Genomic DNA, 72089 nt, shown 5'->3' with positions numbered 1-72089 from the left:
CTCATGTCCGTGAAAAATGAAATAAATGTATTACAATATGTATTTATATCAGCGAGATGACGTCTCACGTTAATTGAACCCTAAACAAACATTAAAGTCTATAGACTTGGCTGGGATGGGAAAACTATAATTAGGTTCTAAACAAGCATTAAGGGCTCCATTTTCGTCACCGCTAAACGCCTTATCCCTAAACTTCTTTGCCTTTTTTTTACTATTTTACAAAACATTTTTGAATAGTTCAAATGGCCAGTCTACAAGCTCACAACGTGTCAGTGTAGATTGGCTAGTTGAACTATTCAAAAAAATGTTTCATTCAGTCAAACAGCCATATCACCTCCCTTCCTTCCCCTGCCTCGTTAGGATTCTTCCTCTTTCGACTCCTTTTTGAGCAGTGCCTAACCACTCCAATGAACGGCTACAGTTGGGTGCCACCGATATTGTCCCTTATCATTTGACCCATTTAGGCCTGACCTCAAAATTTTAAATTTTAAATTTCTAAATCCTCCAGTTTTCTGAAATAAATATTTTCACGATTTTTAAAAAATAGCAGACCTACAAGCTCGTAGCGCGCCACTCGGTGGCGCGCTATGAGCTTGTAGCTAAATTATAACATAATGTTTAAAACACCAAAAGGGGTTCCCACCCAAAATGGGTTAACTGTCCTTTTGCGCAGATCACGCAAACTTCAGCAAAAAGAAAAGGACAATATCGATGGCCTCCAACTGTATGTATCCCTATGTATGTATGTCTCCATGTATGTCTGAGTACGGACAGCTGCAATACTGCTGGGTGACCTAAAGTGGCACTGTTGAGCAGCATGGCTGTGTGTGTCTATATGGTTTTATGTATGTCCCTATGTACAGTATGTCTGTTTAGCCAGCACACACACACACACACGCTGCACCGCTCAGTTCACACGTTGGTGTGATTTTTTTTTAACGTCATCTCCTTTTCCCCCACCCCCTTCTGCCACAGCCCCTCCTCTCTGGATGCGGGTGAGGGAGATAATAGTAAAGGATGTTATTAACCTTTTCCGCTTAAGAGGGTTTTTAAGCTGTGAAGGGCTTTGGCATTGGGCCGCACACGGGTTTGAGCCCTTTAAATCATCATCTGCCACCAGCGCTGCCAAACGGAACAAAAGAGTTTCTCACTAGCACATACACGCACGCACGCACGCACACACACACACACACACACGCGCAAATGCATGTGTCCGCTCACACATACACATAGTGTACAGTATACGCACGAAGCAGGACAGAGCGATTTATGGCATCCATATATCTTCCATTTATGCCTGGGTCTGTGGAAGTGCCCCATAGTGAGATGGAAAAGGCTCCACCGTTAGTGACCCTCGCAGGTGATCTTGTGTGCTCATTCCTTCCATCATGTTTTCAAAGCATTTGCTCAAAAAGACAACAGCGTGGATTCATCTTTGTTGGCTCGCAACGCTAATAACGGTGTTTTATGATGATGTGATTTGAAGATGATGGACAAAACATCTTATGAAAGTCATGTCAATGTTTTTGACCGTCGCAAATAGTCACTGAAAACTTTGTAATTCAATGTATGCATGAGGCAGCAGGGAATCAGTAATAAGGGAGTATGAGGCAGTAGGGAATCAGTAATAAGGGAGCATAAGGTGGGAGTTGGTAATAAAGGAGCTAAATGAACTCATCAAAGGCACCGCTTTTTCCTTTTTTTTGCAATCTATCATAAACCACTATAAAGACCATATGGCGTACATTTACTGTTTTACATCAGTGGTGGTGAATGTGTTAATTAGCTTGTTAGCTTGCACCTCCTGCATCCAGTGAGGGCAATTCAGTCAACACTAAAGTCGGCATGCTGTCGCCTTTGTTTCCAGGTATCAGTAACGCGGAGGCCAGGCAGCCGGGCAAGGCCCCCAACTTCAGCGTAAACTGGGCCGTGGGCGATCAGTCCCTGGAGGTCATCAACGCCACCACGGGTAAAGACGACATGGGTCGCCCCTCTCGCCTCTGCAAGCACGCCCTCTATAGCCGCTGGGTGCGCCTTCATGCCAAGGTACGGATCACTGGTTCCCAGCAGTGGGTCGGGACCACATTCTCACATTTAAAAATACATATATATTTCATAATAGTTTTTTTTGTTTTATTATTAAAAAAGTACAAAAGAAAATTATACATTTTCAAACAAACAAACAAACAAATCTAAGAAATTCCATAAATAAATGTAGTAATAATAATAATTAAGAACACATTCAGAATGTTTTTCACAAACCATAGAATATTCTGCCTCGTGCACGGGTGTCCCCAAAAGACGTGCTCGTGTCCTAGAATCGGAAAAAAAATCCTCATCCATATGCGACAATCTGAACGCTACAGACTCTGGTGTAGAGCGAGCACTGCAGCTGCACCAGTGTTGATTTTGACAGCAAATTAAGATTTTGGTTTTGGTCATAGTCTCTTGAATAGTTTTCATTTAGTTTTAGTCACATTTTAGTCACCTGGAATGTTTTAGTGTTAGTCTAGATTTAGTCGACTAAATCTACAGTTGATTTAGTCAACAACATTTTGGCAGGCCTTGATGGCGTTGTGACTGATTTTACATTTGCTGAAAATAGCCAATCTACAAGCTCACAACGCGTGGTGCTGCGACTTGTTGTGAGCTTGTAGATCGGCTATTTTCATCATGCAACCAAGTGTAAAATTACTTCACTAGTCCCTTCCTAACATTTTAGTGTCATTTTTAATCCTTTAGTCCTGGCCAAAAGTCTACAGTAATCTATCTTTTTTGTCTCGACCCGAAAAGTTTGAAAACCACTGGATTAAATAGTACACTCTCATACTGTCTGCACCTATTATTATCACACATTCTAGTTACTCACATATGTGTCCAACATCAACTTTTACTTTCTGGCTCAGACACAACCTACAGTAACAAATTGCATTGATTGATGTTCCATTCCGAATTAATCTTCCTTTTTGGACCATAATAGTGAGAATACTCACATGTGCTAGGTGAGTAATTCAATCGTAATATTTTCCATTGATAAGACATGTGTGATAGATTGGATCCACAGCAGAGAAGACGCCTATACATAAATGGGAAGGAAAGAAAGAACTCATAATATACTATACTGCATCACTGGTACAACTGTTCTCATAATACAACAGGCACTATACTGCACCACTGGTTAAACTGTTCTCATAATACAACAGGCACTATACTGCACCACTGGTAACACTGTTCTCATAATACAACAGGCACTATACTGCACCACTGGTAAAACTGTTCTCATAATACAACAGGCACTATACTGCACCACTGGTAAAACTGTTCTCATAATACAACAGGCACTATACTGCACCACTGGTAAAACTGTTCTCATAATACAACAGGCACTATACTGCACCACTGGTAAAACTGTTCTCATAATACAACAGGCACTATACTGCACCACTGGTAAAACTGTTCTCATAATACAACAGGCACTATACTGCACCACTGGTAAAACTGTTCTCATAATACAACAGACACTATACTGCACCACTGGTAAAACTGTTCTCATAATACAACAGGCACTATACTGCACCACTGGTAAAACTGTTCTCATAATACAACAGACACTATACTGCATCACTGGTAAAACTGTTCTCATAATACAACAGACACTATACTGCACCACTGGTAAAACTGTTCTCATAATACAACAGGCACTATACTGCAACACTGGTAAAACTGTTCTCATAATACAACAGGCACTATACTGCACCACTGGTAAAACTGTTCTCATAATACAACAGGCACTATACTGCATCACTGGTAAAACTGTTCTCATAATACAACAGCCACTATACTGCACCACTGGTAAAACTTTTCTCATAATACAACAGACACTATACTGCACCACTGGTAAAACTGTTCTCATAATACAACAGACACTATACTGCACCACTGGTAAAACTGTTCTCATAATACAACAGACACTATACTGCACCACTGGTAAAACTGTTCTCATAATACAACAGGCACTATACTGCAACACTGGTAAAACTGTTCTCATAATACAACAGGCACTATACTGCACCACTGGTAAAACTGTTCTGGTATACATTTGTTGAGCTGACAAAATGGAGTCACTGGAATGGAGTGTGTGCCGATGGGGAGGGGGCATCTAATAAAATGCCACACTTATAATGTGAGGCAAAATAAAACAATTTTGCTATTGTACAGAATGCAATAAAAACACAACTACAATTGTATTTGTATCCCTCAAGAACCCAAGACAGTTCTGAGGAATCAAAAGCATTTCGAATCGACAATCCGATTTCATCGTGGATGATAAAGTGCGGTGAAAAGATAGATGCATTGCATTTAATTGATTTCTGGGTTCAGTTTGTCATTTATCTTGTGACTTTAGAAACAGAGAGTCTCGACCTGTCTGTCGACCAGGACGTCCTCGAGGCTAAAACCATTTCTCACGTACGTGCTGCCATTGACAGAGGCTGGCCCTCCCAACAGCAGCGACGCTGCCTAGCATAGTGTTTAGCAGAAAACAAAGAACTCAGCGAGACAAGATCTGTATTCATAAACACACAAAGATATGACAGAGCAGCTGTCAGTGTCCATGAGCGCCACCTTTTCTGTATTTTTCTTTTTTCTCAGAAATGACCATCAGAGCCTGCATTGCCCCACGCCCCACACATACACACACACACGCGCGCTCACACATATCGATCTTTGAATGATGGCCTCATTATTCTTTGACCACGTTGTTTACCGTCTGCCGTCTCAACCCCCCCTTCTCTCCTCCCCCCTCGCACTCAGCTGATGGCTACACTGCGGATCAAGGTGATGAAACCCAGCTCCTACCATGAAGCAAAGCAGGCGGCCGAGGAGTACCACTCCGCCAAGCTGGCGCTCATCAAAGCCTTCCACAAGGCCGGCCTGGGCGCTTGGGTCAAGAAGCCCATCGAGCAAGACCAGTTCAGCCTCAGCTCCTCCTGAGAGTGGGGGCAATCCCTTCTTCCCCCCCGAAACCCCTTACCGTCTGACCCCAGGGCCTGAAAGAATGAGAGGCACTTCCTAATAAACCAGCCACCGAGACTTCACCTTCGATCCTTGCTCCGTCCATCCTGCGTGTTTGTGTGTGCGTGCGCGTGTGAAAATGAACACGCCCACGTGTGTAGTCCCACAACCTCCCCCCCCCCCATCCCTGTCTCTTCGCTTGTGTCCCTCGCAAAGCCTCAGCCTCATCACCCCTTTATCTCATGCTGTGTTTTTGTATTATTATTTTTGTTTCAATTTGTTTTGCTTAATGTTATGCTTAGCATTTTTAATCGATGGTGCTCTTAATCTTCGCTCCCTGTTTTAAAAACTGGAATCCTTGGTTTTACACACTTTGTGGGTTGTTTTTATTTCCCAGAGTTCTTATGATGCAGAGAAATCACCAAATTAGGTATTGCTGTAGTTTTTATTGGTTAAAGGAGTCTAGTTGGTTTAGGGAGAAACTAGGTTTAGATCAAAACACACACACACACACACACACACACACGCATACACATACACACTGATCTTTCTAATCAAAAACCAATGTGTATCGACCTGAAAATGCTGATTGTGCAACATACTTGCTAAGTATGGGTTGTAATAATAACTAATTTAAAGTAAAGTAAATATTTCCGTAGGATATAAATGTAGTATTGACAAGGTTACGTCAAATAGTTCCATTATGATGTGTATTGTTGGTCCTTCCCCTAGTTAAAGCAGACTGTTCAGTTGCTCCTCCATTAAAGACAAACATGTTCCACAACAGTATGGCCCTGGAATTATTTTATTTACTCAGACACTAACATATATAAAAAATACAAAATAGGTTGTGCATAATATTCCTGTTGAATTAATTTCTTCATATTCATCCGTGGAGTTTTTTCTTTTGATGTCATTCCCATTCCATACTTGAGCTTCTGGGGACCATGGGGGTTGAGGTACCTGGGTCTTGGGCAACTTTTGGGAGACGCCGCATGTTGATTTCCAGTTTTGTTTTATTTTGGTCCTCTTCTTGACCTTAAGCCATGGCTTTGCATGGGAACTGAACTGGGAGGCCTGCAGAACGGAATATAATGTGGTGGAGAGCCCGGCGAGTCGATACTTTTTGAATGAATGAATGCCAGCATCCTTCTCCACAGGCAGCTTTGAATCTTTGGTCTCTATTTTCTAAATTTCATGTGATTGTTTGTGTTTTTGTTTGTGTGGGAAGGGGGCTCCGGGAGAGGTTCTTTCCTTTTGTCTTATTTTCTTATTTTCTTTTCTCTCAAGGATTGGGTGTTTGATAATTGAGGATAACACTGCAGATAAAATGGTGACAACACAAACTGATTTAATCTTACAGCGTCAACATTTCTTTAGGAATCCATAATACCTGCCTGTTGAATTATACATAAAGTGGGCAGCAGATGGTATGTGTAAATGTGTAATTGTGCCAGTCTGTAGACACTGAATGAGGGGGAGATTGAGGTGTGATTTACTGTAGGTATAACCTGTACGGATAGTTGGTGAAGCACTACAGTACAGTACAAAGTCTTGTACGGTTGTACGGTGTAACAACCTTCCAAGCTGCACTCTGAATTTTGACAAACTATTCAATAGCCTGAATCAAAAGTATACAGCATGTTTTGGACCCTAGTGTGACAACTTGCCACTTTTATCTGCATTTCCAATGACGAATCAGCAAGATTCCTAATGACAGCAAAGAAACATTACCCCTTTTAAACCTAATTTCTACGTTGTCAACTACAGTAACTGCAATTCCTACTCCCAGCTGCAGGAGATGTGCGTGTGAGTGTGTGCATGTGCTTGCATGCGTACAATGTTGTGTGTGTGTGTGTGTGTGTGTGTGTGTGTGTGTGTGTGTGTGTGTGTGTGTGTGTGTGTGTGTGTGTGTGTGTGTGTGTGTGTGTGTGTGTGTGTGTGTGTGTGTGTGTGTGTGTGTGTGTGTGTGTGTGTGTGTGTGTGTGTGTGTGTGTGTGTGTGTGTGTGTGTGTGTGTGTGTGTGTGTGTGTGTGTGTGTGGAATCTTCACCAAAGATGATATCCATGTGCGTTTCCGTCCCAGTTTCTTTACAAAGTAATTAACGTTTTTCTTCTCCTCCTACAATATCTTGGAATACAGATTTCTGGGCATAAACATTTGATTATTGTTCATTTTTTGTATATCCACTGACCGATGTACTTTTGATTTCTACAACAACAAAAAAACAAAAAACAAAGCAGTTGTTTATGTGTATTCCGGTAAATGTGGAATCAGAATTGTCAGGCTTCTTTCTTACGTCTTGCTGTCAATGACCAGGTGTATATATTGTGAACTCTAATATTACTATTGCTACAGTATGGCAGTTGTGTGTGTATAATGAATAACAAATGGCTATTTCTGATCCGTGTACAAGTAACCCTTTCCTCGTCATTCATAAACCTCCACCCTATCTGTATCAAACTGCTGGGACAGTGACATTGTTTTATCTTTCATTGGCTGAATGGGTATAGGCTATGGCACTTGATGCTGCCGCGGTTACTGGTTCCATAATCTCTGAAGCCACCCGAACTGTAAAGAAAAGTAAGCATGCAAGATAGTTACCAAATGGCCTTTTTTATGTTATGATGGTGTTTTTACCAGTTCTATTGTTACATGCATTGTAATTCAACCTTGGGAATCTTGTCTCTGGCAGTGCCTGTTTTTAAAAAAGAAAAGAGAGGAGAGAAGAAAAAAAAGATCCCAGTCATATGAGTCAGAATTAGGGACCGGCATCGACAGGAAATGCCAGTCCCTCGTAAGACAATAAAAGTGAGATACACATGCAAAAAAAAGAACTGAAAGAAACACAACATGAAATCCTGGAATTGAAAGAAACTTCATCCCCAGTAAAACAATGGGAATAGGCACTCCCAGACGGACACCTCCTAGACCCCATGATGCAGAAACAAGCAATACTCTTAAACTGCCCTTTAATTGAACCCTTTGGGATCAAATGTCTTAAGGAAGGTTTTCTCACTCTTTCCCCCAATCTTTGTCCCTCTCCTGATGCTCTCTCTCTCTCTCTCTCCAAAGCTGTCTGAAGTTTTTCTTTTTCTTTTGTTTTTATGACTGCCTGCTTCTAGAGTCTATAGAGTATGATCTTCTCTCATTTTTGACTGCACTAAAGATGTCAACTGATGATGTCATGATGAAAACCGTCCCCCAGTATGGAATGGATGGCGACTATTATAGCAAGAACTGAACTGCTTCCCCCCTTTCCCGCCCCCTGCTCTTATCTTGAAACCCCCGTAGTCCCTAAAGTGGTCCGGTGACACCTGCACCAGCGCTGCGGCAACACCCCTTTGGTCGCATCTGTGGCGGTGGGTGTTTTATTTTTATTAAAATGTTTTGGGTGACTGTAGAGCGGTCGAGGGAGTTCCAGAACCTTCGTCGTCTCTAACCTCCCCACCCTCCTCACCGTCGTCTGCTGTGTACTACATCTGACCAGAGTCACCACCTTTTGCATGTACTACCCTCACTGAAGCTGCACCTCGCATGATGACAAACTTTTAAAGGACTTGTGTAGAACTACAAAAAAGAAAAAAAAAGAAAAAATGTGAGCAGATAAGAAGAAAAAAAATAGAGATATATAAAATGAACAAAAAATAATAAAAGATCTTAGTTTACTTTTGCACATTTTGGGGTTATTTCTGATCTTGTTCAAAGTTGATGTATTGTATGTCTGTCTATGAGTCTGTTTTCACATCTACTGAGTGTTGATGAATGATCATTAGTTGAGCGATTGAACGATTGCTTTGTGTAAGCAAATGTTGATTGATTGAATACTTTATTAACCAGACAGTGGCCTTGTGGTTAGTGTGTCCGCCCTGAAACTGGGAGGCCGGGGTTCGATCCCCGGCCGGGTCATACCAAAGACTGTAAAATGGGACCCAATGCCTCCCTGCTTGGCACTCGGCATCAATGGGTTGGATTGGGGGTCAAATCAACTAATGATTCCCGAGCTCGGCGCACGCTGCGGCTCACCGTTCCAAGAGATGGGTCAAATGCGGATAACAAATTTCACTGCGGTAACGCCTGTGACTAATCGTACGACTTTGACTTTGATTTAACAGTTTGCAGAAAAAAGTACAGTTCAATACAAAGTCTGCTAAGAGTATTCATAACCCAAGAAAGCACTATGGCTTGTTGCCATTAGGTGTCCTTCATATTCAATTCATGTAGGGTTGGGTATCGAAAGTGTTAAAATTTAGTTTTTATGTTGCCACACCCACCAGTTCATTAAGTATGCCTCGTTTCCAGGTGGGTGGTGGGTGGTGACCGACCTTAACTGAAGCCGCACCCACAGCTGCTGTTGTACTAGTATGATAAAGGGGGAGGGGATGATAATGTGATGCCACTTTGAGGGCCTTTTTACTCAAAGGCTTTCAGCTTTCAGGAAGAAACTAAAGACATATGGGGAGTGAGGGAAGACATATTTCAATATTCTAACCACACCTGAGGGTCTATTAGTTAGAGCAAGGGTTTGAGTATGTGTCTTAACGGCAACGCATGTCGGAGCTAACGTATTCCCCACCTTTTCTGCCATGCACTTCTATGGTAAAGATGCACTTGAGCGATCCTCTTCACAGCACATTGCCTGCTGTTTCGGTGCATCCAGCATTGTTCTTTTAAGGGTTGGATGTCGCTATGAGGACCATGGCTATATTACAACTGACAGGTGCAATGTAAAATTGCTGATAAGCAATGCTGCTAGCTATTCTGTAAAACTATGTTTTTTTTGTGTTTTATTATGGAATGACTATAGAGAGTATGCACATGCATCACTTTAACATCGGGACACACCCCCCTCATCTAGACTGAGTGGCAAAACATTGAGCAGCATGGAGCATTGGAGTTTGGAAGCGCTCATTGCAAATCACTCAATGGTTCTGCGTACCAGCTGTTTCTAAATTACACATAATGCAGGAGTCAGCAGGACATTGTGTTTTTGAAATTGAGCGCTTCCAAACGCTGACATTTAGAAAAATAATCACCTGCACAGAATTTCTTGACAGAAAGTAGGGGGCAAGAAAAGGGCACGTGTGTGCGGTCTTTTTGTGGGGTCCGTCTCTCGTGCCATTTCACACCAGAAATGTAGTGGACCTACATTGTTGGCCCATGTTATTGGACATAACATTGAAAATAAGCAATACGTTCTCATTACAATGTAAACATTAAAATATATAATTGATAAGGGCCACGGCCCACAGATCATCTGTGCACTTTGAGGCAAAAGGGCAGGTGCCCCCAAGCCCCAAAATCCCCCTGCACGTGCCTGCTCATAAGTCATAACATGTCTATGGTGGATGTTTATGAAACGAAACCTTTGCAGATAGAGAATAATTCAAGCTTTACCTACAGCTGCAATGTTGGTGAGTTAAAGTTGTATAAAAACAATCCAACTTTTTCTGTTTGGATGGGCTGTCAAGGCCAGAAAGTAGTTTTTGCCACTCAGTAGGCGTTCCTGCATAACTTCCAGGTACGATGATGTCACGCGCATATACTTTCACTCCACTACATGCATTTGAAAACTTTAGTTACTAGTTACTTTGTAGATTTGTATTGTTATTACAAGACATACAGTAACCATATTATATACATTTTGGCCATTTGGAAATAGCCAATCTACAAGCTCACAATCCGTTGCGATGCTGTCTGTGTTCTGTGCAACATGTGAGTCAAGACAGATGCCTCTAGAGCAAACCAAATCGACCTATTAGACTAGTTAATTAAAAGTATTGTATTTTACCAAAACAAGGGAAGACCAAATACACATTCAACCTTCAGCATGCAGACCACAGTAGGCTATGTCAGTCTTGCACTCAATATTGCAGAGCTTAGGCAGATAGTTACTTGGTTTGCTTGGTGGGAGGAAAATATTTGCACCCAGAAGCTGCAATCCTGGATATTGTCAATCAGACTCAAGGTGAGGCTGGATTAGTCAGACAGAGGTGTCTCATGCATTTTGCTGCTAAATTAATCTCCATCCTCATACTGGAGGTATCATCGTGCTGTGTGTTTGTGTGTTTATATGTGCATATATTATAATCTCGAAGGGACCCATGTCGTGGAGAAAGATGTGGGGATTTGGGGGGAACTTAAAAAAGAAGATTGAATGATATTATTAGCATTATAATATTTATGGTCAGAATATATGGTTGCATTATGGTTTGAATTATGTGTGAAAAGTGATACATGGGTTGGTGATGGTCAGGGCTCCTGTCTTGTTACGGTCTAGTAGAAATGTTTGCAATATAGGCATTTCTGACAAGTTTTAGATTGAATAAAGTACTACAAAGACGTTTACTGCTAGACATGGTCAGTTGTAATACATAATTTGTTATACTGCGTAGAATCCTAAACTGTAAAGTGATATGGTATAGTTGCATGCAACGTTATCAATATTCAGAATATTGTATTCTAATTTCTATAACACTGGCCATTTAAAGTCCTTTCAAGAAATTAAGCAGCTGGCAAAGGTTTAGAGAGCTTTAAAATGGAGACCTGGAAGGTAAGGGGTATAGGGTTAGTGTTGTCATTAGGTGTCCCTTGCTCCAGATGTAGTACACACCTGTATATGTGTTTTTGTCCGTCTCTCTGTTGCAGAGATGCAGTTCTGCTCTCAGACCATGACGATCAATAAATCTTACATCAAGTCTTGCTTTAGCCATGAAGCCCCAACACTCATAAATCGATCGACATGATGAAAGCTGACCAGGAGAGTACTTTGAAGCCAAGCATAAGAGAAATGTTCCATCAATAATTCAATACATTCTGAATCCATCTGAAGGTCTATACATAAGATTAATATTAGAGTGTTATTCAAATAACCCTCATGCACATCATTAAATGGTGTAAACCTCATTTCACATTTGCAGTTTTCTTCTTAAAATCAGGCATGGCAAATAGTGCTATGGCTTGTTTTAGCACCAAGTGGGTGTAATTCACTACACTGGACATTGGACAACACAATGAATGCCAGAAGGAGTGTTCAGTGTAGACAGTGCTGAGGGGACTCAACAGTACATGATTACACACATGCACATGCACACGCACACACGCACGCACACAGACACACCACATATGAGACATGAAACTATAGGAAATATTTTCGCGTTTTAATTACATGGCTGATGAAGGGGCAAAGGTTTGTGAAATGAGAATTCCTTTCCCTCATTCCTCAGAAAAATGATCAATGGTCTTGAAAGAAGTAGAGGAAGGATGGGTAGGCTAACTACCAAATGGTCCCTTGATTCAGCTCCATAGGATTCCATTTGGCACACTCTCTGTGTTAAATTAACACTGAGGATTTTACTGTGTAGTGATGTGAGTGTGTGAGGGCCGGGGGCACAAGCTAGTGCCCCTGAGAGAAATGACAAATCATTAGATGTGCTCCAGGGGTAAATGGGAGCCGTACTCTTTCAAGGCCCCACATTTCCATTTCAATTTTCTGCTCAGCAGAGTTGATGTATGTGGCGAATCACATGGCAAGACCAGTCTCCGCCTTGGCCATCGCTAGCCTCCTGTTATTCATTGGCTAGGGTACCCGCCTGACCTTGCGTGTGTCTATGAGCATGTATGCACGCGAGTGTGCACTTCATTGTGTGATCGGCGGTGTCGCACCTGCCATCGCCGAGGCCAAGGCAAAGAAGCGAGTGTGAATAGATTCTTCAGACGGAACAGTATTTAAGGAAGAGAAGACAAAATGTCAGCAGCATCCATTCAGGGGCAAAATCTTACACCATTCCACTTCACAATGAAAGAAAGAAATGGAACTCTACTTTATAGAGGAGCTCAAATGAACCTAAAGGGAAACATAGTTAAATACTGAATTTAAAGATGCCAACCCTATCTTGGGGGGTTTTGGTGTGATGACAAACACAAAACAAAAAAATATTTATTATTTTATTTTATTTATAAATTATTTCAAAAAGTTGACCATGACCTTCCCTGGATCATAACAGCCCAATCCAACCTGAGGTGTGGGTGTGACTGACTGACAGACTGACTGACAGACTGACAGACAGACAGACAGACAGACAGACAGACAGACAGACAGACAGACAGACAGACAGACAGACAGACGATTGTTAGTGACTTTGAGGTAAGACTCGGTGTCTGTGTGAGAAGGGTGATAGATACTGTAGAGCAGAAAGATATTTCATTTGTCTTATCTGTGAACTCAGGCCCTCCATCAGTGCGCAATGGTGTCACTTGCCAATAAGTTCTTTTTTGACAGTGGTGGAGGAAGTACAAAAGTATGGCATCAAAATATACTTGCCGTACCAAGCGTAAAAGCACTCGTGCAGAATGCCTATTTATTGGATTGTTGCGACGGTAGGTCGCATTTGCTATAAAAACCTGCACCTTGATCTGACCCCCCATGTCAAAGCGCCAGCGCTCGCCCAGCAGTCTGCCGTCACCCAGGACATCTTACTGGTATTAGTAATTAATGGGTTTGTCACTTTAAGGTTGCAGCTGGTAAAGGCAGGGCTGATTTATCAGTTATGTATGTTTAATATTAATTATCTGTATTTCCCTCCCCAATAATGGACTGACAATTAGTCAGTCATTAATCATTATGCCAATTGATTCCTCCCCTCACACATTTCTGTGTTTGTCACTGCTGTTGTATCCTACTGACTCACCTGCCAGTGAGGAGCCCCCACCGGGAGTGGGAGGACATAAGTAGTGCCTTCACCCTACTCCTCACGGCCGACACTCCCCGCTGACAGGTAGGAGTACGTGCAGTGACAATTATCACCCTCCCGCCCGGCTTCCCTCCCCAGAAAACGGGCCAATTGTGTTTGCATGCATAGATGCCCGACAAAGCCAGATGCACCAGTATTAAAGTCTTATAAGCTCTCAAATAATTATAGTGGTGTAAAAAATAGTATCGAAATTGTTTTAACTACAGTACAGTAGCCTACTTGAGTAAATGTACTTTATTTGCGACACAGCATTTCCGTAAATGACAGCATCATCATATAAATTGAGCCTGGTGAGGCCTCCTTGAACCTGACGGAAGAATTTAAAAGGGAAGCGAGTACAGAAATTAGCATTTAGCATTTTGACCTTTTTGATTTACATAGGGGACAAAATGATTGTCTCATTACATCAATGTGTGTGTGTGTGTGTGTGTGTGTGTGTGTGTGTGTGTGTGTGTGTGTGTGTGTGTGTGTGTGTGTGTGTGTGTGTGTGTGTGTGTGTGTGTGTGTGTGTGTGTGCGTGCGTGCGTGCGTGCGTGCGTGCGTGCGTGCGTGCGTGCGTGCGTGCGTGCGTGCGTGCGTGTGTGTGCGTGCGTGCGTGTGTGTGTGTGAGTGCGTGTATACATGTAGAGTATATGCACTGATTTCCAGGCACGTGGGGAGGGGGCTTTGGTGCCTAGGCACCTGCCCTTTTGCCTCAAAGTGCCCCTCTCCAAGGATGTCCTGCCCAACATCCGTGGCCATCATTCTTATACTGTAATGTTTATGGTAATGAATCTGAACGTATTGCTTATTTTACTGTCCAATGACATCGGCCAAGTTATTGTTGCCTACATCCAATGTAGGCCTACTACATTTCTGGTGTGAAATGGCCTGAGGAACCCCCACAAAAAAAAAAAAAAAAACTATTTTTCTGGGGTTTGGGCACTTTCCCCCTCAGTGCTGTTCGCACGGCCCTGATCATTTCTGCATTCTATGTGCATGCATGTGTGGGCAAGTTCTTTTCACACTTTAGTGTTAACCCCCAGGAATGGCTACTAGTATATCAAATATACACAAGAATGACCAACAACTATAAACATGGTAGCCTACTGGTTAAGCGGATATGTTTGCTGGTCTGTGTTGGCCCTTTATAACTCCTTCTCTTCATTGTGTTGTCAGCTTGAGTACGATGCGGTGGAGGAGGACAAGGAGGTTGAGGGCAGCATCTTCTTCCCATGAGATGGACTATATGGACGGGCACGACGAGGTGGTGGACGAGGCCGCCCCCTGCAGCTGACGGACGCATATTTGCCAGATTGGCAGAGCAGTCAGGTCTTGTCTCACGTGCGCACGCACAGGTGTGCATGCACACACAATATATATAATCTTTTTTTTTTGTATTAAACGTTGCTCACAACTACCTGTAGGCCAAGGAAGAACCTCCAGCTGAAATGTATGTAAGCAGCCTCATGGTGGTATACAGCCCACTTAACGTTTTGCCTATAACTCTTGAACCTATAAGTCGTAATCAAAATACATTTTGTGCAATCACATTTCATTCCAGTTTGCTGACCTTGGATAGGCAAGCCAGCTTGGTGGAGACCTTTTGGCGTACTTTTCAATTGTGCTTGCCATTTACAGTCCTACAATAAGTAAGGGATAATGTCTGGCTAGCTGGTCATTGTTGGGAGATAATTCACTGGTGATTAACCCTGAAGGTGAATTATATCCCAACAATGACCAGCTAGCCAGACATTATCCCACTTATTACACAGCTTCTTACATAATTAATAGACAGTTGACACAAAAGGGCTATATTAACATGGGTTTTATTTAGGCTATTTAGCATACAAAATATGTCCGCGGGAATTCCTCTCAAGAAAGTAGCTCCTTTTAAAAGTCGTACCGGGCTGGCACATAGAGTATATAAAGGATAGAGACTGAACTGGCACAAAGCTCCGCCCCCCCAGCTATTCATGTCAGTGGAAGTTGCTCAGTGGCGTTTTGAAGCACCCGGAAGACTGCCAGAAGTACCGTCTCAGAACGTCTACTTCCGCATTTGACCACCAAATTTTGGTGGTCAAATGCGGAAGTGCAACCGAGCGCTCAATGTTAAAGCCCAGCTGCACGGGGTTTCCCGGTCATGAATACACGGGTCCGCCTGTAGTCCCTCCTCCTACCACTAGGGCCCAGCGCTTCAACATTGAATAGCCTCACTGGCCCCTTGGCTTTTACGGCGCTGATGCGGAAGTGCGGATTGATATGAGCAGAGTGCTCTGAGGCAGGCTTTGATCAAAGCTGGCGTTGATTAGCCATCGGTCTGTTATAGAGCGGAGCGGTCATTATCAAGAATTATTACATGGCTTGGTTGAATGCTTGATTCTGATTGGTCAATCGCTTAATTCAGCGGTGAGTTATCTCATGATAATGACCGCTCCGCTGTATAATGACCGCTGCCTAATCAAACCCTCTGAGCACCACCAGCTGCGCCCCGCTTGATTTACTGCCGTTTCCAACATAACAGCCATCTAAACACACACACTAGTGACACACAATGTAATTTACAGCTAAACATTGCTCTTAAAAATGTTTTTGAAAACATTTGAGCGAGAAATAGACGAAGCAGGACCCGAAAATGGATTCTATTTGATCAACTCACTTCCTTGTTTTCTGACAGTGCTGCAGCCCTGCAGCTGGGCAGACGCAGCCAGCGCGAATTTATGGAATACTTTTTTTGTTGTGTTTTGGGTCAATGTATTCATTTATGTTAGTTAGCCATGTAATAAGCGGGATAATATCTGGCTAGGTGGTCATTGTCGGGATATAATTCACCTTCAGGGAGTGTAACCACCTCGGCTTCGCCTCGGTGGTTAAACTCCCTGTCGGTGAATTATCTCCCGACAATGACCACCTAGCCAGATATTATCCCTTACATAACACCCCGCTGAATTCAGTGATTGGCCAATCAGAATCAAGCATTCAACCAAGCCGTGTAATAAATGATAATGTTGCCAATGTAGGGAGGTCATTTAAGTTATTCTCAGCATTTAAAGTACTTTCTTCTTTCATATCCACAAAATAATTCTTACGTTTTGACACTGATGAAACTATAGAGATCCTTCATATTCCTGAGGCAATATGACATTTTCTGAAGACGGGGGGAGCTCTGGAATGGATCATAAGTACAATCTCTTTCATAGACCACTAAAACAACACTGCAATGAGACAGCTGGGGAATTGTCTGCTATAGGAAAGTTTGAGCATAAAACACATCTATTATGAGCCCAAGGGAGAGAGTCCATAAAATGTATTTCATCAGAAAATAAGGCGTGTTGGGAAACACTGAAGAATGTAAGGCAAAAAAAAGGCAGAATATAACATCAGCTGCCTTCATGAGAACAGTGAAAAGGGGAAGAGGAGTGAATTATTAAATACTTTTTCATTGATCAGGAAAAAGTGAAGTGTACTTGGTTTGTTCAGAAAGGCCCCTTTTCCCTCAGCTGAAATTTTTAATTGGCAGTATTGTTTTCTCCCAGTGAGTTACATCAAGGGGTACATTTTTAGGACACTTGTATTATTGTCCTGACATTTTGTTTTTGTTTGGTTATTTAATCATGAAGTATTTAAGACGGCACAGTTTGTTTCTAGAGCCTGGAGTAGAAGAGGATCTCAGCTCTTCAAGTAGGTCCATGTCTGGTCTCCTGTTACAGGCCCAATGGTGTATTTTATTTTATGGTGTATTTTATTTTATATTGTATAATTATAAGTATGTAATCTGCCATGTAATGTGGTGTTTTAGTTAGTTTAGTATTAATTTGAGTTTACATACTGTCATGTCCGTTTTTTTGTCATTGTGTATGTAAACTTTACTGTAAGTAAAGGTGTCCTGTAAATCCATATGGGCTGGGCTTCTTCGGAAGTAAAGAACAATCTATCAATAAATCAAGTACACTTTTCCTCACATAAGTGGTCACTGTAGTATTGCAATGTCTACAGGAAACTTAATAATAATTACTTAATCATGCCAGCAGATTTCTTAATCAGTTGTCTTTTTTATCTTCTTATTTTTGTAATCTTTATGCTACTAATTCCCCATACTGCCAACCCTTACTGTTGGTCTTGGGGGGGTTGACTATGGTTGTCCCCATCCGATCACGTGATCAGAATCGGAAAGGGAGTCGCAAAAAGTATTGGAAATTAGAAATACTCCAGTAAAGTACAAATACCCCAAAATTGTACTTAAGTAAATGTACTTAGTTACTTTCCACCACTGACAATGAGAGTGTTATGCGTTCACCAGGACAGGAGGGTGTAATGCATGTGGAACATGTTATCCAGCTGAGCTCCAACTTGTAGGGATCGTGGAGAAAGCCTTCCCAACTCTTCCCACCTGTGAACACAAACGTGTTAATTGGAGTAGGCCTACCCTGCTAAAATCTGGCTTTCTCCACGTACTCCAAGTGTTCATGTGCTGGGCAGGTACTTTACCCCACCGGATGCCCCTTGCCAGTATATTTTCTATATAAAAAAAAAAAAAGATTCCACAAAGTGGATAACTATGGCAAGGCATGCATTTCATTCTGCCTAGGCCTCAATTGTGAAATGTGTGTTTTGTTGTTGTTAGAGAGGTACCGTACAATCTTACATGTTTTGGTTTTAAAACGAGGATAGATGTATGTATGTATTCCCCAAAGAACTCCATTTACATTTCATGTACACTTTTGTATGTAAAGAAAATACAAAGTTAAAAACTGTAGCTCTATATTCTGATTCATTACTAGAGTGTTTGCTTAGTAACAATGATCTCCCCAGGCCATATCTCTAGCAATTTAGTTAGTAAACACTAAACAGATACTGTATTTTCAGGTCAGAATACTAATTTTATCCGGTCAGGAGAGAGAACTCGTACAGGATACAAGATAAAGTGAAATTGCAACTTTGGAAGTGATGAAACTAAATAAATATTGGAACTGGAACGACATACAACTGAAGCTCTCCTGGCTAAATAAAATTGGTATCCTGAATTGAACATTTATTTTTGGTTTAACAAAAAGTCATGGCGAGATGATTACTGGAATATAGAACCATAACCCAACGCTGGCTGAGTTGATAGAGTCTGGTAATCAGAAGGTCTCTGGTTCCCCAGCCCAACCATGTCATGTCCCTGAACAACACGCTGAAAATGACGTTTCCCTGTGGGATTAACAAAGGTCTCCCCTTCCCTTCAGAACATGGTAGACAGCGGAGCCGGCACATTCAGTGTCTTCGACACATGCAATCTTTATTCCTGACAGTGTTTGGATTGACTGCAACTGCAAACTGATGAGGTATTCACTTCAGTAGCAGAGACACATTTTCACTGTTTCCATTGTGCATAGTATACCGAGTTCAATGGAAGCCCTTCACACAGAGAGCTGTGAAGAACCTCAAGGAGGAATATAAAACCCCATAACTCTTCAAAATTGGGTTTTCAGTTGCAGCAATGCACTAGATCTTTTGTTTTGTTTTCTGAGCAAACATCCATGCTGTGACTTTACCTTGAACAGTTCAGCAGTATCAGTGTCAGACTATATAACTGTTGCTGTCGATTACTTACAGTCTGAATCGAATGCTTCATTCAGACTCACTAAAATGTATTCATATTCCGTGGCTCAGCGGTCCAGGCACCTTGGCCGGTAGTCCGAGTCTGGCAATGTGCCAGGGTTCGAGTCCCGATCCCGACGGCCTTTACTGCATGTCACTCCCCCATCTCTCTCCCCCATTTCCTGTCAGCCTACTGTCTGTCCCTCTATAAAACATAATATATATATATATATATATATATATATATATATATATATATATATATATTCATGTTTCAGGTTAAGCAGTATGTAAAACAAAACATTCAATACACATTTTTCAAAACTTCTACGCAGTCAAATCCCTATACTGAGTTAAAATTAACATGTATGGTTTTCAGTGTATGAGGAGGAATTCACAGACTTTTTGTTGTTTTGAGTGCATTTTATTTGACCATTTCCACATTCATTGTGGTCCTTGTGGATACTTTGTAAACATTAAAGGACTGATCTTCAGAGAAGAAAGGTCACAGTACAGCCCATTTAGAGTTCAGTGTGCAGGAGTAACTTGGCTTTCCTCATGTTCTCGACCACTGTTGAAATAGTAAGTCATGTATTAGAATGCAATTCCTCCATATACTTTTGGACAAAGGAAACAAAATGGTTATACGAATACAATGTAAACTGTAAAGAAATAAGTTGCAATAGACTCTATTGCAACTTATTTGCATACCCTCTATTGAATAGAGGGTATGCACATGCATAAAGTGAGTGGCAAATCGAGTGGCAAAGTGAGTAACGTTGTTTAATGCAATCAGATAGGACTTTTCTATTTGGATGTACAGTATGGGCTGTCAAGTCCAGAAAGTAGTTTTTTTGCCACATACGGTAGGTGTTCTGCATAACTTCCACGTACAGTATGGTGATGTATGATGATGTCATGTGGATATCCTCTATAGCTCATACATACTGTATCATTCATAGACTACACAGATGTTGTTTTTCCTGTCACTGAATTCACTGAATTTTATTTGACAGTAAATCCAAGGGAGTCAAATAGTATTGTCATTTTGAGAAATTGTCTTCCTGATGCTAATTCTTCTGTGATATCATCCCCACCCCAAATACCAGAGTCATTATAAATGAACAACTTGGTTGTCTTATTTATTCTTCTGATTTTCTTCTAGAAATCTTCAATTTTAATGACCAAAGCAAACATTAACTTTTTGTCTTTGGGTGGTAGCCACGAGGTGGTAGCCACCTCAGGTTATATTATTACATTATTATTATTATGGCAAAAATAGCTTTGTCTCCCAGGTGTAGGATGTAACACTCCTGTTTATAATTTTTTATTAAGGATCAAGGATCACAGATCACAGTCAGTTTTGGAGTGAACTGATGAATACTGGTCAAGAAAGAAATATATACTGTACATAGTCAATCTAAAATGTACATTTACCATCTAAACTGTTATGACTATATTTATTTATTATTATTTCAAATAGTGCTAATGTGCTCCTTCTTTTAAACATACAGTATACCACAAATTTAAATCTGTTTGGATCAAAAGGGGATGCTTTAATCATGGAATGAACCCAAATGTAATCCTTGAAATATGTATTAATGCTCCCTCCACCCCCCAGAAAAGAGGCTTTTGAAATCAATCCTTGGAATGGCTTAGATTCATTCTGTCCATATATTAGAGGGTTTCTCAGTCTCTCACTCATGCATGGCCACATACTCCCACCATGTTTTGCCAACTTCAATAGACACATTCTTGGAATGGATCGATCTCATTATGTGTATTTTCCAAGACAACATACATGACATATATTTGGTTACTTTCCAATGCAGCCTGTGTTAATCACAACATAATGTGTGAAGGCGAGGGTTTTGTGTTTGTTGAAAACAACACATCATTTTTGTCATTTTTAACGAGTCACCTCAGTTGCACCCCAGCTTAACCCTCACTGTTCAGTGTTTTCTCTGAATCTCCCGCCCAGGCACCCACCCTCTATTCCACCTGAGACCTTTCCTAGTCTGAAGCCTAGTACAGATCAAAGATTTGCAGTCTGTAATTCCGTCCCATGAAAGAGAACAGGATCAGCTGCCACGATATTATTTTAAATAAAATATCTTTAAAATATATTTTTGGATGTACATTTCTGCTAAGCAACAAGCTAGAATGGGCTTTGATTAATTTTGTTCCAGTAGAAGTTATTTACACGACTACACAGTTAGTTTTGAAGCGTGGCATCCACTTTAATTCTTTTGCTAATGTGTACTTCGTAATACTTTGTGAAAACAACCGATCTGCAACCCCACAGCACAGATGCAAAGTGTTGCGAGCGCGGAGATCTGCATGCCCACTACGACAGAGCATTAGTTAAGCAGAATGTTGCAGAGAGAAATTGCAGCCGTCTTAAAACCCCTTACTGTGGATATGAGACCTTACCTCCCCTCAGACCCCCCAAAAAGTTATCCAACTCTACAAAAGTTGTGAGCAAAGAAGAGAATGAGGCCAAATGAATAAGTTACAGTGTAACTTATTCATAAGTTACACTGTAAGTTTTACAATATAAGCAGTCAGGTCTGACAGGGAAGGGTATACAGTAGGTGTTCGCAGTGAGTGCATATTTATCTACGAATGCACTTTTTCAGACACAAAAGAATTGTCCAATTCGCTCCACTTACAGAGATTGATGTCACTGGGCTCATAGGTGTAGAGGTGATTGCTGTACTTCCCTGTGATGTCTGCCCGCACGGTCCAGGATGGATCTGAAGCAGGTTTGGGTTAGGACAGAGGGAGAGAATAACCATGGGAAGAACGAGAACATTTATTTTTTAAATCAATTATTGTTTTTCCAAAAATAAATCCTTTAGGTTTAAAGCTCCCTCTGACTGGAACTATTTAACAGTTTATATTCGGGCAATAACGTCTTTTAGGTTGTTTAAAATTGCATTGTCCTCTTACCTTGAGACTACCTGTTCATGCTTTGACAAAATCATCACTATACATACAGTACGTATCTATTGACCAATGTACATTTAAGTACTCTGTGTTTTGCTGTTTTTGCAGTTGTAAGTGTTGTTGTTGTATGTTTTGTTCTGTTTTGTTTTGTTGATGTTGTTTGCCAACTGTCTGTGAAATTTGTGTCTAAATGTTTGAAAAATGTATGCATTTTGTAATCTGTCGACCCCCTTGAAAATGAAATGATTCATCTCAAGGCGTTATTCATTTCCATTAAAGAATTTCAATCAATCAAGAAGACAAAGGGAATGGTTGCACACATAACAAAGGGGTTTGGCAGATGTCAAATAATATTCTGTAATGATATAGTGAGACTGAATTTAAATAGTTCTGCCAAAAAGGGTGTACAGTGGGACCAGATGTACCCGATCCCACTGCACTGTACACGCTTTTTGGTAGCACTTTTCCATCAGCCAAACATCTGTGGACATTCCCTTTGTTATGTTGTGTGCAAGCATTCCTTTTGTCTTCTTTGTCTTTTGTTTGGCTTATGCACCTAACTGGTACTGTACAGTAGATCTTTTTTGGACAATTCAATATCGGCGCATAACAGTAATCCCCGTAAATTGAGATTGAAATAAAGAGAGGCGGCTTGGCAACCATGATGGAGAGACAGAGTGAGAGGCACAGCCGGGTTAGGCAGATGGAGATTGGGCATGAGTGAGAGAGTGAGAATGAGAAGAGAAGGTAGACAGATGACACTCACACTCACTTCTGGTAAGGTTCTGGTCTTGTTAACTACTTCATACTGTATAGTCCGGCAGCCAACAGGTTTCTTTTGTTCAAAGTGGGGAATTTGGTATATAGTTTTTTTATTGGCTTAAAATATTGTCTACTTTATATACTATATATACTATATACTATATGCATGAATCCACTTGTTGACCGGCTGTCGGTATTGAGCAATTCTGACAGTGGGGACAGGGGGATATAATATATCCCCCTGTCCCCACTGTCAAAATGGTCACATATTATGTGACCATACCATTAACATCCTATATAAGGCAAGATTTTCAAATTTTCATTATGCTTTATGTAGCATGTGACATGTCAAACTGAGGGGGGGGTTCATGATTCTGAATCCATTCCAAGCATTCGTTTTGCACGAAAAACGGCCGCCACTTGCCCAAAATGTGCTGACATCATCACATTTGTGAATGGATTGGATTCAGTCATTCAGAATCATGAAAACCCCCTATAGTTTGACATGTCACATGCTACTTAAAGCATGATGAAAATGTGAATGTTTTGCCTTTGTAGGATGTTAATGGTATGGTCACATATAAACCCCTATAAAACAAATTGCTCAATGTTGACAGCCGGTCAGTAAGTGGATTCATATGTATATAGACTATGTAAGGGATAATATCTGGCTAGGTGGTCATTGTCGGGAGATAATTCACCGACAGGGAGTTTAACCACCGAGGCGAAGCCGAGGTGGTTACACTCCCTGAAGGTGAATTATATCCCGACAATGACCACCTAGCCAGATATTATCCCGCTTATTACATGGCTAACTAACATAAATTAATCCATTGATCCAAAACACAACAAAAAAAGTATTCCATAACTTCGCGCTGGCTGCGTCTGCCCAGCTGCAGGGCTGAAGCACTGTCGGAAAACAAGGAAGTGAGTTGATCAAATAGAATCCATTTTCGGGTCCAGCTGCTTCGTCTATTTCTCGCTCAAATGTTTTCAAAAACATTTTTAAGAGCAATGTTTAGCTGTAAATTACATTGTGTGTCAGTAGTGTGTGTGTTTACATGGCTGTTATGTTGGAAACGGCAGTAAATCAAGCGGGCGCAGCCGCGCAGCTGGTGGTGCTCAGAGGGTTTGATTAGGCAGCGGTCATTATACAGCGGAGCGGTCATTATCATGAGATAACTCACCGCTGAATTAAGCGATTGACCAATCAGAATCAAGCATTCAACCAAGCCATGTAATAAATAGTACTAGTCCGGCTGCCGTACTAGTACTTCGACGGATGATGAAGAGCGAAAGTAGTTCATCAAAGACGGAGTGCATTGGAATGATTTAGTAAGTTTGCAGTCTACACATTTTGGGAATTAAGCAGTAGTACTTTAAAACCCATTTTTTTAGACAAAACTATTCCCTACCATTTGCTGCACTATCATTAAGGAATAAGGATTAAAGTATTAATGAGACTATCTGCCTTCTTTTATGAACTGTGACTATTTCATCTATTATCCTTTCCTCCTGAAAGAAAGAAAGAAGGAAAGAAAGAAAGAAAGAAAGAAAGAAAGAATACAAATAATAGAAAAACGTTTTTTATGACTCAGGCAAGTTAGAATATTTCCTTGAAGGAGACCTTGAATAACCTTAAACATTCCTTTTCTTTATGGATTGTTTGATCTTACACATTTATAGACATGAATTTGAAAGTCATTTTAAGAATAACCTACTTTCCCATAGCTAAAATATCCTGATGCAGTGAGCCCACTCATCTGGTATATCCCTCTGTATTTTATAGCTACATTTCTGTTCCGAATTACAATTTACATATTATTGTACAATAAGGCTAAAGATCGATTGATGGACGAAAATGCGTACCAACAAAGAGGATTCTGGGAACATAGGTGCCATCAGGATACAAATTCTGGTCTGGGGTCTCCTCCTGTAAGACACAGAATGACTCATAACATAAATAGAATAGCCGTATCCCAATTTACTGTACATAACAGGAGGCCAACACATACCTATGCAATACTGTATATACAAAGTGACAGACAGTGTATGCATCTGCCGTCTAAGCTAAAGGTTTATTTCTATATGAGTGTTTTTACCACTAGGTTGATCATGACGAAGTCTTCTTTGGCCATTTTCTGAATATCCGCATCAGCAAGGAACAACTTCTTCAGTGCTGTGAAAATTGTTTTGTTTTAGTTTCATAACAGGATCTGAAACGTATGCCACCTTGATAATTGAAAAACGAGTGTGTATGTTTCACAAGTTCAGTTATTTTCCACATCTTGTATTCCTAAATTATAGTTGTGCTAAAGTTGTTCTCTGAACTCCCATCAATAGTTGTAGAGAGCAGGTGCAAACCTAGAAACAGGTTAGGTGAGGCAGGTGGGACCTACATTCTATAGTCTGGTGCTCCCTCTAGAGACCAGAAAGGTCCACTGAGGTTGTTGCATTATCAAATACTGTGCTGAACACAAATCCTTTTCATAAATTGTACTCAGTGTGAAGCAGTGACACATGAGCACGGGCGATGGTATTATTTTTATATAAAGGACACAAGCAAAAACTGAAAGATGCCGTGCATTTCCAGGAATCAAAGCTTAATCAATGGTAAAAGTGAAGTGGGACGGGAAATCTGTCAGGCAGTGAACTGAACTATGACTGGCTTGCCTAACCGGTATTATGGAATGCACCGATTGTATTCACAAATCCTGCCTTGTATAATGATCATTTCAAGCATGTAACACCACCTGGCATCACTTTTCAATGTAGGCCTACAGTAAGTCTTATATCAAGTATTATAACACCTGCCATCACTCACATCTCTGCTATTATTTATTGCTGATTGTACAGTCAAGAATCTATCATGTTGTTATTGCTGAAGAAAAGCTTATTTCACATACTGACTCACTACAAGACCTGATATGGGGGAAGGCACATGATGAACAGCAGATTTTAAAGATTACTCCACATATTGACTCTCTATACTTGGTTGATATCAAGTTGGTTCACTCTTTTCCCTCTACACGAAATGTCTTCACTCCTCCCCAAATAAGGACACGATGGGTTCACGTGGTTACAAATATAAAAGCTTACTGGTATACCTTGACTGTGCGGGCAGTCTTGCAGGTGATGGATGACCATCAGGGGCTTCTTACTGTGGGAAACACAACCACAGAGAAAGAACTGAACACATTCCACAAAGAATAGGCACAGTGGTGGGTGTGAACTGTGAAGGCAGCCTCGCCTAACTCCATAAGAAACAGTCAAACTCTTCTCTATCTCTTCTGCCAGACGATTGATTGATGCAAGTCATTTTGTTACCTTACGAGACAGTAATCGATTTATTTTCTGCCAGCGTACCCAAGTGGACACTGGCCTATTCATTCACAGCAATTTTATATTATTTATAATTTATATACATGAACCAGTATAAATGATCACTTATATGGATGGAGTACATTTATGGTAACTATAATACCTTTTTTCTTCTTTCATACTTTAATGTATTGCAGTTACCTATCTTTGAAGCTGAAACTGAATTTTTCATTCTGTCATTTTGTTCTGCTAGGGGTTGAATGTTTATCAGGGATATTCGATCACAGTCGGGAGGTGAACTTGTGACCTTCTGATTAGCAGACGGCCTCTCTAACCCCTAAACTACGTCTGTAATCAGATTACTTACTGTATACTCACATTACATTTAATCCATTAGCCTTTAGCCTTGAGAATGAGTTAATGACAAGGATGTTGCACACTAAGCACATCTTCCTCATAGCAGTCATTATTTTCCCCCTCCCTTATTTCCTTGTTCCTTGTTCCTTGGTATAGAACCACCCATTTATTTTGTCACATTTAAAATAACTAAATAAAATGGTAATAAAGAAAAACATGCAAAGAAACGTACATCTTTTTAATCTTCGTCAGGCCGTCCTCATAAGTCTGTGTCCAGGAGATGCCATCTCCCCATCCTATGAGCAAGTGCAATGGTGAATACAAGGTGCAATGGTTATGAAACAAGGGTCACTCGTCAGGCGCACAAAGACAATCCCCTGTATGTTGTTACTGTAAGAGTCACTTTAACCATGAAGTGGAAATAAATGGCAAGGACTCAGTCATAGCATCATAGCACATTTACAGGCAGACAGATACCCCAAGGGAGTAGTGCTACTGTATGTAATGACATGGTACAAGGTCAACAGGGTGTCCACTGACTGTCACATACTGTGTAGTGTGTACAGTGTATAGTACAGCGGCTTATACCCCAATACAAGAGGTATTGTGCACTTTTTCAAAAAAGCATGAAACTTCTACCATAGTTAGATGATATCATGAGGTGTATTTTCAGATGTGGAGTCAAGTCAGATTTGACCCCTGAGGCCCGGTAGAGCATAATATGTGACCAATACCCATAACATCCTATATAAGGCAAAAAGGTCCAAATTTCATCATTCTTTAAGTAGCATGTGACATATGAAACTAGGGTGTTTGCATGATTCTGAATCCATTCCAAGCATTAGTTTTGCAAAAAAACACTCATTGGGCTTAAAACGGCCATGCCCACTTGCCCAAATGTGCTGGCATCATCAATTTGTGATGACGGCATTGGCCGTTTTTAGCCCAATGAGTGTTTTTTTTGCAAAACTAATGCTTGGAATGGATTCAGCATCATGAAATCACCCTAGTTTCATATGTCACATGCTACTTAAAGAATGATGAAATTTGGACTTTTTTGCCTTATATAGGATGTTATGGGTATTGGTCACATATTATGCTCTACCGGGCCTCAGGGGTCAAATCTGACTTGACTCCACATCTGAAAATACACCTCATGGTATCATCTAACTATGGTAAAAGTTTCATGCTTTTTTGAAAAAGTGCACAATTTTTTGGTAATCCGCTGTACTAGTAGGGGGACAGTGAAAGACATACTGTACAGTAAAATAACTCACATTTGCGAAAGATTCTCGTAATAATGAAACAACCATGTTCATGGGATGTGTCAGAATATGACCCACCTCTAGACAGTGCTGAGTTTCTTTTCTCAGCTGCTTTCTGTGCACCAACAGGTTCACCACAGGTCAGTGCGGTCACCAACATTAATGCCAGCCCAGTCCAGTGAAGCATAGTTTTCAGTCCTTCAAAAGAGAATGTCATTGCAGTGAGCTATTATTAAATTATCTTCTTTCCTTCACTAATCGTGCTATTTGTCCAACAGGTGTGGCAATTTATAAAAACTAGACAATCTGGATAAGAGCGTCTGATATATTGTTAGTCCAAGATACAGTTGTAGCTTTAGTTGTTTCGTTTGTCTATTTTATACGATGAAATGTCATCATATGATGTAAAAAATAGCAAGATTATTCTACAAATATTGATCATTTCAATTATCACCCTACAATGTTACTGCATTATTAGTATTATAACAATGCAATCTCTAAGTAGTATAATGCGAAAATGTGATATGGTTGACTAAGTTGTTAAGTGGTTTGAAAGCCTCCCAAATTATACGTGAAATATTCATTGACAACCATCTTTTTCTATTAGGCATCAGAAAACAACTAGTTTTAAACTATAAAAGTAATTTGTGTCTCTAATGATTATATGTGTTATGTCTTACCTTGTTTAACTGCAGGAAACAGGAAGTGTCTGCACTTTCCAAATACCCTCTGTTTTGCCTTGGCCAGAGCTTTTTATAAGCAGTTGAACTCACCAAACTGGTATAGCATTGAAGAATTATTCTCACACTGACACACGCACGCACGCACGCACGCACGCACGCACGCACGCACGCACGCACGCACGCACACACACACACACACACACACACACACACACACACACACACACACACACACACACACACACACACACACACACACACACACACACACACGCAAAATGAAAGAGGAATGAGATATCTGTTGCAAACCCACTTTACTGGTTCTTTCAAGGCAAGGCAAGTTTATTTATATACACAAAAGCAATTTCAAGTGCTTTACTGAAGGCCTACAAAGGAATAGGCACAAGAAAGGCATTTTAAGTGGCCCCCTTCCAAAATAATCAATCAATCAATCAATCAATCAATCAAAGTCATATACGCCATAGACATTCCTATAGTGAATTATATAGCATTTATGATATAGGTCTACAGTGGTTTTCAACCTTTTTCATATCAAGGCCCATTATTTATTCTGCATTTGAGCTGCGGACCCCAAACTAAGGAATATTTAGCTCAATATAAAGAATGTTAACTGTGAGTGGACGACCCAATAAAGCATTACACTTGTTTACAAGAGGCCGGTCCGGTCCACCTTGTTCAATTCATCAAAAAATGAGTTCTACTCGTTACCTTGTACCTGCAGGAAACAGGAAGTGTCTGCACTTTCCAAATACCTTCTGTTTTGGCTTGCGGCCAGAGCTTTTTATAAGCAGTTGAACTCACCAAACTGGATGTGATTAATGAAGAATTCTTCTCACACTGACACACACACACACACACACACACACACACACACACACACACACACACACACACACACACACACACACACACACACACACACACACACACACACACACACACACACACACACACACACACACACACATTTTAATAATTTATTTATGTCCACATAAGAGATACAAAGACACAAATATGTACAAGGTGCTGTACAGAGTGCAATCAGCAAATCCCGGAAAAATACCCACACACCCTTCAGGGGTACAAGTAACAGCGTCTTCGCCATATGTGGCGGCTTCCGGCTTTTTTTGGCATCCCAAGTTGTTGGAAGCCTCTTACAACCAAACTGTGTACGTGTCCTAGGCTGCCGAAGATAAACACAAGTAGATTGCACCTATAGCCTAGTTCAGTGATGGTCTGGAGGAGCGGCTGGTACTTAATGACTTTGGTCATAAAGGCTTCCTCTAAACTAGAATCAAAGGTGCAGGCCATTTCAAGAATGAAAACTGATCTGTTCTCTTCATTGACCACAACAACATCTGGTGTGTTAGCAGAGAGATGTGCAAAAAATTCAGTATTTTCAGTACAGAGTTGAAACATGGAAGGTTTGACACAGGAATGTTTGTACATTCTCACAGACAGTGCAAAATGTTTAGATATGTCCTTTGTTATGAGATCAACTATTCTGTCGTGGCGTGCTATGTAAAGCCCTTTATAGGCATAACAGCCATTCAGAATGTGTGACATGGTTTCTGTAACAAGCCCTGTGGTGTGATGCAAGCAATGGTGCATGGGTGGAGGGAAACCAGAGGGAAAGGTTGAGTTTGGTGGGGGGGTCGGGGGGGTGAGTGGCGTGCCCCCACGACGATTATAAGAACATTTCGTCCCTGGTGTCCGCTGTAGGTCACTGTTGCTCTAACAGAGGTGAGAGGGTCAGTTATTATGTCCTCAGAGACCTCCACAGTATCAGAGTCAGGCCGCGCCCACTCCAGGGACACACCGGCTTGGATGCAGAGGTCGTTCAAATCCGGCCAATCACACACACACACACACACACACACACACACACACACACACACACACACACACACACACACACACACACACACACACACACACACACACACACACACACACACACACACACACACACACACACACACACACACACACACACACTACTAACTGTGGAAGGGTGACTTATCATATATACATTTCCTTATTGATCCTATAAACAATTTATTATAGGTGGTTTTGCACACTCAATTCAAGTTTGGAGCTCTGGCTCATGGAACCAAAAATAACTGAACCGGCTCAATCTCGGTGGAAAAGCGTCCGATAATTGTGTGACTTCTTGTAAATTAAGTAATGAAGATATTTATCAAAATGGAACTCTGGGGCACGGTGGCACAGTTGGTAGTGCTGTCGCCTCACAGCTAGAAGATCCTGGGTTCGATTCCCGCTCAGGGTGCTGTGGGTGCTGGCGGCGTGTTTCCTCCTCCGCGTCATCAGTGCCCATACCCGAGGCGGGGTTGGTGAAAGGGCCTTTCTGTGTGGAGTTTGCATGTTCTCCCCGTGTCCCCTAGGGTAGGTACCCTCACAAAAACATGCAGTAATCCTGGTCTCTAAACTGCCTCCCCCTGGCCAGCCGGGGCGCCTGATGGAGGGGAAAGGAACTGGTTGGAATAACGTGTTCCTTCCACGTGCTACGTCCAACCAGGGAAACTCCCCCTGTCAGGTGTAAAGGAGCAACTTGGGCACTCAGGCATGAAGGAAGCATGAGTTCAAGTCCGTTGCTCTCCCCATGTCCCCCATATATGGGGACTAGGTTGGCGGAGGGTGTGTAGAGCCCAGGATCACATTAGATAATTGACACAGGGGTGAAAAATGGGTTACAAAATCGTGGGATAAAAAGTATTACAAAAAAAAAATTGAACTCTTATAGTGTAATACGAGGTTTCATTTGACACTCTCAAGAGTTAAAGATTTTTAAGTATATTAAATATTATTATTATTATTATTATTATTATTATTATTATTATTATTATTATTATTATTATTATTAGTAGTAGCAGTAGCAGTAGTAGTAGTAGTATCATTATTATTATTATTATCATTATCATAATTATGGAAATAGTAAAGTTTTTTAGTAATAGTAGCAAACAATTTTTATTGTGTCTATGATAGACACAAGCAGTGCATAGCAACCATCACTCTGGCAACCGTAAGCCCTTGGCGCATGCGCATTACTCATCAATGATGCACTGTGGGATTGCAAGAGTATTGACATAGCAACATCAAGCAGGAGAGAGAGGGCTTCCCGTAAATGTACTACACTCGCGCCCTTAATAGCTTGTTTTTCGTCATATTGGCCTAAAAACAACACCTTTTTCCAAGGAAAGTGACACTTCAGACTGCTGCTATGAACGCGGCAGTGGTGAAAAAGACCCAGGAGTCTCTGGGGAAAGTGATAAAGAAACCTCCGCTGACCGAGAAGCTTCTCAGCAAGCCGCCGTTCAGGTACCTGCACGACATCTTCAGCGAGGTGAGATTCACTAGAGGCTCATTAACACTGCGCCGCTCGCCTAGGGGGAAAAAATATAAGCAGATCTACAAACTGACAACGCGTCACGACTCGACGCGTTGTCAGCTTGTAGATCAGTTCTTGTTTTTTTTAGGGACACCCACGTATAGCAGCCCAGAGAGCTAGCCAGCTAACATGCTAACGCAAACTAAATAAGCAAGTTCACTTCCCCAAAGAAGCCACTGCAGTGTCCGTGTGGACTTTAATAGCCTTTAATAGCAAACATGTTTTATCTCAACTACTACACCACAAGCAGGTGGCGAGTGCAACCAAGGCACAGAGATAACAGCGGAGCAACAATGCTAATCTATAACGTTTATAACACCATCATACCAGAAAGGTCGTTTCGTTGCTATAGGGACTGCAATAACTATCAACAAACCATTGGACCTCCATCAGGGTGCTTCGTCTCCTGATGATCCTATATGAAAGTTCTTATTAATGAGTTTGTGTTTCATCATCAGTGGAGTAGGCTACAGTACGTTCAGGTTAGATAATCAGCTATCTGAACGCTCTATCCAAAGGAGCTTAATATGATGCTTGCTGCTGGACTATGATAATAATAAAGGCCACCTGACCTCCAGCAAATGTTTCATGAATTCTAAATTGTGTGCAAGTGCAAGAAAAAGCCAGGCACACATGATTATACAAATATTATTAGGTTATATTAGGTTATTGGGTGCTATCAACGCAGCTGCTCTTCAGTTGTCAAAGACCTCTGCAACCTCAAGTGAGGTCAGGTGCAACTGCAGACCTGGGCCAACAGGTGTTGGCATGAGTACAGTTGGTACCAAAAAAGTGGAATGAAATATTTATATTATTACAGGACAGGTGGTTCTTCTGGCCAAGCAGCTGGTTGAAATAGGCTATCCAGTGATGCTGACATGAGCATGACAACACAACTAGCCGTTAATAGAAGATTTGAGAATGGATGAATCACATTAGAAACATCATCAGTTGTGCTGATGATTGTGATTAGACAGAGTTTTGTCAGAGCAGCAGCATTATTGGCTTACTAGGAATGTAACAAAAAGGGCAGGTATACCCTCCTGTATTTTAACATCAGTTATTATGGTGGTACTTGGAGAGCCAAATATTTTCTCAGGTGATACTTCAGTATAAAAAGGTTGGGAACCAATGGACTAGAGCAGTAGTTCCCCAAACTTTTTCATGTCAAGGACCCCCACTTTTACACTAATTAGCCCACGGACCCCCCATTCAAAAAGATATGCCAGGGACCCCCATAAGAGAAGATTTCTACGGCTCTAGCAGTGATTCTGGACCCCCGGACCCCCGGACCCACTTTGGGAACCACTGTCTGGACTAGCCTGGCTAATAAGCCAGACCGAATCAGCCGTTGGCAAAACAAAATTGCCTGCCGGTGGATTACGGTCTGGAGAGGCTCAATTGTACGCCCATTTCCTACACCAGAGAACTGTTGTGGCCAATCGGGACACGGTATGCAATATGGGCGGGCTTTGGTACAGTGACGTTCAATGCTTGAGACCTTTGACTGACAGTAGCTCTGACCAATTGCGTCAAAGAGAAAATGTTTGAACCCGCCCCCCGGGAAACAAGATCCATACACAGCATCTCCAGACTCAAATACCACACGACAGTGTGATTTGAGTCTGGCTTATTAGCCAGGCTATGTCTGGACTAGAGTACCTGCTGGCTGGGGTTTCCACAACTGGATGCTTAAGAATCAGTGTCGGTACAGAGGAGATGTCGAGGACAGACAAAGATACTCAAACTTAGGGGTGCAGCAGTTCTTTGAACGAATCGATGGAAGTGATTATTAATAAAATCACACCTGTGTGAAGTGAGTGGCGACGTCTTACTTTGTCGTTTGGTGTACGGCCTAAACAAACAATTTGTCCATAGACGTGGCTGGCAAACGATTCGACATAAGTACCCTCTAAACAAACATAAAAAATCCCATAGACTTGGCTGCTACAGTATATGACGTAAGGTATGATATGAGGTATGTGGTTTTAAAATCACAACTTTCAGTAGAACCGTAACTTGGACACTGAGTTTGCATAGATTTATAGAACTGCCTGAATAGTTATACTAGCTGTGTGCATGCACGTGCGACGTGACACACACACACACACACACACACTCACACACTCAAATGGCACATGCACGCATAAAGCAATCCAATTCATTTAGGGGTCAAGTTCATCTGTTTTCCTTTTCCAAATGCTCTGAGGTGTTATCTCACGCCCTCCGCCTGCATGGCGCCTCATGGCTCATGCATATTTGATAAAGGGCAGGTGTGAGTGTGACTCCATTTTTCTGATTAGCCATGTAGCTCACTGTAGGCCTGTCACAATTATTACATAATCGCCTAATTGCAATTATTTGAGATAATCACAATTATTTGAAATAATCGCAATAATTTTTTTGTATAATCGTCAATCGTTTCCATGTTAAAACCCATTTCCCGCCAGCATTAATTAATCCCCCGATAGCATATTGCCAAGGTTTTATCGGGCGTAACACTTACTTTGAAGAGCCAAATATCCGTAATCGCATGTTCTTGTGACAAACTGCTTTGTGTGGTGTCTTCACCGGTTGTTGTTCTCTCGGTCGATAGTGGATAAAGCCGACCGCGAGTATCACAGCGCCTGCTACAGGCCGTTGAAAACGCTTGTCTGGGACAGAAAATGCCCCTCAATGTCGTTTCTGAGATACAGGCAGGGCTTACAATGCAAGTGGATGCGCGCGCATCTTCAAAATGGCCGCGGCCAGTGTGTCCCAGTCTGTGTTGATGCGTTAGCAACATTAGCTACGAAGCCTACGATACGATCCTATTAAAACTTGGATTAAAGAATGTAAACCCTGGTTCACGAGAGTCTCGTGTTTGGCGTGCCTCGTGTTAAAAGAAATTCACATATTTTCAAATTCTACAAGCTCACAGCGTATCACAGTGCAACGAGTTGTGAGCTTGTGCTATTTCCAGTATTTATGTTTTCTTAAAAGTATGAAGTTATTAAATGTCTTTCTTTATTATTTAGGTTATTTATCATATATCATATATATATATATCATATATATATCATATATATCATATCGGCTTTGTGCAACTTCAAGCCTGTTCAACACAATTAATTTGTTAATTGCAATTTAAATTTCTCACTTAGGGAATTTAATGGGGTAAAGTTATGTCATGGATTTAATCTGGGAACATGGTATTTCAGACATTTCTGAACTAGCCGCTAAGTGTTGCCCTTTTACAACGGTGAACAAAAAGCCAGATATTTTCACAAAAACGTGAAATTAGTAGCCAATGCTAGCCATGATGAATATCCACAAATACAAAACAAATGTAATATAATCAAATGTAACGTCAATGCAATGTATAAAACCTTAAAAGAACATTTGAATCATCCTACATGATTTAAATGCTAGCAAAACAGCACAAATGTACAAGTTCCGTACTGCTCTGATTGATCTTGGTCTAAACAATCTCTCTCTTTTGAAGTGATCCTCTTGCTATATTCTGTTTCATATTCTCTTGTAAATGTGATTATTACTCTCTTTTGATGCATTCATCAGTGCAACCTTCTTTTCCCATTGTTTTGTCTTGTGTTGCTCCCTACTTATAGGTGATCAGGACCACTGGTTTTATGAAAGGCCTTTTTGGCGAAAATGAGATGAAGTCAGATAACGTTAAGGTAAGCTGGTTCAACAAGGCCTTGTTCAGATGATTCAACTGTTTAGGTACAGCTTTGACTAGTCTTCCTCTTGTGTCTAATTCACATTCCTCTAATTCACATTTTTCACTTTGACATTCAGGCTAAAGTGGACAACATTAGTTTAAAGAGGCTTGCAGAATGGGTACATTTCAAACAAAAGCACAACTCGATACACAAACTGTTACTGTGGACGACACCATACAATATTACACTGGTTTACAACTAGAAATGTGCGGGCCTTTGGGTTAAGGCCCGGACTTACTTGGGCCCTCATCAAACCCTGTACACTCAAGACACTGCTCCTTCTGCCACCCTTAGATCTCCATATATGGAGCTGACCTGTATTCCATATGTTGATCTGACCTAATCAAAACCTGTAAACTCAAGACATGCTCCATATACTGTATGGGCAGACCTCAGCAAACCCTGTACACTCAAGACACTGCCCCTGCTGCCACCCTTAGATCTCCATATATGGAGCTGACCTGTTCTGACATTCCAGATGTTGATCTGACCTCATCAAACCCTGTACACTCAAGATACGCTCCATATATGGCCAGTACAGAATTCATTCCATATGTTGGTCTGACCCTCATCCCAAAGCGCCATCGCTTGCCCACCTTCACAAAGGCGGATGCGTGCACGCGGCTTCTCGCCCTCAGGTCGTCTTACTGGTTGTTGTTGTTGTTCGGAAATAGTAAAGAAATAGTAAAGAAAATAGTAAATAAATAGTAAAAATAGTAAAACTATAAGTAGTTGGTATTGGCAACCGTTACTAACAAACTTTACAAATGTTTTATTGTGTCTATATGATGGACACAAGCGGTGCTGAGCAAACATAGTATATAATCCCATGCGCATTACTCATCAATGATGCACTGTGGGATTTGCAAGAGTATGACATAGCAACATCAAGCAGGAGAGGGCTTCCAGTAAATGTACTACACGTGCTTAGCTTGTTTTTCCATTATATTGGCATAAAAACACCATATTCAAAGGAAAGCGACACTGCTGCTATGAACGTGGCAGTGGAAGCAGCTTAGTTACCCTGCCCCTTCAACAAATGACATTGCAACTAAGGCCATTTATCATGTACTTGACTCAAAACTGCTCCAGTGAAGCTGTGGCCAATAGTAAAAGAGTGCTATGGTGCTCCCAGGCGTTTGAAGCAGGGGTTTACTGAAAAAACAAGATGCATACTCAGCAATCTCTCCTAGAATAATAATGCGTACAGACATACTGTATGTACATATTGAGTAGTTGTGCTTCATGCTACAGTACCTTAGTCATCATGTGTGAGACTGAGACAGAAGGAGATTAACCTATGTTAATGACAAAAGGTTTGGACACTGCTGGGTTAACCTACCCAGGGGCGTAGTGTTGCTATATCAGTGGTTCTCGTTTTCATGTCAAGGACCACAAAATGATATGTATTTGGCTGAAGACCCCCATCTCAAAATATTTAGTTTCAGGGACCAAATATTTTAGTTAAAAATGTTCGTAAATAAATTATATATTATAAATAAATATTTATATTTATATCTATTCAAAGATTTGCACACATTTTCAAGATAAACTTTTTTTTTGAATAGTTAAAGTATAAAAAAGTTAAAGTGGTTTCACAGATACTTAATAGTAATGTTGGAGAAATAGATAGAGTCCGTAACACTCATAAGGAATAACTCGGCTCCACTGGTTTATTAATTTAACATTTTGATTACTGGGATCTTCTTCAGGAATCATTCCTTTCTCTTGTACTGCCATTTGTCCAGCACCTGGGCTAGATAGGTGAGGGCATATATGAAAAAAAGGCACCTTACCCTAAAAAAATTGCAACAGAAGGTTTCTCAACTGTTTTGTGTAGTATTAGGTGTCCTTAATAACATACTAAAAGTTTACCAAAGTTTGACCATGCGAAAGGTGTTATTTTAGCATAATATGCATAATATGCCCATAACATCCTTGTACATCTTTCTAGCATTCTGTGGTTGTCACACTTTACTATAGGTAGAAGACACCTAATTTGAGAACTCGGAAGAGCAGTAGCTAATATTCACGCCAATCATACTTTAGGACTACAGAGTGTATTTATAACTTTTATTATCAATTCATTGGTTTCAACAAACATTTAGTTAACACATCTATAAATGGCTTATCTGCACAGACTGCCTGGTTTTAGATAAGTATGGTAACAGATTAATTGAGCTATTAAAGACAGTGAAAAGTGTCTATCATAACCAATTATAGTAGTCTTAATTGACAGATGTTAGTGCCAGGTATGGCTTTAGTGGTACATAGGCATAGGCATAGATTTTAAACCTGAAATAGATATAGAAACACAAGAATATACATTTGTTACATTCCCATATACGTTCTAATCATTTGTATTTAACAGAGATAGTAGGCAGAGTATAAAACAGTAATTACCAGTTCCCCATCAGAGTCTCTCTTCTCCAGGTTTCTGGAGAGGCATGGATTCATCCTTGGTTGCTGAATCTAACCTATTGAAACTGGCGCAAGGCCATTTAAACCATAGATATTAAGAAATAGATGCCTCATTTGCCGCTGCAGTTCATTGGGGCGACGTGTATCCCAATGAAGGCGGAAGTGCAGTGCTGAAGGCTTTTTTTTTTTTTTTTAACAAATCTTTATAACAGTCATGACCGTATACATTACAATACAAAACAAGACAAACAAACAAACACAAACAACTAAGTTATTAACAATACAACATCAGAGCCAGGGGGATTAGATTACTAACAGAAAACATTAAAGAGTGAACACAAAGCAACAGTTCTCCGCAGCTTTATTATTTAGAAGTGCTGAAGGCATTTGCTGAAGGCGACTGCGTAGTGCGTCGCTGTCCAAGTGACGTCACTCATGTGACTCCTCCATGTCTCTCGCTGTCACTCAAGTGACTACTGGCCAATCACAGCGCGTCTTTTCCGGGACTTATGTTACGCACGCGGAAGCTTGACAAGCTTCCGCTTTGCTTCCGCTATTCTTCGCAAGGAATGTCGGGAAAATAGTGCCTTCAATTTTGACACACGCCTCAGAGCCGGAAGGGGCGTCTATGTATATATGTCTATGATTTAAACCCTCTGTTTCCTTAGACCTGCCCTGTTGGGCAGGTTCACATCAGCTAACATTCATTGGCTGCTGAGCTCCTTCCTGTGGTTGGTTTACAGCAAACCTTACTATTGGTTGAAAGACCAGGAAGTATTACAACTGACTTGTGCTTTGACATGGCCGGAGCACCCTGCTGTGAGGTCTGGCATGGGAGAAGCATGCTGGAGGGAGAAGTGGTTGAGGAACTCTTGTTTACACAGCTGCTGGCTGTTCACCCTTTATCAGCACCCCCACTGTGTCTGAGGCATTTTGTAGAGAGAAGCCTGGTGCTTGCCCCGTTTTATGGCAAGCACTATCCCATTTCACTTCTCTTATACCTTAGTGGTAACTGAACACTATTGGCAAGTTGTGCATATTTATTAATAGAAACCAAACGCTGATTACCATATCCAGCGGAACAATCCTATATAAGGCAAAAAAGTCCAAATTTCATCATTCTTTAAGTAACATGTGACATATGAAACTAGGGTGTTTGCATGATTCTGAATCCATTCCAAGCATTAGTTTTGCACAAAAAACACTCCTTGGGCTAAATTAGGCCATATCCACCAAATGTGCTGACCTCATCACGTTTGTGTGGCCGTTTTCCTCCCAAGGAGTGTTTTTTGTGCAAAACTAATGCTTGGAATGGATTCAGAATCATGCAAACACCCTAGTTTCATATGTCACATGTTACTTAAAGAATGATGAAATTTGGACTTTTTTGCCTTATATAGGATGTCATGGGCATATTATGCATATTATGCTAAAATAACACCTTTCGCATGGTCAAACTTTGGTAAACTTTTAGTATGTTATTAAGGACACCTAATACTACACAAAACAGTTGAGAAACCTTCTGTTGCAATTTTTTTGGGGTCAAACCATAATTGCACCTGTCTAAGAGTGGATGTGCATGCTCTATTACCTTTGTTAATAGTAATGTTGAACAGTTAACCGAAAAATAAGCGTAATATGAACTATTGCAAGTTGCAACTTACAAATGCTGCAATAAATCTTAAACAAGGTATTCTACTGTTTTAAGTAACATGTGACTGTTACCTGACACAGCAGGTAACAGTAAAAGAAATCTTGACATTTTATTTCAGGCAAAAATGAGTTTAGATTAATAGTATTTAAATACTTGTCTATCATTCACCTAAAAGTCTGACCTGAAATTGAAGTGTTAATATGAAAATTAATTGCACAAGTGAAGGGAGTACAAAATGGACTTCTAAACAAAGTTTTTAGTGTTTTTTTAGGCAATGGTCCATACATTCTTTTCACCCTTAAAACCCTGTAAGACCCAACGATGCTTCTCGGTAACATTTTTATTTTAATTAATCACTTGATTCTTTTTTTTTATTTTTATTCTTTTTTCACCTAAACATCATCATTGATGTTCATTGTTTAGTCTTGCAATGCCATTGGTCATGATATTTGCATATAAATACCCCCCACAGAGGCACAAATTTACACCACTTCAAAATCTCTGGACTCTAATCAATCAAAATTGACCTATGACCTTTAATCTTTAACCCTGATAAAAGTAACTAAAATGCATGTAATACATATATTTGTGTGATCATTAGAATGTCTAGAACATGTATCATGTATTATTGTGAAAGATATCCACCGAATGTAAATTATTAATTTATTATTATTATTTTAATAATTATTATAAATTTGCATAAAATGTTCATTAAACTTTTTTTTTTTTTTTTTTAACATATTTTTTTAACATAAGTCCTAGTAGTACAAAGTAGTAGTAAGGTTGAAATCTATTTTTTGCAAGTAGAAATGTATCCGGGTCTTACAGGGTTAAACACCCTCTCACACTATATACTAAAATGACGATAGGTTGTTGCATATTTAGCTCACATGTCTACAAGGTATATACTGTATATACTGATGACGATTTTCATTTTTCTTGACCTTCCAAGAAGCCATTGGTTTGCATTCATTTCAGTATGGTATGCAAATCAACTTGCAGAGACTTCAAACTTGCTTGAGTTGGGTTAGCTGGGTAGCAAACCTTGCTTTGTGGAGACTTTTCTAGGCTAATGTTGTGGTAACTTGACTGAAATCACAAATTGACTCACAATTGCAATGCAGTTGCATATTTTCCTCAAATTGTTCAGTCCTAGTTAATAGTCCTCTACAGACATATTTCCTAAAAGCTGGTGCCAGTGAATTCCATTTGTGCCGATATAGCAATGTCTGAGAGTGAATCTGTTAACCCCAGATGAACCTCTTGCAAACCATTTTCTCCCAGTAATGACTGCATATTGTTTTTTGTCAAGCCAACTTGTGAAGTTATCATGAACCGATGGGACAATTTAAATTGAGCTGATAAACAGGTGACTGAGTATCTCCTCAAATCACATCTCATCGTCTTTACACTATAGATAATAATATTCCCATGTCGCCATCTCACATTGTATGTGTGTGTGTGTGCATCCATGCTCATTATACATTTGTGAATGCCCCACATGTTATTGTATCCACTATTCCACTCACTGTCACAAACAGCTTGTGTACTAGAGCACCTGTCTGTGACACAGTGGTGAGCGTGTGTGTTTGTGCGCGCGAGTGATGATTGTAACACTATACACACCACCTGTGTGACATGTAGCCTCTGTAAAGTCAGAGGATCTGGCAGGGTATGACTGAGTGAGCCCGTCAAGGTGTCAGAACTCAGGTGTGCAGTGTTAAGAGCCGACCTCAAATCGGTTGGGGGCACAGAGAAGCCTGTGGCTGACTTCAGTTCAGATCAGTGTCAGTGTTTGAAATATCAAGATGGGATTCGCCACACTTTACAGTGTGAAATCTGAACACTGCATGAATAAATAAATGCAGCAAATGAACCGTGGCACTCTCCGCCTGTATGAAGAAATATAAGCTTTGCAAAAAAGAAAGTATTTTCTGAAGCGGTTTTAACATTTATTTTGTAATTACGAAACAATTTTGCTTATTTATCAAGTTAAAGAACAAATCATGATTAAAAGCTGATGTTAAAGCGTCAATGTTAAAGCTGCATAATTATTTTTTCCATTCTCACCATGTTGGACACAGGCAGCTGTTTAATATGAGAAAGGGGAGGTTGAGAGAGAGGATGAGATGAGGTTGCACACTGTGCCAGGTTTTCACACTTGATCCTGCTGGTGACACGGTAGACAATGGTGGGAAGCAAGTCACTACTATGTATTGCACCAATACCGGTTATACTACTAGGTCAGAGAGAGATGCTGCTCCCCCCTCATTGCTCTGCTCATTAACCATTTTAAAGGGTTAGTTCAAATTTAATAAATTAGATTTTAAATAATACATTCAATGAAACAAGAAAAAGCATGATAAAAGAAGAGGTTAAAAACAGACGAGGCATGAGTTATGCCTGTTCAAAGTTCCTGTTATCGCTGCTTAACGGCCTACCGACACTGCCGGCCTGAACAGAGTTTCCTCAGAGGTGGAAGATACATGCTGCATAGTCTGCCGCGAGGTTACTCCGTGGTGGGAAATAAATAAATAATACAAGTATGATATAATACAAGAGAATGAGAGCTTGGCACGCGTGACAGTAACTTTTGTAGAAGAGGCAAACTAATATTGTGTATGCCGTTGGCCTGTTTATTTGTATACAAAACTTGAAACATTATTGTACTGTAAAAAGGTCTATTTTCCCGTGATCTTTATCTTTTTTAGTATAGTATTAGTTTACTATAATTAGATTAATACCTTGATCTTTATCGTTTTTAGTATAAGTTTACTATAATTAGATTAATTAGATAATCAACACTAACACTTTAATTTAGAACACACAGCCAAATCAAATCATAGTACATACGTGTTCAATCAATTATTCAATCAAAGCAAACGGCACAAACAATATTAGTTTGCCTCTTCTACACAAATTAAAGTTACAAGTTACTGTCGCGTGTTGCCATTCTCTTGTACTTGAATTATTTCCCACCACGGAGTACCCTTGCATCTCGGAGGACAGGCAAGACGGGCAGTGTCGGTAGGCCAATCGGAGGCAGGCGGGGCGTTACCATGTCTATGCTCGGACGTAGAATAGATATACAGTATGCACCAGAAAGGCATCGTTTTCAAGATGGCGTCCACGGTGGCTAAAATGAGCTAAAATGCCTATAAACTGGGATTTAATATGTAAAAAATCAAAACAATTATACTTTTTGAATTTTGGCATGGTGTTGGGCATAAGATTTTCAAAAACCATCGCAAACTAATTTGGCTTGCCCCCTAGTGGTCGGTTTGCAATAAAACCTCTATTAGATATTTCAGCATATGGTTGAAACCCCAAATAATTGATAGACATTTTTCAATGGATTATGTTACTAGTGGGTGTGCTAAATAACATACTAAATTCTTACAAAAAACAGTGTAGAAAGGCACGCCAACATGTACTGTAACTTTGCAGTCCTCATTCGGCGGCTGAAAGGCCTGTGGTTGTTCGCAGCTTACCTACCACCACACATTCTCTAAACTAAAGCCTTTTTTGTCAGCTGTATTGAAGTAAAGGGCTCTGTACCGTCTGCCAGCCATAGCTATTGAATAGAGATGCCATAAGAGAGAAAAGGGCAGACATTACATTACAAAGGCCGGTCAGATATCAGCTGTTCTCCGCAAGGGCCAGGTGGCACCGGCAACAAGCCCTCGTGTTACACAGCTGGCAGGTTCCTTAGATAGAACAAGTTGATAGGGTAGAGGAGAGGTACCATTTAACCGGGTCACAGGGTTTGTGTGCCGGGTGCAACCGTGCAAGTATGTGAGACACATTTTTGCCATCATCTCCTAAAAGGCGTCTTCTCACTGTAAAAGCCTGAGTGTTAACCCGAAGAAGAGTGTACAAATGCTACTGAGTGTACCAAATTTGTCCCAAAAAAAGCAGATACATTTTAACTTCAAATTACAAACGAGCATTGCAAACAACATTGTAAATTACAACAAGAAGCGAAGTGTCTGACAAAGCTAATTATTTTCCCTGTTATATATATATTATAAGCTGACTTTGCAGACTAAAAGTGTCCATAGAGTAGAAGTCTGTAACAGCATTACATGAAAATAAATTAACACTGTCAAGGAGCACATAAATGTGTAACTCAAGGTAGAGATTTCTTCCCCCAAATCCTATTTTTCCACGTGACTATGCAGCTGATGTGGTTTGTTTGGAAATAATGTCACTGTAGAGTTGTGCATAGAAATGTGGTGTCCGTGTCCGGCATTTTACACAACTTGAAATCTACAGGGTTATAGGCTTACAACTGAAACACACAAATCCTTAAGGAGTTGAGGACCATACTGGTTTACTGGCATCATTTGGAATACATACGTTGGAATTCGAGTGTGGAGTGGAGCATTCAGAAAAGGTTGGAGGAAGGGACTACAAGATGCATTTAATAACAAATGCCATTGTCTAGTCACAGCTCATGTCACACCGTTTTCCTTTTAATGGCTTTATTTTTTTAGCTTTTGTGTTGACATTTTCTTCACTTCAAAGTCATTACCGAAACAATCTGGGTACCCATTGGCAAAACAAAGGATAAACAGTGCCCTCTTTTAATTTGAAGTCTGTCTCGAGAGACTATTACCGAAATGATCTGAATAACTGTCAATGTTGGCTAAACATCACTGTGAGATCTACACATTGTAAGCAGAAAATGTAGTTCTCGTGTTATCAGCTTGCATATGCTGGTGCATTGGCCAGGTTATTGCATGGGCGAAATAAACTCCCTCTCCCTTCCTCCCTCTCCCTTCCTCCCTCCTCTCACTCTCTGCTTTAAAATACATTAAAGAGCAACAATAATGTGGCCTTGATAGAACATAACCACGCAATGATATTCAGAGTTTATTATTGGAAAACTATAGATGAAAAGAGTCCCCCATTCTGTGATTTAAAAAAAATCACACGTGTGAAGTGAGGGGCACAGCGAGGGCAGTATTTTCAGCCAGAGGACATCTTACGTTGTCAATACCCTAGGCAAACATTATCAATACCCTAGACAAACGTTAAAGTCCATAGACATGGCTGGCAAAAATTACATTTTATTTTACCCTAAACAAACATTAATTCCAGGTGGTTAAGTGGACTGTGGGTGGGTGGGAAGGTGGGTCGGGAGGTATTTGGGAATAGGGGGAAACTGGAGGGGATATTAAAAAACAAACAAAAAAAACACACTTGTGAAGTGAGGGGCGTACATCATCATACATCACATTACGTGCTGAGCCCATCAAATCATCACATTCCGTGCTGAGCCCATCAAATCATCACATTCCGTGCTGAGCCCATCAAATCATCACATTCCGTGCTACAAACACATTTCATGCTCAAACGGACATACACACAAAGCTGTGCATAGGAGGGGCTAGCGCCCCTCGAAAAACCCACAAGATAGCACTGAAGGCATATTCATAGTCCAGTGTTCGGTGAAGAGGTGACCACCGTTCGTTGGGTAGTAAAAACAGAGATGTCAGCGGTGACCACTGCGGCGTGAGTCGCGTGACATCATGTTGTAGTTTTCAGTGGTCACCTCTTCACCGAAAAGTGGACTATGTGAATAGGCCTTGACTAACATGAATGTATTTATGTGATGTGTCACTGCAAAAATGTGGTGAAAAAAAACATGAATTCCATATACTTTTGTTGGGACGGGAAATGTATAATTAGGCTCTCGACAAACATAAGCCCATCGACTCTTTTCTCTTGATATCACATCCCTCTGTAGGATAAGGACTCCAAGATAGCCTTCCTGCAGAAGGCCATAGACGTGGTGATGCTGGTGAGCGGTGAGCTCCTGGGAGCCAAGCCTGCACGAATCGTTGCCGGACACGAACCCGAGAAGACCAACGAGCTGCTGCAGGCCATCGCAAAGTGCTGTCTCAGCAAGGTCTGTACACCTGGAAGAGACGCTGCACTGCCTGGGTTAGGGGGTAGAATCCCACTGAGGACGCCGTGCTAAAAATGTACATCCATTTTGTTCTGTAAGCCAAATGAGAGCCAGTTCGCCACTTTTTATTTCAGACTGTTTTCTACAGCTCAGGCATATGGGTAGAATACTGCTGGAGGAGTTGACACATAAACTTTATGTATCCAAGGGGGAGTGTGTGATAACCTCAATTGGTAACTGTATTTCCTTCAACTGTACTCCAGACAACTGTAACCAACACAACAGTCAATAATTTATTCTCTGACGCACTTTTTGTACTATTTTGGTTGAAGCGTAAATGATAATGGCTCTACATGAATGCACGTTCAGTAGGTTCTTTTGCACACCAGACTCTTGGGGAAAGTGGTCCAGCTCTCATGAGACAGCTTTCACACTGAAATGTTTTAATGGAACCTTGGAGACCTGCAGGTGTAAACAACAGGTTGTTGGTGTCCTGGGAGAGTTTGCTTTAAAGAGGCCAGGCAAGTGTGACACATTACGCTTGCCTGGTACTTACACTGAACTTAGATAAAGAATAGCTTCATATTTGAAAGAAAAATCTTTGTTATTCTTTTCCGTAGTGGAAGAATAACTCTGATTCTTTACTTACTGTAAGTAAAAGTAGCATTACCACAATGGAGTAATACTCTGTTACTGTTAAGTCCTGCATTCAAAATGTTACTTGAGTAACGGTACAAACTACACAGGTATTTGCATCAAAATATACTTAATACATGATCAAAGGTAGAAATAATCATGTTACGGCCCATTTCACAATAATATTATTAGATTGTAATTAGTAATGCTATTAATAATAATAACAATAATAAATCATAATTTATCAATTCATGTATGTAACTAGTAACTAAAATTGTCATGTAATATTAGTTTCTTCCATTCAAGGATACAGTATATGAATTTAAATGCTCAAGTAAAGTAAAAGTACCTCAACATTGTATAATACTTAAATCTATGTTAAATATGTAAATGTATGTTCTACCACAGACTCTTTGGAGGATTTCACAGTGTACTCCCAATCTGAACGACTCTCCTCAGGCATGATTGTGTATCAAATCCATGCCCTGTGTTTTCTTTTGTTGCTCTAGCTGTCCAGTGAGGAGGCAGTGAAGCGTGTGCTGGCAGGGGAAAAGCCGGACCCCAAGACGAAAGACAGCACGTCCCGCTCCCAAGACAAGGAGAACCGGGAGGGACGGGAGCCTCACCGGGACCGAGAGGTGAGACCAATGTCATTACATTTACACTAGTGGTTCTCAAACTTTTTATTAATGTCTGGCGCTTGGTTGGTGCAGTAGCTGCCCACCACCATGGAGTATGGTGGTTTAAAGATGGGGCTGAATCCTAGAGTTTATTAAAGGATAGAGACTGAAGCGGAGCGATAGCCCCGCCTCCCCGCTATTCATTTCAGTGGAAGTTGCTCTGGCGTTTTGAAGCACCCGGAAGAACCGTCTACTTTTTCTCGATTTGGACACGGAAGTGGAAGTGCAAACCGGCGCTCAATGTTAAACCCCAGCTGCACGGGGTTTCCTAGTCATAACTCCACGGGTCCGCCTGCAGTCCCACCTCTTACCACTAGGGCCCAGTGATTTAACGTTGGAGAGCTGCACTGGGGGGTTGGGGTGAATAGGCAGGTGAATAGGTATCAGTCTGAAACGGAAGCCTGTGTGTTTCTGAACGAATCGGAGCGTTGCATCCCTTTAGGCTATGGGTCGTGGCTACGCTACATCTGCATGGAGTGTGTTTGTTGTGAGAGACAGACGTTTGCAACTACGTGGCTTATTTCTAACCTATACGAGCTCCATATGACTTTTGGCAACTTTCCAGAGTTCACCAGAATACATTTTATTCATTAATCTTTGCATTTCTGTCCGTTTCCCAGGAGAGGAAGGAGATCACAGAGCGTAGCGGCAGCCAGGACCAGAAGGACCCAGACCAACACAAAGAACAGGAGAGCAGGCGGAGGGAAGGAGAGAAGGATCACCACCGTGACGCGGAGCGCTCTGACAAGCACCACCGCTCCGAGCGGGACCGCACCAAGGACCGGGACAAGGACAAGAGCCGAGACCGGGACAAAGACAAAGGACGGACCAAAGACAGGGACAGAGAGAAGGACAGGGAGAGGGAGAAGGACAGAGAGAGGGAGAAAGACCGCGAGAAGACCAGAGACAAGGACTCTCACAGAGACAGAGAACGGGAACGAGACGGGGACAAAAGGGAACGCGATGGAGACAAACGGAGGGACAGGGACAAAGAGAGGGAGAAGGACGGTGGAAGACACAAAGATGGCGGAGACAGAACTAAGGGCCTGGAGAAAGGCGACTTGAAGGTATATTGTTATCCAACGTCTACACACCTCGAAGTGTCAGGAACACAATTTGTCTCGCACTTTTTAACTGTGTGTTTGTGTGTGTAGGCTGGAATATCAGAGGAAGCACGGCAAAAGCCCCACTCGACAGAGCCTAGTAAATCAGCCAAACCTGTGCCAGTGGTATGTTTTGCCCCCTTTCTTTTTAAACGTTCTGTTTATTAACTTTTAAATGTTTTTTTTTACAAAATCAGAATTAAACTGACAGCGACATAAACAGTAACAAAAACAACAACACAAACAAGAAATGTAAACATTACAGTTGAGGTTTCATTCCTCTCATTCCAAATGTATTTTTTTTTAAATATAATATATAAAGCCCTGTGCTAATATCATTGTAGGATTAATGTTGCGTTGAACACAAAACAGGAAATGTTGTTCATTTCTCTTTTCCTTTACGTATGTTTTTAGGCTGAAGATGAAAGATCAGAGGTACAGGTCCATTAGACTATAATTCCTGCCCGTCTAGCTTGTTTCGCTCATATTCAGTAGATGTAATAGTTTTATATTTGGGAATTCTCTTGAAGTGACTATGGTGTAAGGTTTGCCTGTTGGTGAAGCGAGTTAAATATAAAAAACATCTTCTATTTTGATAATATATGATTTAACAACTCGTCTCCATCTTTGGAAAGCCTGGCTTTACGGTATATGGCTGATAGAAGTTGGGGGATTTCTGTAGCTGTAGCTGTCTGCTCTGAGCATTGTTAGTACCTCGGTGGTGGTTTGCTTGATTTAGGACTAGACAGGCTTGCAGTGGTGGAAAAAGTACTCAAATGTTTTACTTAAGTAAAAGTATCAATACTTTACTATTACTATTACATGTAAAAGTCTGGAATTCAAAATGCAATTGAGTAAAAGTACAAATGTATTTATTGGCATCAAAATGTACTCAGTCACTATGCACTATACAAGATCACAATGCATCGCATTGTGACGACAAGCTCACAATGCATCACATTGTGACGACAAGCTCACAATGCATCGCATTGTGAGCTTGTAGATCGTCTATTTTCAAATGGCCGAAATGTATATAGGGCTGAAGTTTTTAATGTATGGTTTGTAATAATCAAAGCTTCGAGTAACTAAAGTTTTCAAATAAATGTAGTGGAATAAATGTACAATATTTGCCTCTGAGATGCAGTGGAGTAGAAGTAAAAGTATTGGAAATTGGAACTCAAGTAAAGTACAAATACCTCAAAATGTACATAGTTACATACTTTCCACCACTGCAGGCTTGTAGACTGGTATAAGAGCTGCTTCATGGCTTGTATGCCATTTAGTCTCTCGCCTTGCGGTATAGCTATTTTAGAATTTTGTATTTGACCTAGTTCTTTGCTCTTTCTCTGTATAGCCAGCAGAGGCAATAGAGAGCCAGGTAACATCGGCTTCATGTTCTAAAGAAATAATAGAGAACCCTGAAGTTAACTTCCCTGTGTGTGTGTGTGTGTGTGTGTGTGTGTGTGTGTGTGTGTGTGTGTGTGTGTGTGTGTGTGTGTGTGTGTGTGTGTGTGTGTGTGTGTGTGTGTGTGTGTGTGTGTGTGTGTGTGTGTGTGTGTGTGTGTGTGTGTGTGTGTGTGTGTGTGTGTGTGTGTGTGTGTGTGTGTTACACAAACACTGTTCCTTTCAGAGGGATGTCATAAGCTCTGTATCTAAAGAACTTATGGAATATGAAATGAAAGCAGGATTATTTGCTTGTTTTATTAAGTGTGTAGGTGCGTGGTCATTAAACTATGTATTTTTCCTTTGCCATGTCTCCTCCTATGCCAGTCTGCCAGTCCCGCCAGAATACCTCGGCCTTCGTCTGCCAAAGGGCAGAGACGCAAGCCAAAGGTCGGCGGTCAAGGTACTAACGGCACCCTTCCGCCCATTATATTATTCAACGCCTGCATGGGTCACCTCTCGCTTGGCCCAGAAGTAGACCTTGTATCAAGGTTCTGAGGATTTTCTTTGTCAGGGAATAATGTGTCCTTTTCCTATTTATGTTCTCTTCCCTACAGATGAATCAGACAGCGAAGGAGGTATGTCTTTGACTTTCTCTCTCAGATATGTGCATGCCTAGTATACACAAACTAAGACTTGCATGCTTTATAGATAGATGGCTTCTCATATGACAGTGTTATTTGAGGACAGGAAGTTCTACAAGCTAAACTAGTTTTTTTGTTTGTCAACGTAGCTTAGATATGGTTTCCAGTAAGGCGCGGTGCTATGTTGATGAGAAAGTATGCAGATGGAATGATGGAAATGAGAGTCAAAACAGATAATTATACATTTTGAGAGTTTAATGAAGGGCATGGCATGATTTAAACTTTAAATCATGCATTCCTTTAAATTGTACAGGAATGCAGTGTCACAATAGTTTGATGCAAATGTGCCTAACCCTGATCAGAGGTGAGGAGGACGTCTGATGCTGAGGCTGTGGATCATGGGTCTCCATGAATTATGCTTGTTGAGAGTTATTATAATTTGGTTGTTATTGTTATTATTGGACACTTTGAAACACTTTCTCTCAACTGATGACATTTTACTTTCAATATGGTGCTAGAACCCTGTAAAGTGGTTAAAAGCTAAGGCGTTCCCGGTCTCAATTGGTACTGTACATACAGTAGAAGTTTAGTGTTTGACTCGAGAGCTTCATTGAGTTGACCAACCCTGTCACTATGGTCCTATCATAGATGGAGAGGCTCCGTTGGCTGAGAGACCTGTCCCCCTGGAAAATGGAGACGTCACAGAGACTACATTGTCCCACACGGCAAACAGGTCTGAACAATCTGCATGCACGATTTCATGATCTGCTGTCAATGCGATTCAAATAAATTTGTCACTTTTATAAAAAAACTAAATCATGTCACCTTCACTAAGTTGCCTCACATTATGCAGTCTCAGTGTTACATTATCCATTTGTAACACAAATGGATTTGTACACTCTCTTAGTATGGTCGCCTTCACACCAGAAAGCTTTACTGCGATTAAAACGAATCCTGCTGCACATTGTCGGAAAGTGCGCTTCGTTTGGCAGGTGTGAATCCTTATTCGAATCCAATACGCATCAAAGAATCGCGTTCTACTCTGCCAAAAAACGGGGGTTTTGCTTTGCTTCCAATCGCACTTGATTTCGATTTGGTGCAGGTGTGAATGCAATCCGCAGCAAATAAAGGAAATGAAGCAAACAATGTGGCGGGTGAGGACTCCGTCTCTAAACACAGTTGGAGACGGAGAAGGCATATTTTACGCAGCGCAAAGATGTCCCGTTACTAGACCTGGTCGAATGAGGAGACCGAAGCCCTGATCGAAATATGAGGACGAGTACATTAATCAATTGCTTAAGGAAACACTTAAAAACACTGCAGTGTAGCCTACAGAATATTCTGTCTGTCTGTCTGTGCGTAAAAATGGAGTGCTGTCACTGTGTGGGGAGTAGGGACTTTCTTCATCTCAATAAACTTGAGATGAAGTTTATTGAGCTGTCTGTGCTCAGTGCGCTCAGCGCTGTGCCTGAGCCTCCATGCCCAAAAGAACAGTGCGTGCGTAGAGAGAGAGAGAGGGGGAGAGAGGTCCAGTCCCCGACGGCATGACACATGCACGTTATGAGGATAATTTTAACACCATAGATTTCACTGTGTAGGCTAGTTTATGAATTGAACACATTGATAAATGTCCCTGCTGCGTTTCCAGTTGCTGCGGATGACAGCGCAGTGTGAAGGAAAACCACAGCAAATGAAATCCCAACTTCTCCGCCCATTCGCATCGAGTCTACCAAAGTATTAGGTGTGAATGTGACCTTAGTAAACTTCTAAGGGTATTACAGGGTATTATTAGAAATCCCCATTCCCCCCCAACGTCTGTGTTTTGTATGGCACAGTCGCACGAGATGAGAAAAGTCTGTCTGTATTTTACTTTAATTTACTGACATTATCCGTTACCTTCAATTACAAACACTTTTGGTTACATGTGTACACTCTCTGAGTTGACTTAGCATTCATGGACAATAATCTGATTTAAATTCTTCTGATTAGTGATTCCAACTTAACCATTTTTACATAAAAGCTGAATTACGTGATCAGTGTTTCACGAGTCAATGAAACAATTGACAAACAAAGATTAGTGTTCTACAGTGGTGAAAAGTTCATTTACTTAAGTACAATTTTGAGGTATTTGTTCTTTACTTGAGTATTTCCAATTTCCAATACTTTTACTTCTACTCCACTACATCTCAAATCCAAATATTGTACTTTTACAATTATTTGAAAACTTTAGTTACTTTGTAGACTTTATCCGATACAACATCCGACAGTCTTTATACATTTGGAAACTTTAGATGGGACATATTTTACACTTAAAGTTCTTTTGGTACTTTAAGTAAATTTTCATGCCAATGCTTTTGTACATTTTGAGTTCTGGACTTTTACTTGTAACAGAGTATTTCTACATTTCCGTATTGATACTTTTACTTAAGTAGAACATGTGAGTACTTTTTCCACCAGTGCTGAAATGTGAATGTATGTCCTGCAGGCGGACAGCACGGCCCAGCAGTGCTCGTCCTGCCGCTCCCCGAGTCAAGAGACAGGAGAGCTGCAATGAAGTGATTCCAGCCGAGAGGTGACGTGACATCACACACACACACACACACACACACACACTGATGTCACAAACAGCTGTCATTCATGCTACCGACGGGCTATGCTTGGTTCTTGGTGGGAGTGCCTTAAGTTTAAGTTTCAAATGTCCATGTCAGATTTGAGTTCTTGAGCTATGAATCACGTCCTCTACCTCTCTCTCCCACCAGGCTAGCTAGTGCCAAGCCCCCGGCAGCGGTCATCATGGAGGGGAGGAAGCTGTCTGACGATGAGGAGGATGACGACGAGCAGTTTATAGTGGAGGAGGCCGCCACTCCGGCCCCAGTACTCCCAGAGATGGAGGTGGTAAGTGGACAAGGAGGCCTTCTAGCAGTAGGTTGCTTGGTTAAAGATGGAGTGCCGTGATCTTTGTACTTTTTCTGTTTTGTTTACATTACTCTAATAGAGCTGTGGTTAGAACATTCAAATATGTCTTCCCTGTGTATTTTATTATCTTTCTTCCTGAAACCTGACAGCCTTTGAGTCAATCAATCATTTGTGTGACATCAAGCAAGGCTTAAGTTCAGGTGGGGTGGTGCTAAGGTGAAAACCAGGTATACTTAATGAACTGGTGGGTGTGGACACATAAAAACATAATTTTAACACTTTCTGTAGACTAATCATAGTATCTGATGATCATGTTTTATGGGGGGGCAAAAATCACAGCACTCTTTTTAAATACCGGGGGGGGGGGGGGGGGGTTGTGTTGCAAACGTTGACATAGGATCGTAATCTCCTGTTTCCTGTCTATTACAGGCACCTACAGATGAACTAGATGGTGACGAAAAACATGGTATTTATCTCCGTCTTTTCATTCAAGCAAAAACTACCACACAACAGATGGATCTCTCACTGTAATCTTCTTCATAGGTGGGCTCGTGAAAAAGATCCTAGAAACCAAGAAAGACTACGAATCATCACCGTCCTCCCCAAAGCCTAAAGAGCAGGTAGGCCCACAGTCTACACAGTGGCAGTTCTCATCCATCACCACAAGAGGGCAGTAGCAGACTTGATAAGAACCCCATCCCATTCATTCCTCTCCTGTGACTCCTTACACTACATTTATTTGAAAACTTAAAAGTTACTTTTATTATTATTACAAAAAAATACATTAACCCCTTCTTCAGCCCTATATAGATTTCGGCCATTTGAAAATAGCCGACCTACAAGCTCACAATGCGTCGCATTGTGAGCTTGTAGATCTGCTATTATCAAAGTATTTGTATACATTTTGAAATGAGACATTCTGCATAAAGAGTACTTTCTACTTTTGATACTTTTAAGTACATTTTGATGGCAATACTTTTGTACTTTTACTCAATATTTTGAATTCCAGACTTTTACTAATGGAGTAGTTCTACATTGCAGTATTGATACTTTTGCTTAAGTAAAACAATTGAGTACTTTTTCCACCACTGGTTATCAGCCAACCTTTCTGGAAAGTCTGCGCCTTGGGGCTGGAGGTTTGATCAGATTGCAAAGCCCCAAGCAACACGGGCTATTATCAAAAGAAAGATATTGGAAGTGCAGTGGTGTAATTGCCAATGCCGTGAAACCTGTGAAAAATGTTCCTCTTCATTGAAGCAGAAGGAATAACAACCAAACAAGCATGGCCTCACACACATCACACCACAATTGACACACACATCAAGATGTCTGGGGCATAAGTAAGCATTTTTTTTCCAGGGCTAGATAGAGTTACACCATTTCTTAGACATGCCTAAATGAGTCTCGAGTATAGCATTCTCAGAAAATTCTGCACCATTATCTTGATCTACGCTGTCTGGAGAACTAGCTTTCAGAGCAATTGTTTGGCCAGTTCACAATCCCTTGCCACGTGTGGCCCTGTGACAGAATTAGGTAATTGTGGAAAACCGGGGCCATGCACAACCAATTTTCCTGACAATGGGATTTTCAACCCGGCTTCACTTTGTCACTGAACGTCCTCCATGAAAAACAATCCGCGCTCGATGGCCTTGTGTTCCCGTCAAGCTCCTTGAATCTCATCTCGTCTTGGCCTCCCGACTCTAAATGCTTGTCATACTTGATCGATTTTTCATGACTCCGAACCGTGCCCTCTGCGCTGCCGAGGTGACGCATTGGTGCCGTGTGGCTCATGTGCTCCCCTCTGCTGCTGTGTTTATCAGCTGGAGAGGGAGAGAGGGCTCCCTCATCGTCAATATTTGGAGAGTGAATCAGTGTGAAGCTTGAAGTCTGGGTCTGTGTGTGCTCCAGCGGTGCGGGGTGGCGCACGAACGCCGCCTGTTTTGGGTGGTCCTCTCCTCCGAACCGTATATGCTCCGTGCCTTCCCTGCCCAGCTGACCACCCTGACTCTTGATGGATGCACTGTTTTGGGACTGCCATTCATGCGGAAAGGCCCTCTGGTCTACTGCCTCCTTCCCTCCGCCGACCTCAACCCCTCCGTCCCTCATCACTCATTCCAGTGAGGTTGTCTCATCTTCTTCAGCGATGAACTGGACGACGACTTGCTTGACTTACACGGTTTTATGTGTTGGGCTAAGTCATAGTCTGGGCTGCGAATGAACCACTTCAACCCTAGCGTTCCTCCCTATCCTCGGTCGAAAATGGACAAAGAAATCGTGTCACAGCGTGTTGTTGTGAGCTTGTAGATCTGCTATTTCCGTTGGTTAATTGGTTTAATTGTATGGTTTAACCGGTTTGATTTGGTTTAGTGTATAATCTAGCTTCTTCCCATGCCTGTGCGACTCATCCTTTCTTCCTCCGATCGATCTCACGGTTCAGAGATGTTTTCCCCCCAAGCTGCAATCTGAACTAGTGGGATGCCTTGTTGCAACCGGACCACAGCGTGTATAGGATTGATGCTGATTGACTTAATACAGCCTCATCAGTTTTCAGGGATTCCAAGCCCCTCATTTCAGGGTATCCTGTACGTGGTCTGCTCTGAGGTACCCCTACAGTCTGAATAGGAGGTAGATCTGCTCATAGGAACCGTACAGAACGCCCCCCCCCCCCCCCCCCCCCCCCCCCATTACTGGCCTTGCCTTGTCAGCTGTATAAAGGACTATAATGACTTCCTTCCTGACATGAAAGGGTAGAGGGGTCAGCGTAATGGAGTCACTTTTTTTTTCTTTTTTGTAATCACGACGGAACATGGAGGGTTAAAAATGTAAATATTGAGCTTCCCATCCCATGTGGCGTGACAGGTTTGAAATTTCAGCGAGCGTGTTTCTTTTATTTTCTCTTTTTTTTTTTATCGCTGACGTTTATCAAAATACACCATCTTTCAGTTAGTTTTGATCCCTTTTGATTTATGACTGCACATGCAGTTTCGACACAAAAAGCTTTCACTTTGCCATTTTTAAGGAAATCCAGTCTGCGGCTTATTATACCCCCATCGTAAGTTCTGCACTTCGTCTTCTACGCCTCCCCCCGAATCCGTTTCGCTATTGTTAATGCCAACGCCTGCCCACCGCATCGCTGAGTCGATGTAAATAAAAGGGAGCTCTCAGAACAGTCGACGCAATTGTATTTTGCCATATCCCACCGCTGTGTGTGCGACTGAAGAATTTGCTGTATATTTATGGGGACGACCTTCCTCGTGACCCCCTCGGTGCATTTGTATATTATTCCAAGATACTTCTCGGAGGGTGTCTTTTTTTATTTAGACAGAATCCTGCCCCCTTTGCAGCAGCTGCGTTTTCATAAGATTGTTTTTTTTGTGCACCCCCCCCCCCCCCCCCTTTCTTTACCCCCCCCGTCAAATTAGGCTTGATGAAGGTTCGTAATGTATAAATAAACCACCGTGGCACACAAATGGATGGCTGTTGAGTGAGAGTCACGGAGGGAGAAAGGCCAGAATACTCTCTGCAGAATCATCAGGAAAATAAATACTCCTCCCTGCAGGTCCCCGTGTCTTCATAAACATCCAGACATTTCATTTTTTCATCTTTTTCTTTTCTTTTTTGTGGAAACGTAAGGGAAATGACCCCACAGCATTCCATTAGCCGTATTGCTTTCGCTGAGGCCATGTTGACATATCGGAGGTATTGGGGGGGAGGGGGGGTGAGGTTTCTGCAGAGAAATAGCTGAAATTGGCATGATCTGATTTCAGGCCAGACCTTGGCCCTGGCAACGCATTTTTGGATTTATTATCGCGAGGCATGAAATTGCAAAGGAGAGCATTCACAGGCGATCATCTTCAAATCTCATGGAGTCCCCCAGAGCCTCTCTTGAGATCCGTTTTGAATAACATACCACTCCGCTGTGTTTCAATAATATGAGTCGGGTCCTCCTGTACAATGGAAGCCTTTAGTTGTCCCCCATTGAGATTTCCCCTCTGGTTCAGCTCAGAGGGCCCAAGGTGGTGATCTCAGCTGTGACCCCTGGGGGGAGGGGGGGGGTACAGTGACCTTATAACAACATCCTGTAACCTCCCCGGGCCCTCGGCCCTCATCTTCCCTCCTCACCTCACTGACTCCCAGCTATTTTTATGATCTGACTGGACTTTTGGATGTCTTTCTATGAAAAATGGTGGAGGACGGCCATGAGCAACCTCCAGGACTGACTCTCATCCTGTATATGTGTTGCTCCCTGGCCCACCTCTGAGACTTTTCTCTGGGAACACACAGTAAGAGAAAATGGAGCTGGATGTCCATCAGTGTCTCTCAATGGACACCAGTAGCCAGGACGAGGCGCATTCCCAGAGGTTTCAACTCGTTTCCACTTCGAGACTCGAGACTCTGTGGTCTTCATCAATGATGTAATATGGCCATTGGCGCCTCCAGACATCAGAGTCGTGTTTTCAGTGATTACGCTGCAGACAAACTATATTCCAGGACTCAAGGTCCCTCTCGCAAAAGAGATTCCACATCTCAATGAGGTCTACTTGGTTAAATATAGATATAGATATTAGCCTTACAAGAGACATTTAAATGAGTCTTGCGTGGTCAGATGATTGCTGATCTAAATTCAGTCTAGGGACTAAAACTGGATGGAAATATTTCAGATATAAACGACTGCATTGCGCAACCAATGCAAAGATGTAAGTGTGTTCCTTCTTAATGAGACGCTATCATGATTGGTTTTCAAAGAAGTGGGCATAAGTTTGTGGTTGTCAGTGACATCTACATTCAATGCAGAGGCCAGAATAGCAATGTAGCACCGCTACATTGAATTCAGATGTCACCGATCACTGATCGTCTGGCTACGCAAGACTAGAGCGTCTCCTGAAAGTGCAACGGTGTACCTATAGTGATTGGTGCTCAACATGGCTCAGTCACAACCGCTTTGTCACTATAATCCTCTTGTCCTGACTAACGTACAGTTTGTAAAAGCTGACGACTGAAGTTGGTTACATCATGAGGGAAGCTGTTCCCTCATGGTGAACTCGTCCATTCGTGGCTAAATTAACGTGTCTTTAATTAATGATACCCAAGAGGTTTCTACTAGGCCTCCGACGGGATCCATGCGTGCGAGTCGTTTTTCTTGTCAGAGGCCACTTTGAAGAATGCTCCTACCCACCCCTTCCTCTGCAACTCCCTATTAACATGCCATAAATCATCCTTTTTTGCATGCAATTCCTAATTAAACTAATTAGCTATGTAAGGACAAGATGGATTCCACATTTGCAATGTAGCTTGCCTTGAAGTGTTGCATGCAGGTTTGTGAGGATTTAATTTTGAAGTCTGCCCATAGTGGCAGGCAGACCTGAGACGATATAGTAGCCCCGGGGACTTATTTTTCAGTACCACTAAAGTTAAAACAAAATATTCAAAGTGCTTTTAAAATCCACTTAAGCTCTACATACCTTGTTGTAATAAAATCAGAATCGGCTATATTGTCAGGTCACAGGTTTACAGAAGTAAAGAAGTGGGTGAAATGTTTGCACAACATTTTTGTGGATCGTTTCCATCGTATCATTATTTTCCGTAGAAGTAAAAAAGGGAAGTTGGGGGGTGGGCGGGAAGGGCGTCAAACAAGAAGCAAAAATATCATATCTACTGTACAAGCTCACAACGTGAATTTGGGGAAATATTTGACCTCTATCATGCCCAAAATGGGGCCGCCAGGTTAAAAGGCTCTTTCTTGAGTTTGTCTTGCAGGATCATGTATTCCCCACGTTAGAAGCATCTTATATCACAAGATGATGGTCTTAAGTTACCACGTGTGTCTTGGCAGCTAAGCAACGTACCACCAGTGGTGGAAAGTAACTAAGTACATTTAGTTACAGTAAGTACTGTACTTAAGTAACGTTTTGAGGTATTTGTACTTTACTTGAGGATTTACGATTTCCAGTACTTTTACTTCTACTCCTATCTATTCTATCTCAAATCCAAATATTGTACTTTTACAATTATTTGAAAACTTTAGTTACTTTATAGACGTTATCCGACAGCCAATCTAAAAGCTCACAATGAGCTTTGCATAACGAGTACTTTCTACTGTTGGTAGATATAGATGGATAGATAGAGTTTTTTATTGTGTCCTACATCAAAAGATGCCCAGCCCGCACGGGCTTACAAGACACAAAATGTACATACACAATGTTACACCATAAACAAAATACATAAACAATACATCGTTCTCCAACGTAACTGCCATGCCTTCTCTATGAATTTTCCTTAAACAAAAACTTCCTTGGTGAACAACCAACTTAACACAACATTCAGACATCCAAAACAAATCTGCGTTCTTATCCTGGATTTTTTTGGTACTTTAAATACATTTTGACGCCAACACTTTTGTACGTTTACTCAAGCAACATTTTCAATTCCGGACTTTTAATGTATTACTACATTGCAGTATTACTTACTTACTTACTTATGCCTATCGCTCCTTTTCATGGAGCATAGGCCGTTGACTACAGTCCACCAGAGTCCGCCTTACTTAAGTAAAAGTACTTTTTCCACCACTGCGTACCACCTGCTCTCAGTATAGCAGTGGGCTCCTCTTTAGACCCCTAGCTCTGCTTTAGACTTCCATCACTGTCTGAGATAATGGCAAAAACCCTAGCCTCCCTTCTCCTACTGGGCCACCACATTCTAAACAAATATTGTTCTGGGGATCGGGGGTGAGAAAGAGAGGGAAAAACTAGGAGCTCGCTGGTGTTGTTACACCCCAACAGAGGCCTCTATAAAGCAGTGATTTATGTCCAGCCTGGATAGAGTCCACACAAACCAGGGGTCCTGTTTTTTTTTCTTCATATATATACAGAGGGAGAGGGGCAGTGGTGTAAAGTGGCGTAAAGTAACAATTTTGAGGAATTTGTAGCCTACTTTACTTGAGTATTTCCAATTACAAATACTTCTACTCCACTACATCTCAGATCCAAATATTTTACTCCGGCCACTACTTTTATTTGACAGTTTCTAGTTACTTTGTAGATTTGGATTATTATTACAAAACAAACATTACCCACTTCAGCCCTATATACATTTCAGCTATTTTCAAAAGATTTTTATACAATTGAAAACTTTAAATACTTTTTACTTCTGGTACTTAAAGTACTTTTTGATGCCCATACCTTTGTAGGCTACTTTTACTCAAGTACAATTTGAATTCCAGACTTTTACTTGTAACAGAGTATTTCTATATTGCAGTATTGATACCTTTTACTTAAGTAAAACATTGGAGTACTTTTTCCACCACTGAGACAGCGGGGGAAAAGGCGCGGAGTGGGCGGGAAATAGAGTGAAGCCACGGGTCTGGTCTGGGCCAGGCGGGCGGGCGGTCCGCGGCCGTGGCAAGGCGAATGAGCCATGGAGTGTTTGTCTAGCTGCTGTGTTCACGCCGGGGCCCGGTGGAAAGCCACCCACCTTGACGGAGGGACCCTTGGGCCTGGGCGTTTCGACCCTCACACCCCGGGCCACCGCAAAAAAAGGGTACAAAAAAAGGGTACAAAAAAAGAAGGCAACTTGTCAATTTCTACATTTTCTTTTTGCTTGCTTCCTGACGGGAATGTGCGGCAAACATTTGAGGTTTTGTGTGTTTTCTCTCCAGCGCGGTCCTGTCTTGTTAAGTCGCTTTTCAACGTGGTAATTACCGAGCCGTTTGGTTTGTTTTTAAGAGATGGCTTGATAAGACAGGGGCTCCGAACAAATGTGGAACCGGCTCTTGCCAAAACGTGATATTTGGCCTCCTACCCGAGTGGACTGTGTGACGGCCGGCGTGTTTTGAAGAGGAAGTTGTCAGTTAGTTTACACACTGTCGCAAACGGTGATTTCTGTTGCCGCACAAAGGCAGGTGCTTCCATCTGTGGGGGCCAAATGACATAAATTGGGCCGAGCGTTGAACTTGAAAGGGGGCATAAGTGTAGTAGTTGTTACTCAATACTGTAGTAAAATAACCTCACTGCCACAGCCTGTTACTTAAATAAACAAGGCTTTAAGACCAGGAGTGTGGGTGGCTGCCGTGCGTCCACTATATCTGCATGCGCTTATACCTCTGGTTGGTAGTGCTATGCCTTTATATTACGTGTGTGTGTGTGTGTGTGTGTGTGTGCATGTGTGAGAGAAAGAGTGCACACATGCATGTGTGTGGCTTTAGGCTAGCCAGAGCTATAGCGCTCTGTCATTTCACTGACTCAGAGTCTCTCTCTCACACACAGACGCGTGCACATACACCCACACACACTGAAGAGGCCTTGCAGAGCCCAGCTGAGCAAACATCACTGGGTCTGGTCGTGCCAAGGGGAGGCCGTTCTCTAATACCTCTCCCCCTACTCCTCCCCCCACCCCCATCAAGGGGCTGAGGGTAACTGGGACATAGCGGAACCCCCTCAACCCCACCATCATACACTGGAGGCCTTCACCAGCCAGTCCCCCTACATTAACCAACACAATTCAGCCACGCTTTTGATCTTTATATATACAAGTAGGTTGGTAGAATTCCTGCTTAACATTTTTAGCCTTGAAATCCTAAACCACTAAATGCAGCCCTGCTCTGGCCATGGGCATTTGATACTTTTGCTAGCAAGTGTAGAATTCCTGAAGAGGGTTTATTATTGTGTGTGTGTGTGTGTGTGTGTGTGTGTGTGTGTGTGTGTGTGTGTGTGTGTGTGTGTGTGTGTGTGTGTGTGTGTGTGTGTGTGTGTGTGTGTGTGTGTGTGTGTGTGTGTGTGTGTGTGTGTGTGTGTGTGTGTGTGTGTGTGTGTGTGTGTGTGTGTGTGTGTGTGTGTGTGTGTGTGTTCTTCCAAGTTACTTTTAACTTAACTAACACAAACAGACTATGTAAAACAATACTTGTTGATACATTTTATGTGATTCTCTGTTAACACTAGAATGATGGGCCTTTATGTCCTTGGCTGTCAAAATGATAACATTTTGATGACTGGATATTTGTTATTGATAATTAACTTTAGGTAATTATGTTTAATTTATTTATGGGTAAATAGTGTTTATTAACATTATATTGTATTGTATTTCGTCTATGAAGCGCAAAAACAGCATAGGAGGTTAAGGGATTGGGGATCAATAGGATTTACTTGATATACTATGATGAGTAAATTGAAATACTGTATAGATTAGAAATGTACTGGGTTTTGTTTAACTTATTCGCCGCCGACACTGCCATCTGGTGTCTGAATCGATACTCGTAATTTGCCACGATTGCATTTCAATGTTAACGGTCTTATTTTGAAAGCCGTTTCTCTCAGAAAAGGGGAAACAGGAAGTGTAAAATCGCTATGTAACAGGTCCCGCAAATGTTATTTTATTCACCCAAAACATACACTTTGTAACCGGCGATCATATCGTTTATAAAAATGAGCTGCAAATCAAGTTTTTTTTTTTTTTTTTAACTCTTTATTTTTTGAATTTTTGAATATGCAAGAGACACAAAAGACAAACAAGGCATACATTAAAACAAAAACATCAACAGAAGAAACAGAATAATCTGTTCTAGGAGATATAGTTGTTTCACAATGTTGATAAATAGGTCAGCAGTAGGACAATTCTTTTGTAACCAATTTCTTGTAATAAATCAAGGTTGTTTTGATCCAAAACACAGCCTGGAAGAAGAATCCGAGATATTAGAATCCTAAATCACCTAAATACTCCGTTCCAATAGACAGCATAAGCCAGCAGACATTTCACCGGAGTGTTCCGAGTGCAGAACAGAGTTGTGAAGCGCAATCAATATATATAAAGAGGTCTCGGCGACGAGTAAGTAAAGGGGTCAAATGACAATCTCAGTGGGCGAATTAGTTAAATGATCTCTGAGATTGTACTAATTGACCTGTATGGGCCTAAAACAATTTTTATTTCAGGAGGAAAAAACAAACATTTATATTGCCTAAATATCGAGAGATCTGTTGCCAGTAACATTTAGAGACTAATGCACCAGTGTTACTTTTGGGCATGTTATTAAATGAAATAAATTAATAAATGAAAGCCGCCGTGAACGTTCCAAAATGGCAGATCTACAAGCTCTATAATAAGATCTGCAATCTCTGTGAGTTTGTAGATCAGCTATTTTGCGCAATTTCCACCCTGTCCCACCGATCCAGAACCAGTGGTGGAAAGTATCTAAGTAAATTTACTTAAGTACTGTACTTAAGTACATTTTTGAGGTATTTGTACTTTACTTGAGTATGTCAAATGTCGAGTATTTTTATTTTTAACTTTTCTACTCCACTACGTCTCAGAGGCAAATATTGTACTTTTATTCCACTACATTTATTTGGAAACTTTATTTACTAATTACTTTCTAGATTTTGATTATTATTGCAAAACATACAGTAACCAACCACTTCAGCGCTATATATGTTCCGGCCATTTAAAAATAGCCGATCTACAAACTCACAAAGCGTCGCAATGTGACGCATTTTGAGCTTGTAAATCTGCTATTTTCAAAAGATTTTTATACATTTGAAAACTTGAAAAATTAAAACATTTGAGCACTATTTCCACCCTCACTCGCTCACACTCTGTCCACAATCCAGAGCGTGGTGTCTGAGGCGGCGAGGAGGAAGGAGCGTGAGCTGGTGTCGCGGGAGATCTCCCGGCTGCGTGCGTCCGTCCAGACGCTGTGCCGCAGCGCCCTGCCCCTGGGCAAGATCATGGACTACGTCCAGGAGGACATGGACGCCATGCAGGCCGAGCTGCACACCTGGCGCCAGGAGAACAAGCTGCACGCTCAGGCCCTGACGCAGGAGCAGAGGTATGGACTGGAGGGATCACACACACACACACACACACACACACACACACACACACACACACACACACACACCACCAGGAGAACAAGCAGCATGCTCAGGCCCTGACACAGGAGCAGAGGTATGGACTGGAGGGATCACACACACACACACACACACACACACACACACACACACACCACCAGGAGAACAAGCAGCACACTCAGGCCCTGACACAGGAGCAGAGGTACAGACTGGATCACTCACACATAGGGCTGTCACGGTTACAAAATTAAGTTGCCGATTAAAGTAGCTATAAGTAATCATATACTGTATCAAAAATGTAATGACTTTTTTTCCTTTTTATTCAGACAGCCAGCAATTGGTTAAACGCTCCCAAAACATTGTTAGTCTCTGTGACACCTCTAGGGGCTGCAGTCTGCCTACAATGCATGCAATTTGACTGTCCACTTCCTGATTGGTTAGTCATTTACCGTCTGGAAATGTTTGACCAATGACAAAGCTTCTGAGAAAATCTAGAGGTATCAACTACCAAACCTAGAGGTATCACAGTGACAAATACTTTTTGGGGAGCGTTTAACCCATTGCTGTCTGTCTGAATAAAATAAAATAAATGTCATTAAAATTGATATATTATTACTTATAGCTACTTTAATTGTCGCACAAATAATTGCGATTAACAATTTGATTGTGTTTTAGGCATTGGCATTGAATATGGGAACTTTGATATGAATCAAAATTTAATTTCAGATTGCCTTTTAAGTCTTCGTAATCAAAAATTGCACAAGGCAGATATGACAAGTAACTTAAATATACAAAGAAAGTACTGACATTTAATCATTTAAACTTAAACACAAAAACAAAATGATTTGATCTGCATCGATTATAACGATGTTTTGTGATTCTATGTTTCCGTGTGTCACAGAGCGACCGACAGCGCAGTGGAGCCCCTTAAGTCTGAGCTAGTTGAACTGGAACAGCTGATCAAGGACCAGCAGGACAAGATCTGTGCCGTCAAGGCCAACATCCTGAAGAACGAGGAGAAGATCCAAAAGATGGTGACCAGCATCAACTTTTCCTCCAGGACATGAGTAGACAAAGGTCTATGATACAGTATATATATTATAAATGTATTTTTTTTTAAGCGCTGATGTTTTCGAGACAAAACAGTGCTCTGAGTAATGGTGAAAATGAAAAGCTGCAGTTTCAAGGGGTTTTAAGGAAGGAACTGTGCCCACCCAATATCCATTTTTAGGATCTTGGCACAAAACCGCTAGCCAAATCTGGTTGCTTGTAGCAGTGGCTGGTTGTCTCCTCTTATCAGCCACTCTGGCAGGGAACCAATCACGATTGTGGAGGGTCCTGTTCTCATAAAAGAAAAAAAGAATCAGACCTGTCTGAACTTAGTGGTGGAACTATACTTTTATTGTTGTAGAAAGACATTGGTGTTACACAAAATACTTGGTTTCCCATCATGCATCTGTGCACAGTGTGAAGCTCAACAGCACCACTTTCTCACCTGTTGGTACCCCAAACAGATAGTCAGACACTGACATAGGGACAGTCAAAGTCACATGTTGTGCCACTGCTCAAAAACCAGATGCCTGGCCAAACAGTCAAAGTGGCTAGTGAATTTGCAAGCCACTGTGGTTGGAGGACAACGAAACCGTTCCTGCCGTGCACACACAATACACACCCCACCTCTGCAACATATTGCTTACTATTTCATTGTGCCTTTGTGGAAGGGAAGACCTTTATCCCACGGGGGAAATTTCAGCTTCACCAGGTGATGATGGTGGTGACGAAGTTCATGAGCACTCGGAGATGCACGGGAGATGTTACGGTTGTGTCTTGCTCAGGGACACTTCGACACGGGCGTGCCGGGAAGCGAACCGGTGACCTTCTACAGTAATTTCGTTGCTGTCAGTAGGAAAGCACCTAACTCTAACTAATTTTTGATTTATTTATTTTTGTTTTTAACAGCCTTTACGTCTGTGTGTTGGTTAAAAACATATTGAACCAATGAAAAGTAATAAAAAGCGCTTCGGACAAAACCTCTTAACTCCCTTGGACCCACAAACTGTCTGCTAAAGCAGCTAACTCCACCACCTCTCACCCTCTCATGCTATATATATATATATACAACATACATATACATACAACAGGTCACAGCACTAACTTTGATGAGGCAGTATTGCTTTGTTTTTATAATATATGGTTTTCTTCATTTCCTGAAGAAAAACAAACAAAAACATTTCAGTTAGGTGGTTTCTTCCCGACAGAAGAGCATTACTAGGTGGCCTCTAAGCACTAAGCTATGGATGCTGAATTTTATTTCGGCTTCACCCAGCTGAAGGCTGGTCATGGTGAGTACATGTGAGACAGCTCTTAGGAATCATGTGTCTTGCTCAGAAACACTTTGACATGTACTGTATAACTTTGTGCGGGATGAATAGAGACGGCATGTCTCTATTCTCTCTACCCACTAAGCTACGGCTGGCCCAAATGAATGAGCCAGTGAATGCTTCACTTGCTCAAAAAAGGGTTGGCTGTTGAGAAGACCAAGGGAGTCCTACACGTTTCAAGGTGAGCAGACATGTCCATGGACATACTAAGAATTTCTCAGTCCAATTTCTAAATTTGAAGTTTCATGAACCAATTCAAACATAAACAGTATTTAACCCTTACCCACTGCTGTGTGCAGAACCTTTCATTGGACTTGTAGTAGTCATGTGCTCTTTACAATTTAGGCATTTAGCAGACGCTCTTAATCCAGAGCGATTTACATTAAGAAAAGTTGTGAGTTGCTTGGTTATCCATCATTGCAATCTTGGACTCTAGTAGTACAACAGTGGTTCAGTCTACAGTACTTTTCAGTGGAACATTAATCTGATTGAAAACTGGAAACATGTTCACATCGACTTATTCAATAGCACTGATTTATTAACTAATTTATATTCCACGTAACGTATCAACCGAGGACAACTCGCGCTTTTTCAGTTTTGACAGCCACTGGTTTCTTTGTTTACCTGAACCTCTTTGTAGCTTGTAAAAAGCAATATACTCAATGTGTACAGACAGTACCCGTTTGTCTAGTGCAGGGTTCCCCAATTAATTTTCCTCGAGGGCCATATTTCGACTAGGGTACCAGACTGGGGGCCGAGTCCGCACGCGTGAGGTCGAGGTCTTGCCCTGAAAATTCATTTTCAGGGCAGGACCCCATTTGAAAAGGATGCCCAGTTTGACATGCATAGGCTACTGACCCCCATTTAATGCCATTTATATCTGAGACCCCCCCCAAAAAAAAAAAAAAAAAAAAGTTTTTATTTTCTTTTTTCTTTTTTTGAAATTCTTCCGCGGGCCGCCTATTGGGGAACCCTGGTCTAGTGGCATCTCTTCCATTATTCCACTTGTGAAGCACCAATGCACTTTGAGACCACATTAACCCTGGCATTCCTGGCAAATTTACAAAGCTGTCCACCTATAATGAATGTCATGCCCACAATAGGGACACCAGGTTCAAAGTGGTTATACAAGGTACTGCAGCTAGAATACCTATGCTTTCTTTTTCTTTCCCCCCCCCTCTTTTTAAGTGGTGCAAACCACTTCCTTAAGTGACTATGTGTGTGGGTAACTGGCTGGCTGCCTGGGTATGTCTGTCTGGGTATGTCTGAGCACGAAAACAGCATGGTTGTTTTTCACCACCTGTGCACAATCTAACACACACACACAAACACACAAGTCTCACGAGAGTTGCCAACACTGGCTATAGTGTATGCTGCTTGTCTTGAGCAAGTCGTCTCGCCACCAACAGCGCAAGCTGTGACTGGTGGGTTCTGGCTTCCAGAGCACAAGTGTTCTATGACAGTATGAAATTATTATAAAAAAAATTTGGTTCGGGGAGCCCTCCCCGAACCAAATCAGGACCAGATCATGAAATAACCAAATTGTCTTGATTTGCCAGAAAATATCAATGTATCTATACATATTTCTTCCTGTACTTTGTGTAATACAAAGTAAAGTATCAAATTGTAATGTGTGCAGTGGCCTGTCACGCTGTGAGGGAAATAAAATTACTATATTAGAAAATACAAAAGGAACATTGTATTTTTGCGACAGAAAAGCATGATTTGTACTTAAATGTATGTGTATAATCTACAAGTGAGCTTGTATATCGGCTATTTGATGCACTGCGCAGAGCGTAACCAAGTATAAATTACTAGGCAAAACATTTCATCACACTATTTACTACAGTGAATATCTATTTTGTGGTCACATAATGTATATTCCAGTTTCACTTCATTTTCATATCAGTATTATAGCCCATGAAATAAATGTGAATAGATGTATTGGAAATAAAAACATGTACAGTTTAAATACGTTCCCAACTGAAAATCGCGCACAGTGGGAGCCCATTTCTGAAATATACTATTTTTTATGAAAGGACCATTTACACTGTAAACTAATTTGTACCATTTCCACAGTTGCGCTTTAAACTGTATATTATGTATATCTGGAGTCTGTATCATAGTTAAGATAATTATATAATTTTTGTAGTGGAGTGAATTAAATGGTTACATTTCAATAAGGATTTGCCTCCATGTCATTCTTTTTAGACCTACCAAAAAGATGCGGACAGTCTGTGATTGAGGATGCTGTGAACTTAGAGCTAATGTGATGTACATCTAAGTATTTTATTATATGACAAAGTATAGTTTCAAACCATAGTTTCAGTTTTTGACAAGTTCAACCAAAGTCCTTGTGGAATTTGGAACACCAGAGTCACACTTGCGAGGAGACCCATTTTCTTTAAAGCTAGGCCTGACATGACATAATCAAAACCTTCAAATTTTCATTAAAGGACCTAGTTATAACATCAGCACTGATTTTTGCTCTGACAAGCCATGAAACAGCTGCGGCACACAAAAAGCATTAGGAAGCCCTTAAATGGCCATTAAGAAAGATTTAGACAGAGCATTTGTGATACAAATCAATTTAGCCAAAGGCCCCTCACAGAGAGCGTGGACACCTGCTTAAAGTAAAGACGCTGGCCTTAGCCTCAACAGTTGGATTAAGAGACCACACTACAATCAAGTTACAGCTCCATCATCCATCTGCGTTTACTTTTTCACTGCAGGGTTCCACAAACAAAACTACATTGTCAAAAACTAGCAAGAAGTGACGTGGTTTAAGAGAAGGCTCCCTCAAAACTTTTAGACTTTGCGCTTAACAATTGTTGGTGCTGCTAATGAAGGATTCTATTTGACAACTGGAGTGGGCTCCTAAAATACATCCTTTTCATTGCTCTGGACTGCAGTTGCCCACTAATCCGAGCCAGGTTGAAAGGGCCAATCCTTAATTTTAACACAAACCACACCACACCACTTTGTTTGGAAGCACAGGGCTATGGTTTAGACTGCTAGAGTGGCTGTAACCTCACAAAATCATAGCTGCAGCTTTGAAGTACTACTGCATTCATTGCCAGTTGATTATTTTACATGTTATTTTATTACACTTTATAATTTAAGGACTGAAGTAATACTATTTACTAGGGGTGTAACAATATTGTAACTGCTTCGAAAAATCAAATTTAATTTCAAGAATCGAAGTATATCGAAATGTAAACGGCAGCATTTACTTTGTATTGTATCGTTTTGCAATGCAAATAGTCTGTATCAAATTGGTAATCGATTGTAATATTAAGTACTTGTGAGTTGTATTTTGCAATTTTAAGAAGAAAAGAGTGTTTTAATTACTTCTCCATTTAATTCAATATTGCTACACTTGGTCTATCAATACATGTGTGTATTCTGTTCATGTGAAGGTGCAATAATACATATTGTGTGTTCAAATATAATGTCTATGTATTTGCCAGAGAAGCACTGTTTACTTATTTATATCCAAATTCATACATTTTCCCTGCATTATCTTTTTTTTTTTATTATTGAAGTATCTAATTCCAGATGTATTCCTTTTTTCCACCATGGACATGGAGTATTAGAGTGTTTACAGAGCTGCAGGGTCTCTTTAGCCCTGTCTGTCCAGGGTGACACATGGAATTGCTGACCTGACTGTTTATTTATAGACCACCGCCAGAGCCGCTGCATCCACGGTTCAACTGTCGTCAGGCAGTACTAAAAGCCACAGCCCCATGGCTGCATGCGAAACGTCCAGCGACCACAGTCTGCCACCCGCCACAGATAGATGGTATGTGGCAGCGGTGGCCGAACGGATAGCGGCGCGGTCTAGATACCGGAAGGTTCCCAGTTCGAACCAGCCGTCCGACACGTTAAAATTACCACCGCTGAAATGCCCTTGAACAAGGCATCAACCACTACGATGAAATGTGTTCTATGAGCAGGGCCTGGCTGGAAACAAGTTCTTGAGCTTAGCCCAGATACCCTGGGTAAATATAGATTTCATTTCATTTCATGGTGCTGTCACATTCAAGACCGTAAAATATGGTGCATTCACATTATCACGTTAGGTTAGACTATAAAAATATGGTGCATTAACATGTTAGATACAGGCCCGGCTGCCTGCAGTCCTTTGCACCAAGTTCGGGGAGCACCAAACGCCTGGTCAAACGGAAAGAATGAATGGAATATTGCAAGTAACGGCATGGGAACACTTAGCTCTGGTCCATAGCCTTCTACTGCTACTACGATTCTGCCCTGCAGTATAAGGCTATGGGACTTTCAGTTTTAAATCTCAAGACCAGCCTCTCCTCTTTAGTGGAAATCTCATGAACGTTTGACCTACTCACCAATACAAAGACGGGTTGTGTCAATAGAAAGCCTACTTTCCTTAGTGGACGCACTCTGAGCCCCCCACCACACGTATAAACGGTACTTTTTGGCCAAAAAGGGATTTTGTTTCCACCGGGAAAAAAATACTTTGTTACTCCAATGCGCCCTCTACCGATATTGCCCAGAGAACTGCCTCATAGAGAATATTTTTCCTCCGGTGAAAAAAAATCCCTTTCTGGCCAAAAAGTACCGTTTATACGTGTGGTGGGGGGCTCAGTTTCTTATAACTGCCGTTATAAGAACTATTCGTGCCTGAATGTGAGACTGGTCTATACAAAACAAAAAGAACATGATACTGGCCGTGTCGTGTCCCCGACACGACACACTATAGTTACTATATCGTTACAATGCTACTGGCACCAAATATGAAAAACATACAGTAAGATTCTATGGGCCTTGAACTGACAATTGTGTTGATTTCTGTATTATCCATCCAAACTGTCATGTTGCCATGCATGGTCCAAGCAATTCTTCTGGCTACAGGTGTCATTTTGCCCTTTCATATTCTGTCTTTCCAGTCTAACCTAAACCCATGGCATGCCAGCATTGAGCAAAGCTGTATTGATATCAATTATATTTCTAGTCCAACAATTTATGTTGGAATAATTTGCACGAAATTGTTCATTGCAAATTAGAAAATGGTGTGATATGTTTTCCTTATTTGTTTCCCCCAAATCCACAATTGGAGGCGTTCCCCTTTAAATCTTTCCAAATAAGAGCATACAGGAAGTAGCACTGCACTGCACGTTTGTTTATGTTTAGATTCTCCCTTGCCGTTGCAACATTCCTTTAGTTTACACGCTGACGCTGATCACGACTCTCTGGCTTCGGGAACCTGTTTCAACAACACAAGTACCGAACTTCCAGTTTCAATTCAAAGGTTTGACAGAGCTAAACAGACGCTGATGGCCGACGGGTCGGACAATGATGTTGACGAGGGTCACCAGAGATTTCGACCCAGGACTATTCGACCCGGACCATTCGACCCGCTCTCGACCCGCTTGGACCTGACTTTTCGACCCGGACCGCGAGAGAGAGAGACAGAGAGAGACATAGAGAGAGAGAGAGAGACAGAGACATAATAATAATAATATGTACATTGATTTACCAAACAATTATTGTGTTGGTGTTTTTATTTACCAAACAATTACAAAGCTAATGGAGGCTAATGGAGGCTAAAGGGAGCCACCCACAGAGACACAGAGACACAGGCCATCAACGATCACATTCCTAAGGCTAGCAGCCACCATCCTCATCCCCATAGCAGAGTATGACGTTTTTTGCTAGTGGGGTTTTGTGAA

At 41.3% G+C, this 72089-nt stretch overlaps 4 protein-coding genes across 8 annotated transcripts in view; 3 read left to right on the top strand and 1 right to left on the bottom strand.

The window, feature by feature from the left end:
- The window catches only part of adarb1b (adenosine deaminase RNA specific B1b), a 196974-nt gene extending 188291 nt beyond the window's left edge, over window positions 1-8683 (top strand). For all 5 annotated transcript variants that reach the window (XM_079517556.1, XM_079517555.1, XM_079517557.1 and 2 more), the window contains 2 exons: window positions 1868-2046; window positions 4813-8683. In XM_079517556.1, coding sequence (XP_079373682.1) covers window positions 1868-2046; window positions 4813-4992 — 359 coding nt within the window. In that variant the 3' untranslated portion in view covers window positions 4993-8683. The remainder of the gene's footprint in view (window positions 1-1867; window positions 2047-4812) is intronic.
- An 11047-nt stretch (window positions 8684-19730) lies between these two features.
- On the bottom strand, window positions 19731-28769 carry agr1 (anterior gradient 1). The gene is made up of 8 exons (XM_079518242.1): window positions 28663-28769; window positions 28061-28180; window positions 26950-27013; window positions 26147-26199; window positions 25142-25218; window positions 24909-24972; window positions 22001-22084; window positions 19731-19899 (listed from the first exon to the last, which is right to left on the bottom strand). The coding sequence occupies exons 2-8, from the start codon at window positions 28167-28169 to the stop codon at window positions 19850-19852; spliced, it is 501 nt and encodes a 166-aa protein (XP_079374368.1). The 5' UTR covers window positions 28170-28180; window positions 28663-28769; the 3' UTR covers window positions 19731-19849.
- Window positions 28770-31803: 3034 nt separating this feature from the next.
- traf3ip1 (TNF receptor-associated factor 3 interacting protein 1) lies at window positions 31804-68568 on the top strand. The gene is made up of 15 exons (XM_079518991.1): window positions 31804-32050; window positions 35704-35772; window positions 45645-45806; window positions 46952-47080; window positions 47743-48189; window positions 48277-48351; window positions 49996-50071; window positions 50226-50246; window positions 50901-50985; window positions 52738-52824; window positions 53012-53147; window positions 53598-53634; window positions 53712-53788; window positions 63764-63981; window positions 64905-68568. Exons 1-15 carry the CDS (start codon window positions 31928-31930, stop codon window positions 65068-65070), a joined length of 1908 nt encoding a protein of 635 aa, XP_079375117.1. The 5' UTR covers window positions 31804-31927; the 3' UTR covers window positions 65071-68568.
- Window positions 68569-71536: 2968 nt separating this feature from the next.
- Window positions 71537-72089, top strand: part of asb1 (ankyrin repeat and SOCS box containing 1) — a 9482-nt gene continuing 8929 nt past the window's right edge. Inside the window, exon 1 of the mRNA XM_079517909.1 lies at window positions 71537-71726. Coding sequence (XP_079374035.1) covers window positions 71694-71726 — 33 coding nt within the window. The 5' untranslated portion in view covers window positions 71537-71693. The remainder of the gene's footprint in view (window positions 71727-72089) is intronic.

Source organism: Electrona antarctica, assembly GCF_951216825.1.
Source record: "Electrona antarctica genome assembly, chromosome: 13".
Classification (NCBI taxonomy): Eukaryota; Metazoa; Chordata; class Actinopteri; order Myctophiformes; family Myctophidae; genus Electrona; species Electrona antarctica.
The sequence above is the reverse complement of the archived record's forward strand: the minus strand, read 5'-3'. Positions and strand labels throughout refer to the sequence as shown.

Excerpts from the sequence above, each read along its gene's own strand:
- agr1 (XM_079518242.1), bottom strand. The coding sequence starts at position 28,169 with ATGCTTCACTGGACTGGGCTGGCATTAATGTTGGTGACCGCACTGACC. Across the intron at positions 24,973-25,141 it reads TCGTCATGATCAACCTAGTG|GAGGAGACCCCAGACCAGAA; the intron begins GTAAAAACACTC and ends TGTGTCTTACAG. Across the intron at positions 19,900-22,000 it reads GCCCAGTGACATCAATCTCT|TGGTCGAGAACATGAGGAAA; the intron begins GTAAGTGGAGCG and ends CTATTTCAACAG.
- traf3ip1 (XM_079518991.1), top strand. The coding sequence starts at position 31,928 with ATGAACGCGGCAGTGGTGAAAAAGACCCAGGAGTCTCTGGGGAAAGTG. Across the intron at positions 48,190-48,276 it reads TGGAGAAAGGCGACTTGAAG|GCTGGAATATCAGAGGAAGC; the intron begins GTATATTGTTAT and ends TTGTGTGTGTAG. Across the intron at positions 50,072-50,225 it reads GCCAAAGGTCGGCGGTCAAG|ATGAATCAGACAGCGAAGGA; the intron begins GTACTAACGGCA and ends TCTTCCCTACAG.